Genomic DNA, 54,536 nt, shown 5'->3' on the forward strand with positions numbered 1-54,536 from the left:
GTGGAACAACACCTTAAATCTCATCAGTCGCCGAGAGGCGGGACTACTGTCGCAGCGGCGAGCGTTTGGTTTACTCGCCCGACGCCCTTCCAGAGCCGCTCGGCCGCGTCGCCTGAAGATTAACGATCGGCAGGCATCGCCACGGTGACGGTCCGTGTCTGTAGCTCATGTGGGCGGAGCCGACGGGGAGACGGCGACGACACAAGAAGGAGAAGACGAAGAAGATGAAGAAGAAGAAGACTAAGAAGAAGAAGAAGAACTTTCTACTTTATTGAAATATAAATATACAAAGAAATCTGCCAAATGTAAATATTGTGTTCTGTTTCCAATATGATAAACAAATGTGTGAATGTTATTGTTTTTAATCCAAGATTTATATTTTCCAGATGTTTCCAGGTGTTTCCATGTGTTTCCAGATGTTTCCAGGTGTTTCCAGATGTTTCCAGGTGTTTCCAGGTGTTTCGGGCCGGCATTAACCCTCCTGTCGCGTTAGGGTCATTTTGACCCGATTAAATATTTAACCCTCCCCCCGCCTTTGGGTCATTTTGACCAGATTCAATGTTTCACCCTCCTGTTACCTTTATATTTACTAATATATTTTACCCTTTGGGTTCAATTTGACGCCAGCAATTAAAACCTCCAGAAAATTATTAGAATTAATATTGTTTTCCAAGTTTAAGTGTGAGGCACTTTATGTTTGTTTGTTGACTACCGAAAGAACACCGACATTAAACATTGAATGGGGTCAAATTAATCCTAAAGCGACACGAGGGTTAAAACAATGTCCTGACGCTGACAGTACATCACGTGGAAGCTGTTGTTGATACTCTTCACAGTCAATGCACGACTTCCACCAGCAGGGGGAGCAAACACATCACAAACCTCCTCGCAGGGCCTTGTTGTTATTTCTTTGCATGTAAAACTGATAAATAACTCTAATAAAATCCTTCAAAATATGAATTATTCGGCTTTCTCTTCTACCAAAAATAAAACATGATTCCCCACCATCATGTTTAGGTCTTCAGCAACGTTTGATAGCCAGGTAACGGTTTTAAAGTTAGTTGATTCAATCCAAGTGAAGTTAGTTCGAACAACACAAAGCTTCATGCTTAAAGATTAAGATAAGCATTTTAATCCTGTGGAAAAATAAGGTTCTTTCTTTTTGTTTTATCCGTTGAAAGCATTGATATTTTGTGATATTTTGCATCGCTATTATGTTATGTATGTATATGTTATATATAATTATGTTATATACATATATAATATATATAATAGAGTTATATTATATATTAAAGTCTTATAATATATTATATATATTACATATATAATATATATGTTATATATATTATATATAATTCTAATATATATATATATAATTACAATAATGTAATATATATATAATTTATATACAGGACTGTCTCAGAAAATTAGAATATTGTGATAAAGTTCTTTATTTTCTGTAATGCAATTAAAAAAACAAAAATGTCATGCATTCTGGATTCATTACAAATCAACTGAAATATTGCAAGCCTTTTATTCTTTTAATATTGCTGATTATGGCTTACAGCTTAAGAAAACTCAAATATCCTATCTCTAAATATTAGAATATCATGAAAAAGTATACTAGTAGGGTATTAAACAAATCACTTGAATCGTCTAATTAACTCGAAACACCTGGAAACACATTTTCAAATGTTTGATTTTGTTTTGCTGTTATAAATCTTTTTTTTTACTTGGTCTGAGGAAATATTCAAATTTTATGAGATAGGATTTTAGAGTTTTCTTAAGCTGTAAGCCATAATCAGCAATATTAAAAGAATAAAAGGCTTGCAATATTTCAGTTGATTTGTATTGAATCCAGAATGCATGACATTTTTGTTTTTTTAATTGCATTACAGAAAATAAAGAACTTTATCACAATATTCTAATTTTCTGAGACAGTCCTGTATGTATATATTATATTTGAGCTTTCTTTACTGGACGAGCTAAAGATCGTGGGCCACCGCCATCAGAGTGACCTAGGGGGAAACGGGGACCATCTTCTCCTCTCAGGAAACATCTGGGCCAACACTTCAGTCTCACAGCTGAACCAGGGCGGAGTGGAAGGGGGGGGGGCGTGGTCACATCCGGGTTTTCCCTTTCATCTCTGTGGTAGAGGAGCGATTATCGGGGCCACCAGGAAACGACCCCGGAGCTCATCGTTTCCACTGAGCGCTGCTCGGAGGCTCCAGCTTTATTACCATCATAAGGACATTAGATGCGTTTCTTATTGTCTTACATTCAACTTTTATCCGCAGTTCACATTTGAGCCACCAGAGGGAGCCTGAATGACAGATGTCGCCATAAATGACGTCACACCTGTCTGGACCCGGAACCTCAAATGTTCCCTGAAAAGTAAAATCATTGAATTAATTTAAGATCATTGTCAACATTATCAGAAATAATATAATAATATCATTATTATAATAACATAGTTATAATAGTAATGATATTAATAAAATGATACTATAATAATGTAAATAATATAATAGTAATAATATAATTATAATTAGGATGTTATATATAGAATAATAATATAATAATATTAGAATAATATCATAATAACATAATAATAATTAAATAATGATATAATAATAGTAATAATATAATAATTAGGATAATAATAATAATAAAATAATAACAATAAAATAATGATAATATCATAATAGTAATAAATTATAATAACAATGATAATAATAACTAAACTACGAAGTGTTTTCATGGGGTTTCCATGGTAGCATCCTAACTGAGACAACATGACATTACACCATTAAATTTAAACTTTTATTCATTTCAATAATGCAGCATTATTACATAGTAATAGGCTTTTTGTGACCAGATTAAATCACATTCACCGGAATCAGCAGGAGCACCTGAGCTACAGCCTGAATCAACACATGACTCAGATAAAGTGGATCTTTGATTTGTGCCCATAAATCAGCACAAGGATTATAACATGATCTTTGCTTAAGGAACGAACGCATGAAAATAAATCACGAGAAGCTCGTCAGGATAATCAGAATAATCTCTCCAAGTTCCTGCAAGTAAATCCACAGTAACAGAGGGAGACACTTATTTAAACTTATTTTCCATCCGCTTAAATATATGTGTTGTTGTTGTAGTACTCATTTTGGCCACAAGAGGCTGAAGCGCACCTCTAACTCACGAAAAACATGAACGTTTTCTTCCAGGTGATATAATTTCTGATAATTTTTTCAAGATGCTCATGCATTTTTCCTTTTAACCCTTGTGGCCAAAATTGGTATTACAAAAACAAACATTTAAAATGCAGCTGACAAACCAACATATTCATAGAGGAAAAGAAATATATATATTTATATTGAGGACTTTTTTTTTTACCCGTTCTCTAAAAATCATAAACACAGGAAATAATTTAGTAAAAATCTGACTTATGAATATACTTTGTTCTTTTACATGGTAAATAATTTAGAGGACGCTTTTTATCCAAAGCGACTTACAATTAATTCATTAAACCAATAACGAGAATCAAGAAAGGGACTTCAAGAAAACTACAAGTAATACTATGAGTAATACTATGAGTAATACTATGAGTAATACCACAAGTAATACTATGAGAAATACTATGAGTAATACCACAAGTAATACTATGAGTAATACCACAAGTAATACTATGAGTAATACTATGAGTAATACCACAAGTAATACTATGAGTAATACTATAAGTAATACCACAAGTAATACTATGAGTAATACTATGAGAAATACCATGAGTAATACTATGAGTAATACCACAAGTAATACTATGAGTAATACCACAAGTAATACTATGAGTAATACTATGAGTAATACCACAAGTAATACTATGAGTAATACTATGAGTAATACCACGAGTAATACTATGAGTAATACCACAAGTAATACTATGAGTAATACCACAAGTAATACTAAGAGTAAGTGCCATTTAAGTGCTAATCTGTTTATATTTAAAGGTTTTTTAGACCAGGTCCTGGGTGTAGGGTTAGACCAGGTCCTGGGTGTCAGGTGAGACCGGGTCCTGGGTGTAGGGTTAGACCAGGTCCTGGGTGTCAGGTGAGACCAGGTCCTGGGTGTAGGGTTAGACCAGGTCCTGGGTGTAGGGTTAGACCAGGTCCTGGGTGTAGGGTGAGACCAGGTCCTGGGTGTAGGGTTAGACCAGGTCCTGGGTGTCAGGTGAGACCAGGTCCTGGGTGTAGGGTTAGACCAGGTCCTGGGTGTAGGGTTAGACCAGGTCCTGGGTGTAGGGTTAGACCAGGTCCTGGGTGTAGGGTGAGATCAGGTCCTGGGTGTAGGGTTAGACCAGGTCCTGGGTGTAGGGTTAGACCAAGTCCTGGGTGTAGGGTTAGACCAGGTCCTGGGTGTAGGGTGAGACCAGGTCCTGGGTGTAGGGTTAGACCAGGTCCTGGGTGTAGGGTGAGACCAGGTCCTGGGTGTAGGGTTAGACCAGGTCCTGGGTGTAGGGTTAGACCAGGTCCTGGGTGTAGGGTTAGACCAGGTCCTGGGTGTCAGGTGAGACCAGGTCCTGGGTGTAGGGTTAGACCAGGTCCTGGGTGTAGGGTTAGACCAGGTCATGGGTGTCAGGTGAGACCAGGTCCTGGGTGTAGGGTTAGACCAGGTCCTGGGTGTAGGGTGAGACCAGGTCCTGGGTGTCAGGTGAGACCAGGTCCTGGGTGTAGGGTTAGACCAGGTCCTGGGTGTAGGGTGAGACCAGGTCCTGGGTGTAGGGTTAGACCAGGTCCTGGGTGTAGGGTTAGACCAGGTCCTGGGTGTAGGGTGAGACCAGGTCCTGGGTGTAGGGTGAGACCAGGTCCTGGGTGTAGGGTTAGACCAGGTCCTGGGTGTAGGGTTAGACCAGGTCCTGGTCGTAGACCCGATCCACAGGTTTCTTCAAGTTAACTTCTCAGGGCTTTGAACACGTAAATTAAACTAATTTAAAAACAAGTTAAACTATAAACTCCGAGTCACGGAGCTGCACTTAAACCACTGAACCCAAAGTAAGAACACGTCAGTGTTTTAAATCCATGAAGCTCCTGAACCCTGACGCTCAGCGATTGCACCCGACAAAGAAAAAGAGAGAACAGAGTTGATGTCGCCGCCACATTCAGAGGTCAGAGGTCACGTTGACCCTGTACAGCACGAGGGTCCGGGTGGGGGGGGGGCCTTCACTTCTTCTTGTAGTCGCCATATTTGCTGCAGGCCTTCTGCATGTTGTTCAAGAAGTCTGGGACCCCGGTCTGTTGACAACACACACACACACACACACACATTGACGTCACCCAGGCAACACATCACATCTGCAGACAATAACGATGGAGGACCGTGACGCAGGCGGAGGGGGCGGAGCTATAAGAGGGCGAACCCGTCTTTAAAATGCCTCGTCAACAGGTTGGGTTGGGCGGACCCAACATGTGCACTGGAGGGGGGAGGGGGGGGAGGGTGGAGGGGGGGGGGGTTCTTTACGACTTGCACATGTCAGTGAAATATTTCCAGCTGTTATTGCATTTTAATCTCAGTGATTATCTTTATATAATCCGTCTGGAGGGTCTTTGTCGACCCGGTTTCTCCCAGGACCGCGCCGGGCCCAAAGTGTGCTGCAGATCTGTAAATACACACTTTCAACGACATTGAGAAGCTCGTTTCTCTCTTCCTGTCCATCAACGCTCCAGAAGATGGTGATAAATCTAGAAATAAAATACAAATGTTGGCACCCGTAACGCATAAAAGTCAAAGTACACAGCTGGAATAACCTCAACCAATGGCAGGACTAATATAAAAATAAATGTATATATATATAATAAAATATTAAAATGAATGCAACATTTATATAAATACGAATTTCGAAAAAATATATATAAATGAAAAAATATATATACACATTTATAAACAAATATATTTATATACAAAATTATAAATAGATATTTAATATAATTATATAAATAAATGATGTATATATACACTACCGTTCAAAAGTTTGGGATCACCCAGACAATTTCGTGTTTTCCATGAAAACTCACAGTTTTATTTATCAAATGAGTTGCAAAATGTATAGAAAATATAGTCAAGACATTGACAAGGTTAGAAATAATTATTTGTATTTGAAGAATTAATTTTTTTCTTCAAACTTTGCTTTCGTCAAAGAATGCTCCTTTTGCAGCAATGACAGCATTGCAGACCTTTGGCATTCTAGCTGTTAATTTGTTGAGGTAATCTGTTGAAATGTCACCCCACGCTTCCTGAAGCACCTGCCACCAGTTGGATTGGCTTGATGGGCACTTCTTGCGGACCATACGGTCAAGCTGCTCCCACAACAGCTCAATGGGGTTGAGATCTGGTGACTGGCCACTCCATTACAGACAGCAGCTGCCTGCTTCTTCCCTCAATAGTTCTTGCACAATGTGGAGGTGTGCTTTGGGTCATTGTCCTGTTGGAGGAGGACATTGGCTCCAATCAAGCGCTGCCCACAGGGTATGGCATGGCGTTGCAAAATGGAGTGATAGCCTTCCTTATTTAAAATCCCTTTTACCTGGTACAAATCTCCCACTTTACCAGCACCAAAGCAGCCCCAGACCATCACATGACCTCCACCATGCTTGACAGATGGTGTCAGGCACTCTTCCAGCATCTTTTCACCTGTTCTGCGTCTCACAAATGTTCTTCTGTGTGATCCAAACACCTCAAACTTGGATTCATCTGTCCAGAACACCTTTCCCAATCTTCCTCTGTCCAATGCCTGTGTTCTTTTGCCCATACCAATCTTTTCTTTTCATTGGCCAGTCACAGATATGGCTTTTGCTATGCCACTCTGCCTAGCAGGCCAGCAGCCCGGAGTCGCCTCTACACTGTCGACATTGACACTGGCGCTTTTGGGTACCATTTAAAGAAGCTGCCAGTTGAGGACCTGTGAGGCGCCTATTTCTCAAACTAGAGACTCTAATGTACTTGTCTTCTTGCTGAGTTGTGCACCGGGGCCTCCCACTTCTCTTTCTGCTCTGGTTAGAGCCCGTTTGTGCTGTTCTCTGAAGGGAGTAGTACACACCGCTGGAGGACATTTTCAGTTTCTTTGCAATTTCTCTCATGGAATAGCCTTCATTTCTAAGAACAAGAATAGACTGGCGAGTTTCACATGAAACTTCTTTTTTTCTGGCCATTTTGAGAGTCTTATCGAACCCACAAATGTGATGCTCCAGATAATCAACTAGCTCAAAGGAAGGCCAGTTGTATAGCTTATATCTCCAGCATAACTGTTTTCAGCTGTGCTAACATAATTGCACAAGGGTTTTCTAATCATCCATTAGTCTTCTAAGGCGATTAGCAAACACAATGTACCATTAGAACACTGGAGTGATAGTTGATGGAAATGGGCCTCTATACACCTCTGGAGATATTTCATTAGAAACCAGATGTTTCCACCTAGAATAGTCATTTACCACATTAACAATGTAGAGAGTGTATTTATGATTGATTTAATGTTATCTTCATTGAAAAAAACAATGCTTTTCTTTGAAAAATAAGGACATTTCTAAGTGATCCCAAACTTTTGAACGGTAGTGTATATATTTTAAAAAGAATTTATATATATATATAAAAAGTAATGAATAGATAAATAAAATAAATATATATATATATATTTAATATAAATATATAAAAAATATATATAAATATATACACATTTCAAAATATATATATATATATATAAATATATATATAATGTTACTCTATATGAAAATATAAATATATTTAAAAAAATTGTATACACATACATTCTCCGCCCGCATCTCCACGATAAGACACAAAGGGAGGCGAGGAAAGGAATCGAGGAGGCACAAAATCAGGAAATTAAATTGACCCGTAGCTAAAGAATCACAATCTCCAGCGGCAGCCGTTCCAATAACATAAATACAAAAAGTTTGTTGAGAAATATTCAGCCACCAAACCCCTTTTCCTTTCTACGGTCCATAAATCCAGTAAAACATCGAGGACTCACCCCCGCGGCCCAGTTCACCAGCCAGGTCGGAATATTGCCACCGGGGTTGTCGAAGTAATTCATGAAAACTGTAAACAAAACACATGATTATTGTTGACATGATGGCGGAAGATAATCATTTAATTTGATCTGCAATCAATAACTTTGTTTTAATGCATTTTATTCCCAGAGCTCACATTAAAACACAAAGGACTGGATGATTACCGCTTCTTGACAACGTGGAAATATCTCCTTATCGTTACTAAATATGTTTTTTAAATAACGTGTATAAGATAAATTTCGATTAAAAATTAACTGTGGAGCAAAGGTACACATCTATTATAAATAACGATATTATTTTATGGGTTTTTTCCTGGCAAATATTTGCCCCACACATATATATATATGCTAAATAATCAAAATGGGGAAAATATTTTATAATTTTATGTATTATTTCTTAATATATATATATTAATATTGAGAAACAATACAAATAAAGCTATATATATTAATATTGAAAAATAACTTACAAATATAAAATATATATACATATATTAAGATTGAAAAATACATAATATTAAATATTATAAAGCCCCATCCAAAACTTCAACTTATAGTTATATAATTCTCAGAAATGCCTCAGAATTAGTTTTTTATTACCTATATTTTAATGTGTATTAAGATAGATACTTTATTAATCCCCAAGGGGAAATTTGTCGTGACAGTAGCAGCACCAATAAACCAAACACACAAGAATAAAAAACAAAACACAAAATATAAGAAACAGGGATGAAAGATATAGAAGTATACAAAGTAAAGTAAAATAAAAGTAAAATACAAAACAAAATATATATATGTACATATACAACACACATGCATACACAATACACAACACCAATGACAAATCAAATCACATACAAAAATATTAAATATAGACAGTGTGCAAAAAGCAAAGTGTGTGTATATGTGCAGATGAAATGAAATGTGTGTGTATGTGTAGTGCAAACAAATGAAATGTGTGAAGTGCAGATCAACATAGTGTAAATATTAAGTTATTATTGCACTAGGATCTGGAAAGAGGTGATCTGTTGGAGAGCCTCCAAGCCGTCGGCAGGTTCTCCTGTATCTGTCCTTGTGGCAGCGTGAGGAGACGTCTGGAGAAAGTCCTCCTCTGTCCCTGTAGGAGGTGGTGGAGAGGGTGGTCCGGGTGGAGAGGGTGGTCCGGGTTGTCCAATATGGACACCAGTTTCTTCAACGTCCTCCTCTCCACCACCTGTTCCAGGAGCTCCAGCTGGCAGCCGATGATGGAGCCAGCCTTCCTAACCAGTCTGTTAGACGGCTGGTGTCACCGGCTCCGATGCTGCTCCCCCAGCAGACAATGGCAAAGTGCAGCACACTGGCCACAACCGACTGGTAGAATAACTCCAGCATCTTGCTGCACACGTTGAAGGATCAAGCTTCCTCAGGAAAAGAGTCGACTCATCCCCTTCTTGTACACAGCGTTGATGTTGGCCTTCCAGTTCAGTCGGCTGTCGATGGAGACGCCCAGGTACTTGTACTCCTCCACCATGTCCACGTCCACTCCCAGGACACTCAGAGGGGGAGGAGCTGTCGCCTCCTGAAGTCCACCACCATCTCTCTGGTCTTGGCCACGTTCAGCCGCAGGTGATTCTCATCGGCCCACTTTACAAAGTCACTCACCACTGCCCTGTACTCCTCCTCCCGTCCATCCCTAATACACCCGACCACTGCAGAGTCATCAGAGTACTTCTGCAGATGGCATGACTCCGTGTTGTACTGGAAGTCACTGGTGTACAGAGTGAAGAGGAAGGGAGACAGAACAGTTCCCTGTGGGGCTCCAGCATCACTGACCCCCGTTCAGCACACAGCCCATTCTGACAAACTGTGGCCTGCCTGTGAGGTAGTCAGTGATCCAGGAGATGGTGGACGCGTCCACACCGGCCACCCGCACGCAGCTTCTCACTCAGCAGCAGTGGCTGGATGGTGTTAAATGCACTGGAGAAGTCAAAGAAAGTGACTCTCACAGAGACACCGGTTCCATCCAGGTGCGACTGAGCTCGTTGCAGCAGGTAGATGATGGCGTCGTCCACTCCCACATGAGGCTGGTAAGCACATTGCAGAGGGTCCAGCGACGATTTCACCTGCGGCCGGAGGTGGGCCAAGACCAGCCTCTCCAGCACCTTCATCACATGGGAGGTGAGGGCGACCGGTCGGTAGTCGTTGAGGCCAGATGGTGTTGACTTCTTGGGACAGGGACCAGGCACGACGTCTTCCACAGCACCGGGACCTCCTCCTGCCTCAGGCTGAGGGTGAAGAGGCGCTGCAGGACACCAGACAGCTGGGTGGCGCAGGTCTTTAGGACCCTGGGGCTGATGCCATCAGGACCTTCAGCTCTGCGCTGGAGTAGTTTCTCCAGCTGTCTTCTCACCTGGTCAGTCGTCACAGAGAGAGGGGGGAGGGTGGAGGAGCCCATTGTTATTGAGGGCTCGGTGGATGTGCAGCTCAGCAGGGGGGACAGAGGGGGAGGTGTTTGGGAGGTGTGATGTGTGGAGGAGACGGGGGAGGGCTGTGAACTGAACCTGTTGAAGAAACAGTTCAGCTCGTTGGCCCTCTCCATGTCCCGTACCTTTGGTCCCAGAGCCCCCATCGCTCTCCATGGCGACGCTCTGCTTGTAGTCTTTGACCCGCAGCACGCCGCCGCTCTCGGCACACGGCAGCTCCGGCGCGCTCCTGGCCAGCACCACGCGGACCGTCCTGCCGCCCACCTGCAGGTCGCGGCGCTCCCTCACGTACACGTACTGAGGAGGTGCAGCGTTAAGGGAAGCCGCTCTGAGCCGTGAGTTCCTCCGGCTGAACCGTGCTGCCGAGCATCAGAAGGATACGTCTCTGTTGGACAGAGGGAACGGGTACTTCACTTGCCAGTAGATCGCCGTCTGGCCACTGAAGTCTGTTTCATAGAGCTCTGAAATAGTCAAAATAAGAAAGGAAATGAAAAAAAAAGCGGCGTCACGATATTTATATATATATTTTTTTATAAAAATATTAATACTTTTATATATATATATATAAAATTAAATATAAATATAAATATTTTTTAAATATATATGTATAAAAAATGTATATGTATGTTATATGTATAAAAATATATATATATATATTTATATATTAAATATATTTTAAAAAATCTGTTTAAAAAATATATATATATAATATATATATATATATTATATATATATGCTGATGTGTCGTTGTTCTTTTCCAGGAAGGGAAATTAAATAAAAGAGGTGTTTTGGAAAAGTTAAAAAAGGCAGACACTTGGAAAAAATTATGCAATTAGAAAACAACAACAAAAAGTACCACAAAAAGCTAATTCAACGGCAAATACGATGACTAACTATTATAAACTATGTGAACTCAAACTGCTACGACTATGACAACGTTACCTGCGTTACTGCAGAGGTGCATGAAGACAAAGCAAATTAAACAATAGTGAATATAAAAAGGGAAAGTTATCATCAGCAGGACAGGACTGATGACACTCGTGTGAACTTAAAGACCTTAAAGTTAAGCAGGAGGCATGAGGGGAGGTTCATGTGCATGCAAGGTAACCTTCGTTGTTGTTGTTGATACCTTTCACGTACGTGTCCCAGTGCTTCCGGTAGGCCAGGTCCATGTAGACGTCTGCACACAGCTCCGCGCTGCAGGTGGCGAGCACGCCGAAGACTTTGTACTCGTACAGGCGCGTTTCCTGAAGAACGGCACATTCAAGTTCTCTTTGTTTACCAAAAGCAGACGACATGCTACACACACACACACTGTGATTAGAGCCAGTCTGAGTCACACCCTCTGTGTGTGTGTGTGTGTGTGTGTGTGTGTGTGTGTGTGTGTGTGTGTGTTGATTCAAACCGCAGAAACAGGTGTGGACGCTTCTCTTCACTGACACTAATAAACCAGAACATGTCACTGATTGTGTGTGAAGAGAGAGTAAAAAAGTTAAAATTGTTTTCCATTTGATCAATTTGGTATTTACCGACAAGAGAATATTAATAAAGTACTTTAATTATTTATGTATTTTTTATTATAATTTTTTTTAAATTATGAATGGAACATTTTAATTAATAAATAAACATAGGCTATATATATATATATATATAAATACTTTTTAAAATAAGTATATATATTTTTTTTTTTATCACCTAGAATATAATTAACAGATAAAACAAAGAGCATTAAAAGGGAATGGAGACAATCTCGCTCTCAACTTCCGGGTTATTACCCCCGTTGACCGCTAGGTGTGTGTATCAATGTCGCCGTGCATGAACCGCATTCAAAGTAACAATCTCGCAATTGTGTATTTTTTTTTAATAGAAAGACAGGAAACCAGGTAGAGATAACCTCAGACCTGAGAAAATATCGCATTTTGCGATGTAAGACACAGAAAATACAGCGCCATTAAAAATAATTTAAAAACCGCCACAGGCTTGACTTCCGGTTCGGTGTGTTTCTTGTACCTTGTCGTAGAGCCGGTAGATCTTCACTCCCATCGTCTCCACGAACATCTCCCATCCTCCGTCCAGCTGCGGCTCGTCCAGCTCCCGCCACGCGCCCTGAAACTCCTCGTCCGTGAACTGCGGCGACATGACGGCTCCGCTTCCAGACGACTGGCCGTTGAACAAGACCACCGCGCTTCCGGTTGCCGCTTTTCAAAATAAGAGGGCGGGTGTGATTGACGTGAGCACGAAGCGACTGGTGGGTCAAAGGATGTTAAATTATTGCTATGTGTTTTTAATTATTGGTATGTGTCGTATAACAACATATTGTATTGTAAGATAAGATTAAATTAAATGTTATATTGTTGTGGGATACTCCATATCATGTTTTATTAATGTATTATACAATATAGGAGGATAGACAATACGACACTTATTGCAACACTTAGTCTATAATATATCAAAATGTAATTAATACGTAATACTAGTGGTGCAATAAGTGTAGTATTATATTGTTTTACAACATAATATATTATTGTACATTATATAATATTATATTGTTTTACATTTTTTTATACATTATTTTATATTATTTTACATTATATTATATTGTTTTACATGATATTATATTATTTTACATTATATTATATTATTGTACATTATATTATTTTATTTTAAATAATATTATATTATATTTGTAATACTAAATACTTATAATACTACACTTATTGCAACACTTATTCTATAAAATACAAAAATGTACAATATTACTGTTATTGTGTTAGTCTACATAATATAATATTGTATTATTAAATTGCATCGTATTACTTACTGTATGTTATTCTGGTTTACACTGTTTTCATAGACTTGTTGACCCTGTTGATTCTGCTGCTTTATTAATAACACACCACCGTCACTTTACCGTCATTTTTAATAGTTTCTGTATTTATACTAATATTATTTAAATTCAAGTACCTCTTGCTATTTACTTATTTTACTTTCTGTGCTTTTCTGTATTTATTTATGTCCATTTATCATCTGCAACAACTGAATTTCCTTAATTTATCTCAAAATGTATTCTCCATAAATCGTATATATGACATTTGAACAGCCTTTGAAGGGAGATATACTTAACTGGGAGCAATCATGTGCAATAATCAGTGTTATGCAACAGAGATTAACATTTTTGTTTTATATAATCCCTCAACAGAAGGTACATAACAAGCCCATGTGTAAATGTGTCCACAGTGTGTGGAACAGGTGTGTGTGGAACAGATGTGTGTGCGTCTGCAACCGTAAATCAACGGTAACAAACTGGTGAGTAGAAATGCAATGGCATTAAGACATTTAATTAATATTAATAGAATAGAATGTAATCTAATCTAATGTAAAATATAATAAAATAAAATAGATCATAAAATAATACAAAATAATATAATATCATTTTAAATAATACAATATAAAAAAAATAATGCTGAATAATATAATATAATGTAAAACAATATAATATAATGTAGAATAATATAATGTAATGTAAAATAATATAATATAATGTAAAATAAATAATATAATGTAAAATAATATAATATAATATCATGTTCAATAATAAAATATGAAACAATATAATATAACGATAAATAATATTGAAATAATTTAAAACAATCTCATATAATATAATGTAAATCAATATAATATAGTATAATATAAAATAATATAATGTAAAACAATATATTATAATGTAAAATAATATAATTTAATTTAATATCATATAATATAATATAAAATAATATAATATAATATAATGTAAAATAATATAATGTAATGTAATATCATATAATATAATATAATGTAAAATATTATAATGTAATATCATATAAAATAATATAAAATACTATAATATAATGTAAAATAATATGTCATGTAATATCATATAATATAATATAAAATAATGTAAAATAAGATAATATAGTATAATTTGAAATAATATAATAGAATGTAAAACAATATAATATAATATAATGTAATGTAATATCATATAATATAATATAATGTAAAATAATATAATGTAATGTAAAATAATATAATATAATGTAAAATAAATAATATAATGTAAAATAATATAATATAATATCATGTTCAATAATAAAATATGAAACAATATAATATAACGATAAATAATATTGAAATAATTTAAAACAATCTCATATAATATAATGTAAATCAATATAATATAGTATAATATAAAATAATATAATGTAAAACAATATATTATAATATAAAATAATATAATTTAATTTAATATCATATAATATAATATAAAATAATATAATATAATATAATGTAAAATAATATAATGTAATGTAATATCATATAATATAATATAATGTAAAATATTATAATGTAATGTAATATCATATAAAATAATATAAAATACTATAATATAATGTAAAATAATATGTCATGTAATATCATATAATATAATATAAAATAATGTAAAATAAGATAATATAGTATAATTTGAAATAATATAATATAATGTAAAACAATATAATATAATATAATGTAATGTAATATCATATAATATAATATAATATAAAATAATAGAATGCAATATAATATAATGTAACATAATATAATGTAATGTAATATCATATAATATAATATAATGTAAAATAATATAATGTAATGTAATATCATATAATATTATCTAAAATAATATAATATAATGTAAAATAATATAATGTAATGTAATATCATATAATATAATATAATGTAAAATAATATAATGTAATGTAATATCATGTAAAATAATATAAAATAATATAATATAATGTAAAATAATATGTCATGTAATATCATATCATATAATATAAAATAATGTAAAATAAGATAATATAGTATAATTTGAAATAATATAATATAATGTAAAACAATATAATATAATATAATGTTATGTAATATCATATAATATAATATAATATAAAATAATAGAATACAATATAATATAATGTAACATAATATAATGTAATGTAATATCATATAATATAATATAATGTAATGTAATATCATATAATATAATATAATGTAAAGTAATATTATATAATATAATATAAAATAATAGAATACAATATAATATAATGTAACATGAAATAATGTAATATCATATAATATAATATAATATAATATAATATAATATAATGTAAAATAATATAATAATTCAACATCTCTCCGGAAATGAACTGATCGCACACTCAGAATAAACGCAACTGATAAACCGAGAGTAAATTGTTTTGAAAAGCATAAACCGGAAATCACTACTTTCCCTTCACTGCTTTGAACTTCACGCTCCAGTCATCCATACTTGAGCTGGTTGCGCCCCGATGGGGGAACCAGTCCCTCCGCAGCGGACTCCACACAGGGACTCGCGGGTCTGGACTCAGGCTGCAGCCCGCAGAGAGGAGCTGGTCTTTGTGGAGGAGGACCAGCATTTCATGACTAGAGGAGCCGGACCGGATTCTGGACCCGCAGCACAGGACCTGCAGACCGGCTGCGAGGTACCGGACCATTCACCCCGCGGCAGCTCTGGGGGTCTGGAGGTAATCAGTGCGGCTGGAACCAGCTCCTCTGCACCGGCAGGTTAGATAAATGCATGGTTAGAGGATTATTACAACAATAACGTGTTCCTGTTCTTCAGTTATCACAAACACACATTTCACACACTCCCCTATATTAAGTTACTTCACACTTTGAGTAACACAAAATGTTTGTTTAATTGTTTTGAAAGCAGATATATGAATAACATCGAGAAATAAAAGCCTAAATATTCATTTATCTTTGAAAACATCTGAAACAGAGGTCTACACGAGGGCACAAGTTGCTTTATTTTCATTTATTTTGTATTTATTGACTATACAGAAGATGTAATTAGTTAACATTTAGAGATTCAGATCACGATAAGACAAAGAAGAGCATCAGATGTCGATGAGCTGGGATCAGTGCCTGTTTGGCATTTTTGGGGAAGAGTAAACTAAACAATAAGTTGTTAAAACTGGTAAAAGGATCCTGGTGGAATCACCATTTAAAACCCGCAATGTGTCATTTATGTTCTATTTAGTTACAGTTAATTAAAGTTATTCCACAGTATTCTGATAAATCACATGAATCTACCAGACATCTAATTAAAAAATTACAGTTAATTACCGTAATTATACCGTAATCTGGTAGATTTCTAATTAAAGTTACAGTAAATTACCGTTATTCCGGAGCTACATCACCGTAACACACGACAAAGCCACCGTGAACCTCACTTCACGAGGATTTACCGTAAACATGTTACAACACCTTTCTGGTAAAGTCAAACCGGTAACCGTGAATTTACCGTCATTTACGGTGCGCATCATAAATCACCAGGAGGTCGTTTTGTTCACAGAAAAATGTTTTAATGAAAACTCTGACAGTGATGGAAAGTATAACCGACACCGTGCTGCCCATTCATCGCCACTCAGTCAGACAGGAGTGTGTGTGTGTGTGTGTGTGTGTGTGTGTGTGTGTGTGTGTGTGTGTGTGTGTGTGTGTGTGTGTGTGTGTGTGTGTGATTTTCGAAGCTCCTCAACTTTCACGGAGCAGTTTGTAATGTCATATCCTGCTCTCTCCAGGGAATGTCTCAGCTCGGGGCGAGCGGTCCTGCGTCATTCGGACCCCCACACACACACACACACATACACACACACACTCACACAGACACACACACACACACATACACCCCACTGGGGCGGGATTTTGCAAAGAGGGTTCACTTTAGAGCGTGGAGATAGAAAGTGCAGGAAGGTCTCCGTCTCTGGTCTCTAGTCTCTGGTCTCTAGTCTCTGGTCTCTAGTCTCTGGTCTCTGGTCTCTAGTCTCTAGTCTCTGGTCTCTGGTCTCTAGTCTCTAGTCTCTGGTCTCTGGTCTCTAGTCTCTAGTCTCTAGTCTCTGGTCTCTAGTCTCTAGTCTCTGGTCTCTAGTCTCTGGTCTCTAGTCTCTGGTCTCTGGTCTCTAGTCTCTAGTCTCTCTCTGGTCTCTGTCTCGTCTCTGGTCTCTAGTCTCTGGTCTCTGGTCTCTAGTCTCTGGTCTCTGGTCTCTAGTCTCTGGTCTCTAGTCTCTGGTCTCTAGTCTCTGGTCTCTGGTCTCTGGTCTCGTCTCTGGTCTCTGGTCTCTGGTCTCTAGTCTCTCTCTGGTCTCTGGTCTCTGGTCTCTAGTCTCTGGTCTCTGGTCTCTAGTCTCTGGTCTCTAGTCTCTGGTCTCGTCTCTGGTCTCTGGTCTCTCTCTGGTCTCTAGTCTCTGTCTCTGGTCTCTGGTCTCTGGTCTCTAGTCTCTGGTCTCTAGTCTCTGTCTCTAGTCTCTGGTCTCTGGTCTCTAGTCTCTGTCTCTAGTCTCCGTCTCTAGTCTCCGTCTCTAGTCTCTGTCTCTGGTCTCTGGTCTCTAGTCTCTGGTCTCTAGTCTCTAGTCTCTGGTCTCTAGTCTCTAGTCTCTGGTCTCTGGTCTCTGTCTCTGGTCTCTAGTCTCTGGTCTCTGTCTCTGGTCTCTAGTCTCTGTCTCACCTGGTCTCTGGTCTCTGGTCTCTAGTCTCTGTCTCTGGTCTCTAGTCTCTGGTCTCTAGTCTCTGGTCTCTAGTCTCTGGTCTCGAGTCTCTCTCTGGTCTCTAGTCTCTGGTCTCTGGTCTCTGGTCTCTAGTCTCTGGTCTCTAGTCTCTAGTCTCTCTCTGGTCTCTAGTCTCTGGTCTCTAGTCTCTGGTCTCTGGTCTCTAGTCTCTAGTCTCTGGTCTCTGGTCTCTGGTCTCTAGTCTCTAGTCTCTGGTCTCTGGTCTCTTCTCTGGTCTCTAGTCTCTGGTCTCTGGTCTCTGTCTCACCTGGTCTCTAGTCTCTGGTCTCTAGTCTCTAGTCTCTGTCTCTCTCTCTAGTCTCTTGGTCTCTAGTCTCTGGTCTCTGTCTCTAGTCTCTGTCTCTGGTCTCCGTCTCTAGTCTCTGGTCTCTAGTCTCTGTCTCTAGTCTCTGGTCTCTAGTCTCTGTCTCTAGTCTCTAGTCTCTGTCTCTGGTCTCTAGTCTCTAGTCTCTGGTCTCTGTCTCTAGTCTCCGTCTCTAGTCTCTGTCTCTGGTCTCTGGTCTCTAGTCTCTGTCTCTAGTCTCTAGTCTCTGTCTCTGATCTCTAGTCTCTAGTCTCTAGTCTCTGTCTCTGGTCTCTGGTCTCTGGTCTCTAGTCTCTGTCTCTAGTCTCTGGTCTCTAGTCTCTAGTCTCTGTCTCTGGTCTCTAGTCTCTAGTCTCTGGTCTCTAGTCTCTGGTCTCTGGTCTCTAGTCTCTGTCTCTGGTCTCTAGTCTCTAGTCTCTAGTCTCTGTCTCTGGTCTCTAGTCTCTGTCTCTGGTCTCTGGTCTCTAGTCTCTAGTCTCTAGTCTCTGGTCTCTGTCTCTAGTCTCCGTCTCTAGTCTCCGTCTCTAGTCTCTGTCTCTGTCTCTGGTCTCTGGTCTCTAGTCTCTGGTCTCTAGTCTCTGGTCTCTAGTCTCTGGTCTCTAGTCTCTGTCTCTAGTCTCTAGTCTCTAGTCTCCGTCTCTAGTCTCTAGTCTCTGGTCTCTGGTCTCTAGTCTCTGTCTCTAGTCTCTAGTCTCTGTCTCTGGTCTCTAGTCTCTGTCTCTAGTCTCCGTCTCTAGTCTCTGGTCTCTAGTCTCTGGTCTCTAGTCTCTGGTCTCTAGTCTCTGTCTCTAGTCTCTGGTCTCTAGTCTCTAGTCTCTGTCTCTGGTCTCTGTCTCTAGTCTCTGTCTCTAGTCTCTGTCTCTAGTCTCTGTCTCTAGTCTCTGGTCTCTGGTCTCTAGTCTCTGTCTCTAGTCTCTGTCTCTAGTCTCTGGTCTGTCTCGTCCTCTAGTCTCTAGTCTCTGTCTCTAGTCTCTGTCTCTAGTCTCTGTCTCTAGTCTCTGTCTCTTGTCTCTGGTCTCTGGTCTCTGTCTCTAGTCTCTGTCTCTAGTCTCTGTCTCTGGTCTCTAGTCTCTGTCTCTAGTCTCTGTCTCTAGTCTCTGTCTCTAGTCTCTGTCTCTAGTCTCTGTCTCTAGTCTCTGGTCTCTGTCTCTAGTCTCTGTCTCTGTCTATGTCTCTAGTCTCTGGTCTCTGTCTCTAGTCTCTGTCTCTAGTCTCTGGTCTCTAGTCTCTGTCTCTAGTCTCTGGTCTCTAGTCTCTGTCTCTGGTCTCTAGTCTCTGGTCTCTAGTCTCTGTCTCTAGTCTCTAGTCTCTGTCTCTAGTCTCTGTCTCTAGTCTCTGTCTCTAGTCTCTGTCTCTGGTCTCTAGTCTCTGTCTCACCTGGTCTCTAGTCTCTAGTCTCTGGTCTCTAGTCTCTGTCTCACCTGGTCTCTGGTCTCTGTCTCTGTCTCTAGTCTCTAGTCTCTGTCTCTAGTCTCTGGTCTCTAGTCTCTGTCTCTAGTCTCTGTCTCTAGTCTCTGGTCTCTAGTCTCTGTCTCTAGTCTCTGGTCTCTAGTCTCTGTCTCACCTGGTCTCTGGTCTCTAGTCTCTGGTCTCTAGTCTCTGGTCTCTAGTCTCTGTCTCTAGTCTCTGGTCTCTAGTCTCTGGTCTCTAGTCTCTGTCTCTGGTCTCTAGTCTCTAGTCTCTGGTCTCTAGTCTCTGTCTCTAGTCTCTGTCTCTAGTCTCTAGTCTCTAGTCTCTGTCTCTGGTCTCTAGTCTCTGTCTCTAGTCTCTGGTCTCTAGTCTCTAGTCTCTGTCTCTAGTCTCTGTCTCTAGTCTCTGTCTCTAGTCCCTGTCTCTAAGTCTCTAGTCTCTGTCTCTAGTCTCTGTCTCTAGTCTCTAGTCTCTGTCTCTAGTCTCTGTCTCTAGTCTCTGTCTCTAGTCTCCGTCTCTAGTCTCTAGTCTCCGTCTCTGGTCTCTGGTCTCTAGTCTCTGGTCTCTAGTCTCTAGTCTCCGTCTCTGGTCTCTAGTCTCTGTCTCTAGTCTCTGTCTCTAGTCTCTGTCTCTAGTCTCTGTCTCTAGTCTCTAGTCTCTGTCTCTAGTCTCTGTATCTCTAGTCTCTCTCTCTAGTCTCTGTCTCTCTAGTCTCTGTCTCTCTAGTCTCTGTCTCTAGTCTCTGTCTCTAGTCTCTCTCTCTCTAGTCTCTGTCTCTCTAGTCTCTGTCTCTAGTCTCTCTCTCTAGTCTCTGTCTCTCTAGTCTCTGTCTCTAGTCTCTGTCTCTAGTCTCTGTCTCTAGTCTCTGTCTCTAGTCTCTAGTCTCTGTCTCTAGTCTCTGTCTCTAGTCTCTGTCTCTAGTCTCCGTCTCTAGTCTCTGTCTCTAGTCTCTGGTCTCTGGTCTCTAGTCTCTGGTCTCTAGTCTCTGTCTCTAGTCTCTGTCTCTGGTCTCTAGTCTCTGTCTCTAGTCTCTAGTCTCTGTCTCTAGTCTCTGTCTCTAGTCTCTGTCTCTAGTCTCCGTCTCTAGTCTCTAGTCTCTGGTCTCTGGTCTCTAGTCTCTGGTCTCTAGTCTCTGTCTCTAGTCTCCGTCTCTGGTCTCTAGTCTCTGTCTCTAGTCTCTGTCTCTAGTCTCTAGTCTCTGTCTCTAAGTCTCTAGTCTCTGTCTCTAGTCTCTGTCTCTAGTCTCTAGTCTCTGTCTCTAGTCTCTGTCTCTAGTCTCTGTCTCTAGTCTCTAGTCTCTGGTCTCTGGTCTCTAGTCTCTAGTCTCTGTCTCTAGTCTCTGTCTCTAGTCTCTGTCTCTAGTCTCTAGTCTCTGTCTCTAGTCTCTAGTCTCTGTCTCTAGTCTCTGTCTCTAGTCTCTTTGTGTGTTGAGCAACACGTTGGTCATGTTTCACTTCACGGTGGTTCCCCCCCCACGCAGACCGGGAGACCCTAGCGAAGGAAAAAGGGCGTCGGCGAGGAACCGCCTGAGGAGGCTCCTCGACCCCCTGCGATGCCAGGAGAAGCCAAAGAGGACGCCGTGAGGAGGCCAGCGACGCCGGAGAAGGCGTGCAACACCGAGCGCCCCGCCGCCGCCACCGCCGTGGTGAACATCCCCAGGGGGGTCAACGAAGTCCAGCTGACCGCCGCCACCGGCGGGGCGGAGCTGTCCTGCTACCGCTGCACCGTGCCCTTCGGCGTGGTGGTCCTCATCGCCGGCGTGGTGGTCACCGCCGTGGCCTACAGCTTCAACTCGCACGGCTCCACCATCTCCTACCTCGGCCTGGTGCTGCTGGCGACCGGCCTGGTGCTGCTGGCGTCCAGCGTCGTCTGCTGGCGGCTGAGGCTGGACAGGAAGAAGGAGCGGCGGCGGGAGAGCCAGACCACCCTGGTGGTCAGCCAGCGGAGGATCTTCTCTTGAGTCTGGAAAAATGGCCCGGAGAGGGTTTGGAGAACCGGCGGCCAGATGTCGTTCCGGCATGTGTTGGACTTCCGACCTTTTTTTTCAAAAGCTTCTGGCCGCAGACTCTCGGAGGCCCAGATGCTTTGAACACGTCGCGGAGGATTTGTTTTGTCCAACGGACACCGGAGCATCTGGCCGAGCTGGGAACGCCGCCAGAGGGAATGCATCACAATTAAGATGGATGACCACGGCGCGGCGGCCGTGTGGAGGAAGCGTCCCATTAATCTGCCCCTTTGATTGTATTGGGGTTGAGAGGCCCAGGAGACAGGATTCGTATGGTCATGGAAAACCTGGAAAAGTCATGGAATTTTAAAATGGTTAATTTCCAGGCCTGGAAAAGTCATGGAGAAAACTAAAATCATAAAAGTTTTGGAAAAGTCATGGAAATTTGAGTTTGAGTTCATGGAGTTTGAAATAATTAATATGTTTTTTTAAAGAAAGACGCTCAAAATATAAGCCGTCATACACTCTCAATACGCTAAATTTTCGAAATGTTAATGTTTTTACCCAGATTTCAATTTGGTCATTGAAATTTGCTTTAAAGTCATGGAAGAGTCCTGGAAATCCATTGTTCTGGACGTTTGGTACTCGATGTGAGGATTTAGATTCTAATCTGACGATATATTCTGTTCGGCAGATTAAACTTCCCTGTGACGATCAAGGGAGTATTTAACCTTTTAAATATATATTTTCTTAAAGCACTTTGAGTATCATAATCATCGTATTTAGTAATAAACGTCTATTAACTCATAAAGAGATTCATCCAGAATGGTGCAGCAGAAAAACAAACATCTGTTGTGTTTTGACGTTTCTAAACCAGAAATAATAAGTTTAGTATCAGCCTCAGCAACACTTTAAATGAGGCAGTGTAAAAAAATATAAAGTAACAATGTAACGGAATAACGTAACAAGGTTGTGTAACAATGTAATGGAACAATGAAATGTAACGTTGCAAGGTTACGGAATAACATAACAAGAAAATGGAATAACGTAACAATGTAACGGAACAATGTAACAGAATAACGCAACAAGGTTGTGTAACAATGAAACGGAATAAGGTTACAGAATAACGTAACATGAAAATGGAATAACGTAACAATGAAACGGAACAATGTAACGGAACAATTTAACGGAACAATGAAACGGAACAATGTAACGGAACAATTTAACGGAACAATTTAACGGAACAATGTAACGGAACAATGTAACGGAATAACGCAACAAGGTTGTGTAACAATGTAACGGAATAAGGTTACAGAATAACGTAACATGAAAACGGAATTACGTAACAATGAAATGTAATGTAGCAAGGTTACGGAATAACGTAACAGTGTAACAATGTTAAATAACAATGTAACAACGTAATAATGTTACAATGTTACGGAATAACGTAACAATGTTACAAGATTACGGAATAACGTAACAAGGTAACGTAACGATGTAACGAGGTTACGGAATAAAGTAACAATGTAACGTAACAATATAAAAGGTAACAGAATAACATAACAATGTAATGTAACAAGGTAGTAGCAAGGTTGAGGAATAATTTAACAATGTAACGGAAAAACAGAACAAGGTAACAAAAGGTATAATGTAACAAATTAACTCTTCAACAAAGGAACACAAAGGGAACACAACAATGGAACCTAATGCAACAGTCTAATGCAATGTAACAACGTAATGCTCCTCCCACCTCTCCTCCCACCTCCCCACCTCCTTACCTCCCCACCTCTCCTCCCACCTCCCTACCTCCCCACTTCCTTACCTCCCCACCTCTCCTCCTACCTCCCCACCTCCTTACCTCCCCACCTCTCCTCCTACCTCCCCACCTCCTTACCTCCCCACCTCTCCTCCCACCTCCCTACCTCCCCACCTCCTTACCTCCCCACCTCTCCTCCCACCTCCCCACCTCTCCTCCCACCTCCCTACCTCCCACCTCCTCCTACCTCCCCACCTCCTTACCTCCCCACCTCTCCTCCCACCTCCCCACCTCTCCTCCCACCTCCCTACCTCCCCACCTCTCCTCCTACCTCCCCACTTCCTTACCTCCCCACCTCTCCTCCCACCTCCCCACCTCTCCTCCCACCTCCCCACCTCTCCTCCTACCTCCCCACCTCCTTACCTCCCCACCTCTCCTCCCACCTCCCTACCTCCCCACCTCCTTACCTCCCCACCTCTCCTCCCACCTCTCCTCCCATTCGCTCTGACCAAATGCCTAAACGAAGACATTCGACTGATCCAAGGTGGCGATGTGTTTCCTGGCCACTGATTGGTTGAATTGTAAGATGCTCCGCTTATTGGGGCAAATTAATATTGTTTGTGGTATTGATCACTTATTGCCAGTGTGCCTCCATATTGTAAAGACATACTTAATGTAGCCGATGTTTTGCTTGTTGAATGTAATCGTGTGCATGTTTCAGCTGTTACCGGGACGACACGACGTTCAATAAACTGATGGAAACACAAACATGGAACTGATTCACAGCTGGGACCATGAGGTTCCATGTTTACATGAAGCGGATGGGAACTTAGTTATTGGGGCAATAAAATAAATATATATGAATATATATATATCTATATAGTTATATAGATATATATATATATAGTTATATAGATATATATATATAGAGTGAGATGTATATATATAGATATATATAGATATATTTCTCTCTCTCTATATATATATATCTTTATATATATAAATGTATATATAGATATATATCTCTATATATATATCTATATATATATATCTTTATACTACATACAGTATAGATATGTATCTATATATATATATATATATAGATATCTTTATATATGTATATATATATATATAGGTATATATATACCGACTACTTCAGCTACTTCAGGTTTTACAAATCCGTCTATGAGATTTCTGCCTCCTCAAGAATCCTCATTTAAGTCACGTGATGACAATTATCTTCATTTGTATTTGAGTGTCTAGAATAAACGTTCCCCCTCCAGATCAAAGCGTACCGCAAAGCTCCGACACTCTAAACACCAGCGTGTTCTTGTTCTTGTAGTTAACGTGATCCGGCCCTTATAAATCTCTTATTCCCGCGTCACCGTAACGCACAACTCATTTTACCAATATTAACGTCACCACGTCTAAATGACCCTCCACTGTCCCCCCGCCGGTTCCTCCGGATAATCAAACATGTCAGACCGTCCGTGGCAGTGAAAAGGGAAGTGGAACTCTCCCGTTTGACCCGGAGAGGTTGAAAATAGGACGTGGAGGTCTATGTATAGCCGGCATTTGCGTGGCTGTGCGTCGCCGGTGACACCAGACACTACAACTCCGGAGGAGGAGCTTCGGTGGGCCGGTACCGGGCGGGGAGGTCAGAAGAAGTCGGGTTAGAGAGGTATCGGCCCACCTGGGCGGGAGAAGGAAACACGTGGCTGTGCCTGAAGGCTGACAGGTGCTGCCCGGCAGCCTCTCGACACGCCGCCGGCATCGCGCGTGCGTCACCTCGCGGGCCTCAGCGGCCGCCATGCCGCCCGCTGACGTTCATCAATAAACGGGCCGAGGAACTGGAGTTCTCCCAGTGGAACGAGATACACCAGAGAGACACTCCTCTGGGGTCAGGTAGAAATGTCCTTATTGCTCAAAGCACCGTTTTTATATTAAATGAATCATAAATACACTTTATACAAAGTTAATGTGTAAATGACTATTCTCTGGTGTTTAATGAAGTCCCTACAGAGGTGTGTATAGGCCGATCTCCAGTGTTCTAGTGGTACACTGTGTTATCGCCTTAGAAGACTAGCGGAGGGGTAGAAAACCCTTAAACCTTTTTTATGTGAGCGCAGCTGAAAACAGTTATGCTGGTGAGAGAAGCTCTAAAACTGGCCTTCCTTTGAGCCACAAGAAGAACAACATTAATATTAACAATATAATCATTATTCATAACCTGGTTAATGTCTTGACTATATTTTATATTCTTTTTGCAATTAATTTAATAAATAAATGTGAGTTTTCATGGAAAACACCAAATTGTCTGAGTGACCGGTCGTGTATATTTGTAGGAAAATAACATCTTGAGTCGGGGGAGGAAATTTTTTAGGGGGCAATGTTTGCCCCACTGACTGAAATCCAGGGGCATTTAAAATAAATTGGGGGCACTTTTTGAAACATGTGAAATAACATTTAACAGGGTTCTTACGGTCATGGAAAACCTGCAAAAGTCATGGAAATTTAAAATGGTAATTTCCAGGCCTGGAAAAGTCATGGAAAAAACTTAAATCCTAAAGGTTTTGGAAAAGTCATGGACATTTGTTATAATCACATGTTCATCTGAGTTTGAGTTCATGGAGTTTTAAATAATTTATATGTTTTTTAAAGAAAGACACTCAAAATATAAGCCGGCATACGGCTTAATACGCAAAATGTTCTAAATGTTTCATGTTTATACCCAGATTTCAGTTTGGTCATGAAAATTTGGTTTAAAGTCATGGAAAAATCATGGAAATCCATTAGTCAAAATGTGTAAGAACCCTGATTTAAACTTTGTTCAAAAATAATAAAATAATAAATATAATAAATGATTATTATAAAAAAATTAAATTATTACATAATAATAAATAAATAATAAATACTTATTTAGGCACAATATTAAATTATAATATTTATTAAATATATTATGGGGCATTTTCTGCCTCTCCTCGTGACGTCAGGGGCAACTTTATATTTCTTCGGGCGGTTTGTCCTCCTGAGTTTCAGACGCTCAGTTTCCTTCATCGACGGGAGAAAAACTTATTTTTGTACGGATTAGATTAAGATGACAAACGAGGAAAGATGGGACAGAGGGAGGTAATAAGGGAAATATACGAGGGGCCAGGGAGGAAGGAAGGAAAGTCATCAAGGAACTCAAGAAGGGGGGGGGGAGAGTTCTGGGAGGAAAGAGGAAAGGAAATAAATCAAGATAGACAGAAAAGGAAAGAAGTAACCAGGCGGACGAGAAGGAAGAAAGAATGCAGGAGGAGAAAGAAAGAAAGAATGAAAGAAAGAAAAAAGAAAGAAAGAAAGGAAAGAAGTAGAAGAAAAAAGAGGAGGAAACCAAAGAATGGAACAGGAGAAAAAAAGAAGGGAATAATATTTAATGGTAACCGAACGTTGAAGAGGATAAAATAAAGATGTTGGGGAACGCCCCGAATGACCCCAAAGACCCCAAAGACCCCAAAGACTCCAAAGACCCCAAAGACCCCAAATACTCCAAAGACCCCAAAGAACCCAAAGACCCCAAAGACCCCCACGACCCCAACGACCCCAAAGACCCCAAAGACCCCAAATACTCCAAAGACCCCAAAGACCCCAAATACTCCAAAGACCCCAAAGACTCCAAAGACCCCAAAGACCCCAAAGACTCCAAAGACCCCAAAGACACCAAAGACCCCAAATACCCCAAAGACACCAACGACCCCAATGCCCCCTACAACCCCAACGCCTCCAACGACCCCAACGCCCCCATGACCCCAACGCCCCCTACAACCCCAACGACCCTTGAAAAAGGATAAGCGGTTCGGATGATGCAATGGAAACATGTAGTCCATCGCCAAAGTGACTTACGGGGAACCTCAAGGTTGTTGTTTCAGCCGGGAGCTCAGCGGCGGACCAAGCCGCCCTCCGACACGCGGCGACCGGCCGATTGGTCGGAAGCCAACGAATGGACTCGATAAAAAGCCTCGGCTGTCAGGACCTCCTCCCTCCAGCAGGACGAGGCTCAGCAGCGGCGGACGGTGGGATGGGACTCTCTGCACGAGAGGCGCTCTCCGGGTCTTTCATGTGCCGCCGGCGGTTCACGGCGGGTCGGAGGTGTCGGCCGGCCGCCGGCCCAGAGGTGCCGCCCGGCTCGGTTCGCCCTCATTCCACCGGATAATAAAGGGAAAACTCTTCCTGAGCACTTCCTGTTACAGTTATTCCCACTTCAACAGGACGATGGCGTCATCTCCAACAACCAGGAGGCTCAGTGTCACAGCGGGCTGCTGGGTAACGGACTAAAGGATTAGAGGTGAGTTCAGAGTCACAACAACACCCACAGCGCTCTAAAGGACCATAACGTATAAATGATGACATCATGCTGTAGAGAAGAAGACTGGAAACTAGAGACTGAGTCATAAACTCATGTTTACATTGTTTACTGAGGGAATACATCAAGAGAAGTAGAGTCACTATATAGACTTCTATACAACCAGAGTCGCCCCCTGTTGGTCAGGAGAGAGAATGCAGCTTTTAGACACTTCATTGGCTTTACGTTGTACCTTTCAGCGTCAGATGAAGATAAACTTCAATACACAAGAAGAAACATGAGATCACCAAGCGTATCACAAAGTCTCCTGAAGGGGAACATGAACATCTGCAGCCAATTTAATGACAACGCATCCAATAGTTGTTGATGTGTTGTTAATAAACCCAAAGGCATCGAAATATTGGACACATTTAATATCACGTTCAGTTCTGGCTTTAGTTAAAGTTCACTTTCAAATCCCCCAGAAAACACAATCAAACTCAAGAAAGAAACTATTGAATTGTGAGCAGGGAGGAGCTCGGTGCTTGGAAACAGATGTGAGTCTCATTCTCTCTCAGCTCATGGAGCTCAGACCTCTGGGCGTGAGCCGGGTGAACCTGGACGGAGCCGGAGGGAGTCGGAGGTTTTACGGCTCAGCTGTTCAGACGAGAAGGAAACGCAGAGCTGTGAAGACGATACTTCCTTTGACATCATTGTCTTTGCGGGGCATATCGGACACACCTTCTCATTTCCTCCCAGCGGCGTTCAAATTATTCACTTTATTCACAGGCGATTTATCATTTGCCAAATATTCAGAGATATCTGAGAGTGGAGAAAAGAGATTCTGCGGCTCCGTTCATGTGTTTTGAGGAAAGCCGTAGTCACAGTGAACATATGAAAACCAAGAAACTTCAAGGAGGAACGTGAAGAATTGTGAATAAACACAAGTAAAGTATTTAGTTTTCTCATTATCGACTTGTTTGGTTCATAAAACGACAGAAAAAAGTGAATAATTCCCAAGATGACGTCTTTAATTTGCTTCTTTTCTTGGACCCACAGTCCAAAAAATCGAAGATATTTCAGCTACACCCACATGTTTCATCATATAATATTTGGGAAGCTAGACTTATTAATATGTTTCTAGAAATAAGAGCCTTGAAATCCCAAGTAAAGATGATGAATATAACCTTTTTTCTTCTATGTGTTCAATCAGGAGCTCAACTTCATTTGTTAGGACCAATAACTTTGAACATACACCAGTTACATTTTGCTTTTTCACTTGTTTTACTTCCCTTCAGCCTCTGGTGGGAGGTGTTCTCCGGACTCAAGTAGGAGAATTACATGAAGCTCTCAATTAAAATGGCGACGTCTCAAAAACAAGAAGGGGGGGGGGGGGGAGTCATCGTTAGGAAGATCTGCTCTCAGTTTCCGAGAGGACTCGCTGTCCTCCACGGTCACGCCTTCATGTGATCTTCATTAATGAGTCAGTGCAAGACAAGAGGGAAGGGCATCTGAGAGACGTGTTTACAGTTTATCATCATATTTACAGCTAAATGCAATCTGTTTGGTTTTGTGGACACGAACCAGCAGCTTTGTTTTTGTGTCGCTCTTTAAAATGATGTCAATGGAATTTCAACTTGTGGCTTTTTACATGGCAGACACACAAATTAAAATCAACATTCAGATCAACTGTTGGTGGTTTAGTTGCTTAACATCTAACTGTTGGTGGTTTAGTGGTCTAAAACCTAACTGTTGGTGGTTTAGTGGTCTAAACCCAAACTGTTGGTGGTATAGTGGTCTAAACCTAACTGTTGGTGGTTTAGTGGTCTAAACCTAACTGTTGGTGGTTTAGTGGTCTAAACCTAACTTGGTGGTATAGTGGTCTAAAACCTAACTTTTGGTGGTTTAGTGGTCTAAACCTAACTGTTGGTGGTTTAGTGGTCTAAACCTAACTTGGTGGTATAGTGGTCTAAAACCTAACTTTTGGTGGTTTAGTGGTCTAAACCTAACTATTGGTGGTATAGTGGTCTAAACCTAACTTGGTGGTATAGTGGTCTAAACCTAACTGTTGGTGGTATAGTGGTCTAAACCTAACTGTTGGTGGTATAGTGGTCTAAACCTAACTGTTGGTGGTTTAGTGGTCTAAACCTAACTGTTGGTGGTATAGTGGTCTAAACCTAACTTGGTGGTATAGTGGTCTAAAACCTAACTTTTGGTGGTTTAGTGGTCTAAACCTAACTATTGGTGGTTTAGTGGTCTAAACCTAACTGTTGGTGGTATAGTGGTCTAAACCTAACTGTTGGTGGTATAGTGGTCTAAACCTAACTGTTGGTGGTATAGTGGTCTAAAACCTAACTTTTGGTGGTTTAGTGGTCTAAACCTAACTGTTGGTGGTTTAGTGGTCTAAACCTAACTGTTGGTGGTATAGTGGTCTAAAACCTAACTGTTGGTGGTTTAGTGGTCTAAACCTAACTTTTGGTGGTTTAGTGGTATAAACCCAAACTGTTGGTGGTATAGTGGTCTTAAACCTAACTGTTGGTGGTTTAGTGGTCTAAACCCAAACTGTTGGTGGTATAGTGGTCTAAACCCAAACTGTTGGTGGTATAGTGGTCTAAACCTAACTGTTGGTGGTTTAGTGGTCTAAACCTAACTATTGGTGGTTTAGAGGTCTAAACCTAACTGTTGGTGGTTTAGTGGTCTAAACCTAACTATTGGTGGTTTAGTGGTCTAAACCTAACTTTTGGTGGTTTAGTGGTCTAAACCTAACTGTTGGTGGTTTAGTGGTCTAAACCTAACTTTTGGTGGTTTAGTGGTCTAAACCTAACTGTTGGTGGTTTCGTTGCTTAACCTAACTCTTGGTGGTTTTATTTGTAGTTATTTTAAGACCAGCCTTGGTGGTTTTCCTCTGTGTGACTAAGTTGTGTTCTTGCCTTGTAACCTAACCTTTCTAACGTATTGTAACTTCTCTTTCAACTGTTTTCTCTGTCTATGAATACAAAGCGATCAGAACTACAGGGAAACCCGGCTGTTCCACTGCAGTGAGGCTCATCAGGCTCAGTCCGTGTGGACGCCACGGCCCACGAGCTGCAGACATTTATGTCACGGCTAACGTCAGATGCAGATGTTTGATTCACAGTCTCAGGGTATGAACAGAACACATGCATCTCAGGTTTGAATAATCCTTTATAATAATAAATACAAGGTGAATCCCCGTCTTGTGCGTCACGGGAGACGAGGCCCACCGCGGAGCGCTGGAGGAACCACGCAGCCTGCAGGGAGAGTGATCTGATTAGTTTTCTTTTCTCCCCCACGCATATGGACTGAATCACTCAGACGCACGATGGACGACATCACGGGCTCGCCTTTCCTTTTGTTCTGTCGGGCGTTTTTTGTGTGCGTGTTTTATCCTCTGCTGTCGACCACAATCTTTAGACTTTAGATGTGGATCAGATTTGAATAACATGAAGGAAACTGGGATGTCCAACATCTGTTCGACATCACAGTTTTCATATATGTATATGTAAATAACATATATATATATATATGTATATAATATATATATATATATATATATTTATGAAAACTGTATATATATATATATATATTATATATAATATAAACAGTTTTATATATATATATATATGAATTATATATATAAATATATAAAAAGAATATATATAAAGACTATATAAACAGTTTTCATATATATATAGATATATATATATATAATATATATTCTATATATTATATATATATATAATATATATTCTATATATATTATTATATATATTATATTATATATATATGAAAATCTGTATATGTATTATACATATGTTATATATTAAATATTTATATATATATATATATTAAATAAATGTATGAAAACTGTATACATATATATATATAATATATATATATGTATATTATCTACATATTTTATATATATATATATATATAAAATAATTTTAAGCACAAAAAAGAGTAACTTGTTGTTGCTGCCTCTTTCGGGCTCCCCCATGTGCGTGGCTGCAGTGACTGTGCAGCAGACCCAGAGAAACTCTGCGGTCCCACGGTGTCCAGGCGGGCCCTTCACACTGGGCTCCAGGCCTCCATCTTCTCCTGGTCCTCTTTGACTAAGAACCTCGTTCAGCCACACTTCCATAAACCATCTGAAGTATCCCTGAAACCAGTCGGCCTGCTGCAGCCGGCCTGCGTGACGAGGGCCCCGTAAAAGCAGCGGGTGGCCCCTCTGGATCCCCGTCAACAAGAGACCCAGACCCCCCTCCCCCCGGCCTCCTGAGTGGGGGAGGGGTGTTTTGACGAGGTCTCGGGGGGCCGTGGACATTCCTCCGGGCGCCGCCTGGGAAGGAGCAGCTCGAGCTGCTCGTGATGACGTACGCGAGACAATGGCAAGGAGTCCGTGTTTTACGGCTCCCCGCCGCCTCCAGCCGGGCGTGAACCGGGCCGGAGGCGCAGAGAAGGACGGCCATCAAGCTGGGAAACACTTCCTCCTGGAAACACAATCATGAGCATAACACTGAAATAAACCGGGAATGTCTTCATGTCGAGTTCGATTACTTTAGTTTTGTTGTTGTTGTTGTTATTGTTTACAGTAGCTTACTGTCAAACACTCTAATTTAAGTTTACAGCACTGTAACCGTGTTTTACTCTCACAGTAACTGTGTGTTAATATAATTATATATTACTGTAAAAAAACAACAACATTGGTTTACGGTACAGGACTGTATTCCTATTATTTGTTGTTGTTATTAGTATTATTTAATTCCAGATTTTAATAAACTGTACATTTGTATTTATTACAGTCGTCCTACATACGTACTGCTATTCAATACACACGTTAAACATAAAGTTTACAGAAACCGTGTTTTACTTTCACAGTAACTGTGTTGCTGTAATTCTATATTACTGTAAACACAACAACAACAACATGTGTTTGCGGTACAGGACTGTATTCCTATTATGTATTTATTATTTAATCCTGGATTTGATAAACTGTACGTTTGTATTTATTACATTAATTCTACAAACACGTTAAACATTAACTTTACTTTTATAGTAACTGCGTGTGAATATAATTGTATATTACTGTAAAAAACAACAACAACAACATGTGTTTACCGTACAGTACTTTATTCCTATTATTTGTTGTTATTCTTTGTATTCAGGTTTGTATTTATTACATTTATCCTACAAACGTACTGCTTTCAATACACACGTTAAACATTAAGTTTACAGCACTGTAACCGTATTTTACTTTTACAGTAACTGTGTTAATATAATTGTATATTACTGTAAAAACAACAACAACATGGGTTTACGGTAAAGTACTTTTTTTATTATTTGTATTATATAATTCCAAATTTGATACAATGTACGTTTATATTTTACATTTATCCTACGTACTGCTATTCAAGACACACGTTAAACATTACACATTAAACCCAAGTGGTTGTAAAGGATGCATGGTATTTGTTGTGTTATTAATTTTACATGCAGCGTAAACTCTCATAAAACCATAAATGTAAACTTGTATTATATATATGATGCAGTGTAACCACCCAGCAACCCATATTAAACAAATATATTATTTATATGAAACTATGTTAACGCAGCTCCATCAATGCATGTAAAAAATCTAAAATCCCAACAAATTAAACGATTATACGACTTTTTAAATGCATCAGCGTCCATATTCATCTTCATTGTTTTCAGGTTTATACGTTTGAAAACCCAAAAAATCCAAAAAACGAAGAATGAAAGTATATATTTTGTTTTAAAGGCCGACGTACGGTGCTCGCCGTCGGCGAGGAGGAAGCCGTGACCTCCGGGAGGAGCCGGTTCCCACGCCCAGGAGAAGAGACGCTGGAACACAAACAGTCACCGCTCAGGAAGGAAAGGCTCCGTTTGGGCCTCTATCAGACCAGAGAGGGCCCGTCACCCCGGGAGGCCCCGCCCCCTCCAGTCTTCTGCTTCTTCGTTGGGGATGAGGTCATCATCAGGAGCTTGATGTCCATCAGAGGGATCAGATGTGTAGTGTAACAAAGGAGAGGGAACAAGTCCTTCATGGGGGCGGTCCTCTCGCTTCAGACTCCTGCAGAGACGTTCACCACGTCAGCTCCTTCCTCTGACCTCTGACCTGCAGGCCACTTCAGACTGAACTAGATGACCTCCCCCAAGATGACTCTTCTGGTTGTATAGAAGTCTATGCTTCTTGGTTAAAGCTGCATTCTCTCTCCTGACCACCAGGGGGTGACTCCTCTGGTTGTATAGAAGTCTATGCTTCTTAGTTAAAGCTGCATTCTCTCTCCTGACCACCAGGGGGCGACTCCTCTGGCTGTATAGAAGTCTATGCTTCATGTTTTAATGCTGCATTATCTTTACTGACCACCAGGGGGCGACTCCTCTGGTTGTATAGAAGTCTATGCTTCACGTGTTGCATTCTCTCTCATGACCACCAGGGGGCGACTCCTCTGGTTGTATAGAAGTATATGCTTCACGTGTTAAAGCTGCATTCTCTTTACTGACCACCAGGGGGCGACACCTCTGGTTGTATAGAAGTCTATGCTTCACATGTTACAGCTGCATTCTCTTTACTGACCACCAGGGGGCGACTCCTCTGGTTGTATAGAAGTCTATGCTTCATGTGTTCTTTTGTGCTCATTTGATATGAAATTTGATGAAGTCGTGTTTCAATAACTTTTGGTGATTCTCAGATTTTTTATTATTTTCTAAATCCTCCAGTGCTATGGTTTGTAAGCCCATAACTCTGAAACGAATAACACTCCCAGCAGAGCTTCATTTCTGACGCAGCGTTTTGATATCGTCAGAATTTCAACATGTTTATAATTTATTGTTGCAGATAAAAATCAGAGTTATCTGTTTTGTTCCACGTACGTTTCTGCCACGGAAAAAAAAGATCCCAGATGTTCCCTCATGTAAGTTAGATAGAATAGGTGGTGGGGGGGGGGGGTGGTGGGGGGGGGGGTTCTTGCACCTCGTTTGTTTTTCCGGGTTGGCTGATGGTGTGAGGTCGGAGGCGAGGTCACGCTGTCTCTGATCCAGAGGAGGACCACTGCAGGGAGACCCCATGCCTCAGGCAACGATAACAAACAGCCAGCAACCAGCTGGGGCTTCTCTGAACATCACTCGTCTCAGGACCCCTGCGGACCCCCGAGGCCTCCTGCTGACCCCCGAGGGCCCCCGAGGGCCCCTGAGGACCCCGAGGACCCTGAGGACCCTTGTAGTCTCGTCTCCGGGTCCAGGCGAGGCTGCCGGACTGCCTGGCACCAGCCTCTGGCGCTGGGGAGATCTATCTCCAAGATATGAGCGGGAGAAACTCCACCCAAGAGGCCTTGTACACACACACACACACACACACACACACACACACACACACACACACACAGGACCAACCTATTACATCCGCTGAGCTAAGCATTCCCACAACGACACAAACATCCCAGGACAGAAATGCTCCTCTACCTCTTAAGTGCTGCCGTCTCTAGAGTTTAATAACATCTAAATATCTCCTTTCATTAATACCCAAATATAGAAGTCTGTGCTGCATGTGTTAAAGCTGCATTCTCTCTCCTGACCACCAGGGGACGACTCCTCTGGTTGTATAGAAGTCTATGCTTCATGTGTTAAATCTTCATTCTCTCTCCTGACCACCAGGGGGCGACTCCTCTGGTTGTATAGAAGTCTATGCTTCATGTGTTAAAGCTGCATTCTCTCTCCTGACCACCAGGGGGCGACTCCTCTGGTTGTGTAGAAGTCTATGCTTCATGTGTTAAAGCTGCATTCTCTCTCCTGACCAGCAGGGGGCGACTCCTCTGGTTGTGTAGAAGTCTATGTTTCATGTGTTAAAGCTGCATTCTCTCTCCTGACCACCAGGGGGCGACTCCTCTGGTTGTATAGAAGTCTCTGCTTCATGTGTTAAAGCTGCATTCTCTCTCCTGACTCCTTCCTATAATCGGTGGTTCACAGCCTTAATTGAGCTTCTGCAAGGAAACAAACATAAAATAATCTCGTGATGTAAACTCAAAGTCCAGACGGCATTGTGTGTCACCGTGTTGCCTTCAGGCTCCACCTCAGCGTGAGTTATTACTTCTCTTTGTGTTTCCCTCTCCGTCTCCTGAAGTGCTCGGCTGGGTCAAAGTTCAGCCTCCGGCTCCCACCGCTAACGTTGCTCATCGCTGCCCCCTGCTGGCCGCCGGTGGTCTCAACTCACTGCGCCGCAACAGAAGTGAGCCACACAGATATGATGCAAGATGACATGTCAAGACTCACACACACACACACACACACACACACACACACACACACACGCCTGCACACCGCTGTCATGCTTTGTCATGAATCAAAAGGAGATTATGACCCAGAGGCAGATTATCGTCTCTGACACACACTGTGGGGTGTGTGTGTGTGTGTGGAGGGGGAGGGGGGGCAATGTAATCTGCCGAGATTACAGTTTGGGACAAACGAGTGACTTTTCTAGCCACTCTTTCGGCGGCCTCTTTTAGCCAGATGGCGTCCTCCGTCAATCCCCACTAACAATCAAGATTAAGATTACACACACACACACACACACGCACATGCACTCAAATACGTCACACACACATTAATTAATGTCCATCTGCTAGCGGATGATATAACGCAGGCTGTCGCGGTTACAACCAGAGTTTAAGTTATTAAAAGGGGAGCCGTGGTGGATCGCTGGAATTCAGGGTTGGAGGAGCGACGGCGCGGATTAAAGTATTTTTACCGCAAAGCCACGTATCCACGGCGCTCCTGTGAAACGGAGGGGCGAGAGGCAGAAGCCAGGGAGGGAGCTTTAAGTGGACACGGGGGAGAGAGGCTGCTCCAGTGTCTCTCGTCCGGTCGTAGCCGTCGATAACCTTCGCTTGTTCTTCGGGGCCTTCGGGGGCCGCCCGGCATGAGGCGGGCGCCATGGGCTTTCTGGAAAACTACCAGGAGATCGACCCCGTCACCCTGAACCTCTGCATCCTCATCGCCAGCTACGTCATCCTGCTCCTCGTCTTCCTGATATCGTGCATCATGTACGACTGCCGGGGCAAAGACCCCACCAAGGAGTACGCCCCGGACCCCCTGCCCACGCCGTCCCCCGTCCGGCTGGTGGTGATGCAGAGCTCCCCGGCGCCGAAGGGCCGGTGGGACGCGGCCAACATGGTCGCGACCTACCACGAGCCCGCGCACCCGGAGAAGAAGAGCACGATGGTCTGAGCGCGACGCGTCGGGACTCAGCGTTGTGCAAACACGCAACCTCTTTTGTTTGTTTTCGTTTTCCGTTGTTTTAAGCGTTTATTTTTAACGTCTCCTTGTTTTTTGACGATGCTCGGATTTGACCTCCACGGCACCAGACCGGCACGGTAAGATTGATGTCTTTTGAGTGTGTGTGTGAAATCCGTCTTCATGTCACGACTAATAAAGGATCACGGAGTAAAGAGTGGTGTTGGCTTGAGGATGGTTACGGGTGGGGAGAACCAGAGAGGTGAAGGAGAGGAAGAACTTAGTCAACGTCTGAGGCTCGTTTTAGATTCTAGGAATTTGAAGACAAACAAGAGATTACTGAGCGGGGAGGTGTCACTCAGACAGACACGCACCAAACAGGAAGAGACTGAAACGACCACACAAATAATATACAACAAATAAAAGACCACGAAGAGATTCATAACGACTATGAACGGGAAAGACTAACACAAAGAGACACAGAACAACTACAAAGAGATACAAGTCAACTACAGAGAGATACAAGTCAACTACAAAGAGATACAAATCAACTACAGAGAGATACAAGTCAACTACAAAGAGATACAAATCAACGACAAAGAGATACAAATGAACTACAAAGAGATACAAATGAACTACAAAGATATACAAATCAACAACAAAGAGATACAAATCAACTACAGAGAGATACAAGTCAACTACAGAGAGATACAAATCAACTACAGAGAGATACAAATCAACTCCAAAGATATACAAATCAACAACAAAGAGATACAAATCAACTACAAAGAGATACAAATCAACAACAAAGAGATACAAATCAACTACAAAGAGATACAAATCAACTAGAAAGAGATACAAATGAACTACAAATATATAGAAATCAACAACAAAGAGATACACATCAACTACAAAGAGATACAAATCAACTACGAGTTTACAAATCAATTACAAAGAGATACAAATGAACTAAAAAGAGATACAAATCAACTAAAAAGAGATACAAATGAACTACAAAGAGATACAAATCAACTACAAAGAGATACAAATCAACTACAAAGAGTTTACAAATCAACTACAAAGAGATACAAATCAACTACAAAGAGATACAAATCAACTACAAAGAGTTTACAAATTAACTACAAAGAGATACAAATGAACTACAAAGAGTTTACAAATGAACTACAAAGAGATACAAATGAACTACAAAGAGTTTACAAATTAACTGCAAAGAGATACAAATGAACTACAAAGAGGTTACAAATGAACTACAAAGAGATACAAATGAACTACAAAGAGTTTACAAATTTACTACAAAGAGATACAAATGAACTACAAAGAGGTTACAAATTAACTACAAAGAGATACAAATGAACTACAAAGAGATACAAATGAACTACAAAGAGATACAAATGAACTACAAAGAGATACAAATCAACAAAGAGGCACAAATAAACTACAAAGATACAAAACCAGAACAGAAAGTGGCGGAGCAGCTCTGAGGTCTGAGAGGGGCTGGGGACCTTTCGCATGTTTTTTCTCAGGGGCCCATCATCTCAATGCAAACCAGGGCCTTCGAGCCAGAAAGTACTCGTTGTCTTTGGGTTCGATTCCCCTTCGCCGACACGCAGATACAGACAACATGGACGGCGTTGCTCTTGATTGGCTGCCATTGGGGGCTTAGTGTTTAACGTGTGGACGGACGTCATCGTCTTACATAACTTCTGGAAGTGTCTGTGAACAGCTGCTCGGTGGCGGAGGACGAGCAGACGAGCAGCGAGAGAAGAAGGCCTCTCCAATCATATCACTCGCTTGTTGTTTTTGACTTATTTCTATTTTACAGTGTAAATAATAATAAATTCAAAGTTCAGCTGGTTAGACCGCCTATGAACAGTATTCGGATGAACTGTATGCAACTCATTAGATGCGGCCCACCACATCATTTTATGCGGCCCCTGACGATTTGAAAGACATACGATCACCTTTATATCCTGTGCTTTTATTTTGAAGGTTTCAAATTAAATGGATTTTTGTTATAATATTAGAGAAATGTTCTTGTGTACAATATTTCTACTCTCGAATAAACAATAATCAAACGCAAAGAGAGTTATCTAACAGTATGTTCGGGAGTAGTTTATACAGCGCTTCAGTTACACCGGCCCTTTAAGAGGCGGCCATGATGTGTGTCCTGGTGCATCTATGACATGTGTATAGATGTTTTACAAATCATGTGGTAATCTTTAAGAAATACTTAAAATATACTTTATACAATGTTGTTGTTGTAACAATATGATGTATTTGCGGATAACAAATAGCTCCCACGCCACGTTAGAAACCTACGTTAGCTTGTTGCAGCTGGTTAGCATAACATCCCATCACAATTCAAGCTATCCTGACCAGCTCATACCGCTTTGGTGTCAAGATTGAAGTGGCATAATGTTTAGCTTTATGCTATGGTATTTTAAAATGACTTTCACTTTTTTTTAAATACAATTTATATCAACTTTTACGATGTCATTGGGTCTGGGGAATTTCTTCTAACTTCACCATTTAAGTTACCATTACGTAATGCCTCATTTGCAGATTTAAACATCTCAAAATGTCAGTGATGTAGTGTCATGTGATATCTGTGAAGTCATGTTTTCACCCTATAACACAATAACTCTTCTTCTAATATATACAGGACTGTCTCAGAAAATTAGAATATTGTGATAAAGTTCTTTATTTTCTGTAATGCAATTAAAAAAACAAAAATGTCATGCATTCTGGATTCATTACAAATCAACTGAAATATTGCAAGCCTTTTATTCTTTTAATATTGCTGATTATGGCTTACAGTTTAAGAAAACTCAAATATCCTATCTCTAAATATTAGAATATCATGAAAAAGTATACTAGTAGGGTATTAAACAAATCACTTGAATCGTCTAATTAACTCGAAACACCTGGAAACACATTTTCAAATGTTTGATTTTGTTTTGCTGTTATAAATCTTTTTTTTTACTTGGTCTGAGGAAATATTCAAATTTTATGAGATAGGATTTTAGAGTTTTCTTAAGCTGTAAGCCATAATCAGCAATATTAAAAGAATAAAAGGCTTGCAATATTTCAGTTGATTTGTAATGAATCCAGAATGCATGACATTTTTGTTTTTTTAATTGCATTACAGAAAATAAAGAACTTTATCACAATATTCTAATTTTCTGAGACAGTCCTGTATATTAGGGCTGGGCACGTTAACGCGTTAATCTTGCATTAACGCATCAATTAATTAACGCCGACAATTATTTTATCGCGCGTTAACGCAGGTTTTATTATTTATTTTCTTATTGTAAAAGTGTGTTGCTCACAGGCTTTTATTTTGTAAAAGTCTGCTACTGATTGCTGCGGAACCGGAAAAGAAAGTCATTCGCGGTTTAACAAACATGGAGAATCTCAACAAATGACGGCAGGTATGAGACGCCCTCAAGACACACGTCACACGGAGAATACACGAGCTGGATGACAAGGAGAGGACTGCAAAAGTGACAGCTTCACAACGTGCACCCTGTTGCTCTCACTGGGGACGACTGGACATCACTCGGTGACCACAATGACCTCGGAGTTATTGTGCATTATATTGATGAGAAGTGGGGGCTGCATTCACATGCCCTGACTGATGAAAACAGAGGAGAGACATTCTGCTGAATCGTGCGCGGGACACTTTACTGAAGTTGCACAGCAGTGGAATGTGTTAGATAAAGTCACCACACTGAACACAGATAGAGCACCAGAGATGATCGCTGCTGCGAGACGACTGCCTTTGATCATGTCCCTGCTTCACGCTCAGTCTCCAGCGTTCTGTCACAGTGTCTCTGCATCACTGCGTTTGACAATGTCCTGACAGATTTTATGGCACTTTAGTTCATATGGCAGGACATTTAAAATAAGTGTCAAGTTCTAGGAATTGACAAACTGCACTGAAGGTGTTTTCTGGTGTCTCACTATAACAGGGACAACACATGTTATGGCACTTTCATTCATATGGCAGAACATTTCAAATAGAAGTGCGTTATACACTACTTTTGAATTAATTATTGGATTTTGCATATACAAATGCGATTAATCGTGATTAATCATGATTAATCAGGGAAATCATGCGATTAATCGCGATTAAAATTTGTAATCGTTGCCCAGCCCTAATATATATATATATATTATGACGCTTTATGCAGAGGTGTTAGTTCTCACACCATTCAGAGACTTATTTATACACATTTATTAATAAATACATAAATATATAAATAAATATATATATTATGAAGCTTTCTGCAGAGGGGTTAGTTCTCACAGCATTCAGAGACTAATTTATACACATTTATTAATATATATATATATGTATATACAGTATATATACACAAATATATATATATATGTAGATACAGTATATATATGTATATATATATATACATATATATATATATATACAATGCAGCTTTATGTAGAGGGGTTAGTTCACACAGCATTCAGAGACTCATTTATATATATATATATATATATATATATATACACAATGAAGCTTTATGTAGAGGGGTTAGTTCACACAGCATTCAGAGACTCATTTATACACATTTAATAAATCTCTCTCTATCTCTATATATATATATATATATATATTATGAAGCTTTATGCAGAGGGGTTAATTCACACAGCATGTAGAGCCTCATGTATACACATGTATTAATATAAACTATATATGATGAAGCTGTTGCTTCCGAACATGTGTTTCGCGCTCAGGTTTTATGGATGTTGAGCCTCTGGATCACATCTGTCCTGCGCTGCAACAGAAGGTTCTCCGGGGAACCGAACAGAACCCTGTAGCTCAGAGTAATCGTCCTTCTGAGAATCTGAGGCTTAATCTGCTGCAGCTGGTGACATGTTTATGTACTACATTTTTATATTTAGAAGTATGATTCGCTGGATTTTCTGCTATGAAATAACACCAAATATTTTCATTATATATTATGTAACACAACATGAATTTATTAAAACATCATTGTGAACTTGTTTTACTGCAGATGAATGAGGCTTTGTACGTATTTGTGTTGTTAGTATTTGCAGACAAACATCATCCATTAATAAATCATTTTTGTGTTCAGAATATTGAAATAAAAGGGAGAAAACTAATTAAATGTTAATTAATGTATTAATTTGACCAAATAAGTCCAACAATGTAAATGATTGAGAAAGAGAAAAGGTTCTTTTTTGACAATAATAATATAAAACACAGGTTAATTTGGTATTATCGTTCGGGACACCCGATGGAGGATTATGCATGCATGCATTACCATTATTAAATACCGTTATCACTGTCATGATCAAGCTGGATTACAGAGGTATTGAGTACATACATATTTAAATATGGGTTGTCCTGCAGTGGACAGGAGAAGCTGCTGGACTCCAGCCTGTTGGAGCACGCGATGACTCAGGAGCCTCGGCTGCAGGATTATTCACCGGGATGCAGCAGCAACTCCCTGTCACGCTTCAGGGGTCACGCTTCAGGGGTCACGCTTCAGGGGTCACGCTTCAGTAGTCATGCTTCAGGGGTCACGCTTCAGTAGTCATGCTTCAGGGGTCACGCTTCAGTAGTCATGCTTCAGGGGTCATGCTTCAGGGGTCACGCTTCAGTAGTCATGCTTCAGGGGTCACGCTTCAGGGGTCACGCTTCAGGGTCACGCTTCAGGGTCACGCTTCAGGGGTCACGCTTCAGGGTCACGCTTGAGGGGTCATGCTTCAGGGGTCACGCTTCAGGGGTCACGCTTCCAGGGTCACGCTTCAGGGGTCACGCTTCAGGGGTCACGTTTATAAAAAATGAATTTTTTACATTTATTTTATTTATTTTATTTATTTTATTTATTTTATTTATTTTATTTATTTTATTTATTTTATTTATTTTATTTATTTTATTTATTTTATTTATTTTATTTATTTGAATTTTAAATTGAGATTTATTTTGTATAAGTTTTCAATTAATTTAATTTAACAATCATTTATTTTATTAATTTATTTATCTATTTTAATTTTAATTATCTTGTTTGTTTGTTTTTCTCATTGAAAGTTAAATGTTTCATCTCAAAGGGGTTTATTACTAATAAAATAATTTCCATGAATGAAAGCCATTTAATTATATTCATGGAAAATAGTTATACATTTTAAATTTAAATTATAAACAGACCATATATTTTATGGATTTTATATTTGTTGTACAATATATGTTCTGAGTGTGTTCAGACCATATCTATAGAGTCTTCACAGATATATATATATACTTGACCTTTCCACATAGTGATATCTGGTAGATTTCCTTTTCCCGTCACACGAGGTTTAATTACAGGCGACGCATTCGAGCATGAAAACACTAAACCAATTACGAGGCCGTCTAAACCCACCGTGACACGAGAAGCCTCTTTTATAATAAAGGTCGTCACCTTTGTGTCTGACCTGCAAGACCACGAGGAGCCGGTCAGAAGCTCCATGACGAAAGAGAGTCAACGAAGAGTCAACGAAGAGTTAACGAAGAGTTAACGAACACATGAGTGGGTTTTGTGTGGTTTAAAAATAACCTCCGTGGACCCTGTACTTTAACCACACAGGTGCTTCCACCTGTTGAGCCCGGTTAGAGGCCTCCTGGGGGCCTGCGTGGGCAGGCAGCTTGATTGACAGCTCACTCGTCCCGCCCCATTTGCCATCTGCAGAGGCGGGACTCCCTCGGGTCATTCTGATTGGTCCGTGGAGTTTGGCAACTTACATTAATCACGTATCATGATCATATTCATCGATCTTATCATTTCTTATGAGGAAAAGAAGAACCGAGATATCCAGATGAATTCAGTGGATTCTCCAGAACCGTATCCGTTAAATTCCTCGCACACGCACACAGGTGCTCGCCGTTACTCTGGATCATCAGACGTGTGCAAAAGGTCGAAGGTCGGAGCGATAAACAGGAAACTCCCCGATGTCGTAAATCTCGTGTAATCGAGGCCGTAGAGCGACAGGCAAAGTGCATCCGTCAGGACTTTTTAATGATCGAGTGATTTACAGGTCAAAGTAAAGACAAGGTGAACTCCGTCAGATCCACGGAGCGCTGGAACTCCACCGTGAAGAGGCTCCATGGGGGGTCGAAGGGGGGCGGGGACCCCGTCAGAGCCACGAAGGCCTGAGGATGAAGGGGGGGGAGGAGTCTGAAGAATGTCCTCGAGTGATGTCACTTGAGTCAGGCTTAAGATTTCCATGATGAAAATGGGAAATACAAAGTCTGTGATCTCTGGACGTCACCGAGGAGCCGTTGTCTCACAGCGACTGTATTTTATTATAATAACCGACGCTCTTTGTGCGCTTTCTCACCAAAAATATAGCAACATGTGCCAAATGTTGTCGCTCGTGGCCTTTTTTCTAAATAATAACGAGGAAGTGTCACATTAGAGGTGTTACAGCATGGGGGGTCAGGGGGGTCAGGGGGGTCAAGGAGACACCGTGTCCTGACATGGGGCCTCCGTTGTCTCTGCTGATGTCCTTTTACAGCCAGCGTCACACAACGAGCTCTCTTTGTCTGGATCCATCCATTCTCCTCCCTGACCGGCGCCACAAAGGCCCGGATCACTTTCATTGAACAGGCTTTTGTATCAGTTATTTGTATTTTTTAGAGGGTTTTCTGACATATATGAGACCTTTTTACACGAGTACTCATTTGTAATTGAAGATAAAGTGGATATCTGTGTCTGCTCTAAAAGAAAAAACACTCAAAGTGCCCAAAGCTGTGAAAGCACACGCAGAGGGTTCATGCGGTTTCTTTCTTGTTGTGTGCAGCTCGTGGACTTCATTGAGATGAGGATTTCACTTTGAGGGGAACATAAGCCCCCCGCTGGGTCTGAGAGTCACTGATCAGGTTACATGCTGTTATGTAACCGAGCGGTAGTCCGTGCTGCGTCACGTTGCCCCTGTCACATAGTTCATTTAGAGAAAAGATTAGTTAGATTTAAACCTCGGATAAGTCAATGTGTGTTTGACGAGAACACGCTTTGCTTGAATTCTATTGCTTAGATTAGATCGTTATTAGTCAAGATTAATTACACTTTGGGTTAAAAGTGAGTTTTCTAGTTTTTACTCCTCATTTACAAACTTTTTCTGAGTTAAAAATCATTTTAAAAAAAAATTGTTTTCTCGCTGTCTGATAAACAACCAATCCCACAGTTTCAAATTATTAATAATTAAGTTAGCATTGCAGCAGTTAATGTAAAGACATGCGAGTGATTTTCAATTTAAATGTCACAATAAATCTTTACATATATATATATATATATATTTTTAAAATATATATATATGTATATATATGATCTATGAGGCAATATGAAATGATGTGTTAACCATTATTATTATTATTATTATTATTATTATATCTTATTTTCCTTTTGTAAAGAAAGGAGATAACATTTAAAAAAGGAAGAGAAACAGTCAGTAAAACAAAATACAAATAAAGAGATAAAGAAAATAATGAAAAATCTGCAATATACGTGACGGGGTTTCTTTATTAATCTTTTTATCTTTCCTGTAAACGATCGATCTGAACTATTCTCATTTATTATCCACCAGAACGAGAAGTCACTCTCCCCTCCGTGACTCCGCCCACCTGACATCTGATTGGCCTACGTGCCCGGGGGGCGTGTCACCGCTCATTGGCTCACACTGCCGTCACTCCACATCTCGCCGTAGGTTGGGGAAAAAGAGAAAAAAAGAAAAAGAAAGAACTCACATTTCCAGTGGCGCGGCTCGGCGGGGGGGAGGTACCCGGCATTCACCGGTGTTCGCGGGGGTCTTTTTTTCGGTTTGTCCCGGCAGCCGCTGGCCCTCATGGATGTTTCCAGCTTGAAGAAGAGACAGTGAGCCGGCGTTTTGTAACAGAATGCTGCTAAGAAAAAGGCTAAAATGGTGCCTTTGTAGCGGGGGTATTGGCGCTTCCGGTGCCTTGTAGCTGGAGCTAAGCTAATGCTAACGCGCCACCGTTGGATTCCGTTGGATTCCGTTGGTTTCCGTTGGTTTCCGTTGGTTTCTCAGGGCGTTTTTTTTTTTTGCTGGCGGTTTATTAAATATTATTTTATTTATTTATTTTACACGTGGTGGAAACGGGCTCTGAAATGAAGAGGGTGAACATCTTTCAGAGGTTTGTGAAATGTCAAATATTTAAACAAATATAGCCATATATATATATATAACATGTATTTATATATATAACGTTATGTATGTTTTAGCATTTTAATATGTTTGGTTGTTCATATCAGTGTGCCGTTTTGATAATGATTGTTGTTCATTTGTGCCAACATATGATCGATAATATTGATTTTAGTAGTTTGAAATCAACAATTTCGATGATTCACAATAATAAGAAGAAGCTTCTCTGATATTAGTGGATTTAATATCACTGTACATTTAGTTTATTTTAATTGTTCACTAGTTGGGGCAAAACAAGACACTTTGGCTCTGGGGAAATTGTTTATATTGCAATTGTATTGACTAAAATGATATAAAGATGATTAATAGATGACAACAAATGTTAGTTTTAGCTCTAATTTGAGTGTTAGAGTTTAACAATTTCAAGAATCTGTGATACATCAAATGCAATTTAGTTTGTTACCTAATGCGTAGTTATGAATATAACTACCTTGATTTTATAAAATGTATATTAGCCATTGCATCTCAAATAAAAATAAAATAAACTGTCATATTCATCATATTACACATGAGGCACTATTTACAAGTTATTTTCTAGGTAAAGATTAGATTCCATTATTTATTTTCTGGTATTTTACTTCTTATCTCCCACCTTGAGAGCTCTTATGTTTGTTTTTCTGATTTAATATCTACGTATCGCACTTCATATCCACGAAGCATTCGCCGATTGTCGCTTTGTGTTCGTAATAGATAACATCCGTGTATCAAATAGAAGTGTTGCAGTCGAATCGGCATTCGCACTTTGTTTATTGTTGTTTGTTTGTGTGTTCCAGGTTCATGAACAGACGGGCCTCCGCTAACTGCCGCTACCAGCCCACCTGCTACGAGCACGCCGCCAACTGCTACACCCATGCAGTGAGTGGCCGTGGTCCACGCCGTCTGGGTCCGCACTGGTGTCAAACACAAGGCCCGCGGGCCAAATCCGGCCCGCCGCATCATTTTATGTGGCCCCTTCGGGCTTGAAAAACATGTGATCCCCTTTTCTTACAGCAATTGAAGAAAAATTTACCGTGCTTTTATTTTGAAGGTTTCGAATTGAATGGATTTAAGTTGTAATATTAGAGACATTTTCTTTTGTACAATATTTCTACTCTCCAATAAGCAAATGCAAAAAGAGTTATTTAACAATATGTTCGAGGAGTTTATAAAGTGTTTCCGGCCCTTTAAGAGGGCGGCCATGATGCTGATGCTAACGGATGCCCTCCATGTTTGTAGTTCCTCATCGCGCCGGCCGTCGTGGGCGTGGCGCTGCTGCACCGGCTGTCGGACAACGGCTGGGAGAAGATCACCGCCTGGGTGTACGGCGTGGGGCTGTGCGCCCTCTTCCTGGTGTCCACCGTGTTCCACATCATCACCTGGAAGAGGAGCCACATGAGGTGAGGAGGAGGAGGAGGAGGAGGAGATGGAGGAGGAGCGATGGAGATCCACCATGTTCGCAGCTCGTCTCCTGCGTGCTCTGAGATGATGATGCAGCGCTTCAGTTCACGTGAAGCTGCCGCTGCAGAAGTTTAATATCTCACGTCACTCTTCTGCCACCGCCTCTAACTTTTAAAACATCGTGAAAACAACGATGTGCAAACTCAGAAACGCGACGCGGCCGCCGAGAGAAGACCGCGAGGAGATGAAAACGTCCCGATCGGCGGTAAAGCGTCGCTGTGGCGATGTTCTCCGGGGGAGCCTGAACGCACCGTCGTGTCCCGTCTCCCGGGACGAGTCGTCATGACGACGTCTCGACGAAGCCAAGCGATAGCGAGCGGTCCTCTAGTGTCCCACGAGTGCATCGGAGGTGAAATGAGCCGCGGCGTGACCTCTTGAGATCAGCGACTCGTCGTTTCTCAGCGTCTACGGGATTTATGTTTAGATTAATTAAAGACGTCTTTAAAATCCTGTTCATGAGGAACTTTCTTCTCTTCACGTTATCGTTTCTCTGAACTGCTGTTTCTCGTGTGTGTGTGTGTGTGTGTGTGGTCCGCGACACGACTTCTGTTTAGACATGTAAACTTTCATGTCTACAAATGAGAATATAAGAATATTAAATTTGATCCCAAGCAGAAATACCAACAAATACAGATAAAAACTGGCAGATTAATGGAAGATCTATTTGTGTGTGTTTCAGGTCCATGGAGCAGTGCTTCCACATGTGTGACCGCGTGGTCATCTACTTCTTCATCGCCGCCTCCTACACGCCGTGGTGAGCAGCGCACTCTGTGGGGGGGGGGGGTCAGGTGAGGGGGGTCAGAGGTCGTGATGGAAGCCTGACTCGTGTCCTTCGTCCTGTCAGGCTGAACCTGCGTGAGCTCGGCCCTCTGGCGGCTCACATGCGCTGGTTCGTGTGGCTCATGGCGGCGGCCGGCACCGTCTACGTCTTCAACTACCACGAGAAGTGAGTACGGGGGGGGGGGGGGGGTGACCACCAGGGGATCTGGATATATAGAAGGTACCAGAGAAACATATTTTAAAACATTTTTGTTGTAAATCACTCCTACAACATCTGGAATGTGAAAGGCTCCAAAAGTCTCGTTTTATTTAGCTTGTAAGGTTTTCACTGAGGGGGATTTAAATATCTTTTTATTAAGTCCTAACTTTTGGTGGAATCTCAATTAGCAGTGAAGGGAAAACTAAGTGTTTTAGTTGTGGTGTCCGTGAGTTTGGGATGAAACGATGAATTTTGGTTTAATCCAGAGAATTTTGACATTAATCCACAATGAAGAAAAACAAACCGATTATCAAGGAGAGGACAAAACAAAACCGACTTGCTTTCCATCTCCATGCTGACATCGCGTCAGATCACAGAACGCTCAAAGAGATTTACAACGTAAAGAGAAGTAGATTTGGTTTGGTCGACCGGAATACAGAAAGTGCTCTGGTCGACACGTCTGGACATGAACGCCGATGTTTCCATCGCGTTGGGCGAGTCAGTGAACGCCTCCTCGTCCGTGTGTCTGCAGGTATAAACTCGTTGAGCTGGCCTTCTACCTGATGATGGGTTTCTTCCCGGCGTCGGTCGTGACGTCAATGGTAACGTCGTCGTTTATGAATATATTAACTCCCCTTTTCTCTGTTCTGCCTCTCTGGCCCTCAATGTAAACATGTCAACATGTCAACACTGTTTCTGCTTTAGCTCTGGAACATATAGTGTTGTTTGAGGGTTGTTGCATCTCTTTGGGTTCTGCTGCCCTCTAGTGGCGCCGATGAGTATTGCAGGCTGAGCCCCATTTAAAATACCCCGCCCCCCCCTCGTCCCCGCAGAACAACACGGACGGCCTCCAGGAGCTGGCGTGCGGCGGCCTCCTCTACTGCCTCGGCGTGTTCTTCTTCAAGAGCGACGGCGTCATCCCCTTCGCCCACGCCATCTGGCACGTGTTCGTGGCGCTGGCCGCCGCCGTGCACTACTACGCCATCTGGAAGTACCTGTACAGGGCCAGCGGCCCGGACGCCCTCCTCCAGTTGTGACCACGGGGCCGTGGGGGGGGGGGGGGGGGACACCGACTCCGACTCCCTCACAGCCGTGAAGTTTACGCAACTAATGACCGTGAAGTGTTTACCGTTTTTTTTTCTTCCAACGATCAAAAAGCTGTTTTGTACGACTTCAAACTGAACGGAGGACGTTTGACTTTGTACGATGAACTTTGTCACTTTCCGTATTCGAGGGGATTTGATAGCGAGTCCTTTGTATCGTTTTGAAAGGGGTCACATTCCTCTGGGGGGGGGGGGGTCAGAACCATCTGAACACGAGTGGAGGAGGAGTTAGGTGCGAAGAATCCAATGTTTCCAGAAACGGGCAAATCCAAATTGTGACTTTGCTTTTGATAAATAAATGAATAAAAGAACCAAAGATTTAGTTTACAAAACAACTTTGGAGACGATTGGAGTAAAAATGAGGAACGCCGGCATCGAGGAGGCCGACGGGTTCTCCGGGTCCAGAGTTATCCTCCTTTTCTTTTGGGAATCTCTCTCCTCTGATTCCATCGTCATCTGATCCACTCGTGCTTTGTGACCTTTTCCTTTTTCCCTGTCCAAATCGCAGTCCTGAGGCCTCCACCGCTCCTCCTCCTCGGTGTTTAGCGCCCCCTGCTGGTGGCCAACAGCGTTTCACGTGAGCTCAATGAGCCAAACCGATGAGAGAGAATCGGTTTGTTGAACGCGAGGAGAAACTGTCGCGCTCCACGTCGTTATTCACGTGAGCGACCTGGTCCCTGGTCCGGTGTCACGTCTCCACCGGTCCCCCACCGGGACCGACGGTTCGACTCTGGATTCAGAAGCTCGTCTTTAGTGAACTTTATGTCCCCGTGTTTGATCTCCGAGCGGAGCGAGTGCACATTTCTAACTTCTTCATAACCACTGAGTGTTTTGGAATGTTTATATCTTCTGTTCATTTTCCTGGAGAAGAAACTTCTCCACTGGGCGTCAATGGTGCTGCTGACCCAGACCCCCCCCCCCCCCAGTGCACCTTCTGATGTCACAATAAAAACATGAAGACCCCAACAGCTGCTCTCCTCTTTTAGACGTTCTCGTCCTGCAGAAAAAAGAAACACCACGATAAGTTATAAGAATACATGGAGAACAAATATTTGTGAATTTTCTTTTTGTGAAAGAAACTAAATAATAACAATTATATCAATATAATTTATATATAAAAAATTTATTTTTTTATTTTTATATATATATTATATAGATTTTTTATTTTATATACATTATATTTTTAAAATATATATATATTATTTTTATATATATATATATATATTTTCTTTAAAATATATATATATAATTTGCAGTTATTTAATTTGTCCCAGTGCACCATTACAAGAATCTAACTTTATTTAAGTCTAGATGGCAGAATAGTAATAAAATACAATAAGTCTTGGGTTAAAACCACTTTAACATGTTTTATCATTTAAACCTTTAAAGAAAGAAATACATCAAATATATCGTAAGCGTCCTCTAGTTTAAACACTAGAATAATTTAGAATTGTTATCTCACAATATTCAGTTAGTTACAGATTTAAATTTTTCATCAAGAGAACAACACAAGATTCGGCTATTTACTTTTTAAAACTCATTTACAGATTCACACGTCACAGAAACTTTGGATACTTTTCAACATTCAGTTCTACGGACACAAGCCTAATATACAGGACTGTCAGAAAATTAGAATATTGTGATGAAGTTCTTTATTTTCTGTAATGCAATTCAAAACACAAAAATGTCATGCATTCTGGATTCATTACAAATCAACTGAAATATTGCAAGCCTTTTATTCTGATTTATTGCTGATTATGGCTTACAGTTTAAGAAAACTCAAATATCCTATTTCTAAATATTAGAATATCATGAAAAAGTATACTAGTAGGGTATTAAACAAATCACTTGAATTGTCTAATTAACTCGAAACACCTGCAAGGGTTTCCTGAGCCTTGACAAACACTCAGCTGTTATAAATCTTTTGTTTTACTTGGTCTGAGGAAATATTAAAATTTTATGAGATAGGATTTTAGAGTTTTCTTAAGCTGTAAGCCATAATCAGCAATATTAAAAGAATAAAAGGCTTGCAATATTTCAGTTGATTTGTAATGAATCCAGAATGCATGACATTTTTGTTTTTTTAATTGCATTACAGAAAATAAAGAACTTTATCACAATATTCTAATTTTCTGAGACAGTCCTGTATATATATATATAAACATATATATTTTTCAGAGACAAGAGACACAGCATAAAATAATAATATTTTATTGGACACATTACAGGCGGCGAGGCTGAAGAACAACGAAGGCTCTGAAACGGTCCGCTGGTGTTGCCATGGATACGATGGTTACCAAGTCCCCAAAAAAAGGTTGTTGGTGTCATACTCATTCATATATAATATATACATATATATATATATTTGTTTTTGATGCACTAAGTAAGAAGGAACTACTTCACACAGGTTCAAGGCACTGGAGTCGCTCCACGGTGAGTCACCTTTGGGAAACATTAATCATTGGCTTTTTCCTATATATTTATTTATATAATTATATTTATTTGTATTTATATATATATTGTTCCAGTCTGGTCTACGAACCTGGTTCACACTCTACTGCACGAAAATAAAATGTAAAAAATATTCTGGACGAGGTCGCCGCGGTTTTATTATTATTTAGTTTTTAGTTTGTTTTGGTGCTTTTTTAATGTTTTTAAATCTGTTTTCTAAGCTGAAAAGGAATGAAAAATAGTAAAATACTAAAGTTCAGGGCTGAACGATTAAAACTCGAATAATTTGCTCAAGTAAAAATGTAATTTTTCAGATATATGTAAAAAACTAATTTCTTTATTTTAAAACATTTAATTGATATATATATATTTCAAACATTAAATTAACATTAAATGTATATATATATATGTATATGTATATATATTTGAAAATAATGAAATGGCTAAATTAAAATTAGAAGAAATTTAAACAAATTAAGAAATAATATAACATATATCTATATATATATATATATTTTTCAAAATACATATTTTAGTCAATGTTAGGAAAAATACTGTACAAAAAGAAGGTGGAATAAGCTTCATATAAACATATCTCTAGTAACCAACATATCATCTTTTTGGTCCGCAGTAAACAAATTGATGGTGAACCACCGCATCGACAACACCACCCAACCGCTGCTGTTGTTGTTGTTTGTCAACATCTTTTACATTCATACAGCCATATTTAAAACACAGAGCTACAACCAGAGACACAGGCGGACAGGTATCGATTTCTAAAATAAAAACGTTCACATTAAATCACGCTAAATTTAAACGGGAGCAAAAGATAATTATCAACAACTTTGAAAAATAAAATAAAATATTTGCACATTTTCTTCCTGTGAAAGAAAAATCATGCTAAAAATCAGCAAAACAAACAGAGGAAAGAACTAATAGAACTAACAATTATACCAACAGAATATATATAACTATATATATATATATAACAATATATATTTTTTTTTATTATATATATGTATACATTGAAAATATATATATTTTTATGTATATATATTTTTATTAATATATGTATAAAGATATATATTTATGAAATATATATATATGTATATCAAAAAATAGATATATATAAAATTATATATATATTTTTTTATAAATATATATATATTTTTTATGTATATATATTTATAAAATTATATATTTATATACATATTTGTAATAAATATCTATATATTGTATAAACAACAATCTTCCATCTGAGAAATAAAAAGGTCGATAAATATGAGGCGGAGGAAATTTGTTTGTGTGTAAAACTTAAGATTGTGAAGATCAATAAAGTTAATTCAATGGTGGGGGGGGGGCAGATAGGTCATTGTATGAGTTTAGTTGTGGATCGTTGGTCAATGTCCAGTTCATGAAGAGAAAAAAAAGTATATATATATAATAATAATAAGTCACGATTACACAGGAGAAATAAATATATATATATTATATTTGAAGTGCTATGAAGGGGGGGGCTATGAGGGGGGGGGGCTCTTGGACAAGTCACATGATGAAACCACAGAAGAAGAAACAAAAGGGGAAACGGCCGTTGACGGTGCTGATCTCACGTGTGAATGAACACACAGCATGGCATCAATTCACCTGGGGGGGGGGGGTTCACAACTATATATATATAATACACATATATATAGATATATATCTATATATATGTATTTTAGTTGTACACAGAACAAAATAAACAGGATAGAACTCAAATCATATACATGTATGTAGAAGGGGGGGGGGGGGTACCGGGACACTTGTCCATCAAACGGGAGGGGTAAAAGGGGCGTGGTCAGGGTTAGGGTTAGGGTTAGGGTTAGGGTTGGCCACAAAGTTCTTTCAGCGGCCGAGCTCCTTCCTCATCTCCGCCACCTCGGAGCGCAGCGCGGCGTTCTCCTTCTCCAGGAAGCTCGCCCGGATGGCGATCTGGTTCTCCTTCAGCCGCCGGGCGTCACGTGACCTCTTGGCCGCCACGTTGTTCTTCCGGCGCCGCACCCAGTACCGGTCGTCCTGAGGGGCAAGTAAATACATCACATTTTTTATATATATATATTTTTATAAATATATTATTTATATAA

At 40.4% G+C, this 54,536-nt stretch overlaps 6 protein-coding genes across 13 annotated transcripts in view; 4 read left to right on the plus strand and 2 right to left on the minus strand.

The window, feature by feature from the left end:
- Nucleotides 1–2,809: 2,809 nt before the first annotated feature.
- pctp (phosphatidylcholine transfer protein) lies at nt 2,810–12,717 on the minus strand. 5 transcript variants are annotated; one of them, XM_056406756.1, is made up of 7 exons: nt 12,553–12,717; nt 11,672–11,789; nt 10,924–11,003; nt 10,668–10,839; nt 8,042–8,109; nt 5,671–5,738; nt 5,203–5,291 (listed from the first exon to the last, which is right to left on the minus strand). In XM_056406756.1, exons 1-6 carry the CDS (start codon nt 12,679–12,681, stop codon nt 5,712–5,714), a joined length of 594 nt encoding a protein of 197 aa, XP_056262731.1. In that variant the 5' UTR covers nt 12,682–12,717; the 3' UTR covers nt 5,203–5,291; nt 5,671–5,711. The 5 variants fall into 5 exon arrangements, 4 of the variants coding, with proteins under 4 accessions (XP_056262728.1, XP_056262729.1, XP_056262731.1 ...); XR_008830609.1 differs by having other exon boundaries at nt 2,810–5,738; nt 7,818–8,109; XM_056406753.1 differs by lacking the exon at nt 5,671–5,738 and having other exon boundaries at nt 2,810–5,291.
- Nucleotides 12,718–15,894: 3,177 nt separating this feature from the next.
- Nucleotides 15,895–34,811, plus strand: tmem100a (transmembrane protein 100a). 3 transcript variants are annotated; one of them, XR_008830611.1, is made up of 2 exons: nt 15,895–16,167; nt 33,710–34,811. XR_008830611.1 is itself a non-coding variant. In XM_056406762.1 (2 exons), the coding sequence occupies exon 2, from the start codon at nt 21,437–21,439 to the stop codon at nt 21,842–21,844; it is 408 nt and encodes a 135-aa protein (XP_056262737.1). In that variant the 5' UTR covers nt 15,907–16,127; nt 21,365–21,436; the 3' UTR covers nt 21,845–22,267. The 3 variants fall into 3 exon arrangements, 2 of the variants coding, with proteins under 2 accessions (XP_056262737.1, XP_056262736.1); XM_056406762.1 differs by lacking the exon at nt 33,710–34,811 and adding an exon at nt 21,365–22,267 and having other exon boundaries at nt 15,907–16,127; XM_056406761.1 differs by lacking the exon at nt 33,710–34,811 and adding an exon at nt 21,365–22,267 and having other exon boundaries at nt 15,908–16,167.
- Nucleotides 24,760–31,330, plus strand: LOC130188405 (sporozoite surface protein 2-like). The gene is made up of 2 exons (XM_056406764.1): nt 24,760–27,912; nt 30,910–31,330. The coding sequence occupies exon 1, from the start codon at nt 27,038–27,040 to the stop codon at nt 27,416–27,418; it is 381 nt and encodes a 126-aa protein (XP_056262739.1). The 5' UTR covers nt 24,760–27,037; the 3' UTR covers nt 27,419–27,912; nt 30,910–31,330.
- A 125-nt stretch (nt 34,812–34,936) lies between the features above and the next one.
- Nucleotides 34,937–37,176, plus strand: si:ch73-256g18.2 (small integral membrane protein 36). Its single transcript, XM_056406767.1, has one exon. It carries the CDS (start codon nt 36,880–36,882, stop codon nt 37,171–37,173), a length of 294 nt encoding a protein of 97 aa, XP_056262742.1. The 5' UTR covers nt 34,937–36,879; the 3' UTR covers nt 37,174–37,176.
- mmd (monocyte to macrophage differentiation-associated) lies at nt 37,176–50,928 on the plus strand. Of its 2 annotated transcripts, none has more exons than XM_056406745.1 (7): nt 37,176–37,319; nt 47,217–47,298; nt 47,659–47,819; nt 48,560–48,634; nt 48,725–48,826; nt 49,392–49,461; nt 49,693–50,928. In XM_056406745.1, exons 1-7 carry the CDS (start codon nt 37,282–37,284, stop codon nt 49,894–49,896), a joined length of 732 nt encoding a protein of 243 aa, XP_056262720.1. In that variant the 5' UTR covers nt 37,176–37,281; the 3' UTR covers nt 49,897–50,928. The 2 variants fall into 2 exon arrangements, with proteins under 2 accessions (XP_056262720.1, XP_056262721.1); XM_056406746.1 differs by lacking the exon at nt 37,176–37,319 and adding an exon at nt 45,971–46,375.
- Nucleotides 50,929–53,668: 2,740 nt separating this feature from the next.
- hlfa (HLF transcription factor, PAR bZIP family member a) overlaps nt 53,669–54,536 on the minus strand; it is a 7,140-nt gene continuing 6,272 nt past the window's right edge. Inside the window, exon 4 of the mRNA XM_056406744.1 lies at nt 53,669–54,468. Within this exon, the coding sequence (XP_056262719.1) occupies nt 54,298–54,468 (171 nt within the window). The 3' untranslated portion in view covers nt 53,669–54,297. The remainder of the gene's footprint in view (nt 54,469–54,536) is intronic.

The sequence above is a fragment of the Pseudoliparis swirei genome, chromosome 23, assembly GCF_029220125.1.
Source record: "Pseudoliparis swirei isolate HS2019 ecotype Mariana Trench chromosome 23, NWPU_hadal_v1, whole genome shotgun sequence".
NCBI lineage: Eukaryota > Metazoa > Chordata > Actinopteri > Perciformes > Liparidae > Pseudoliparis > Pseudoliparis swirei.

Coding starts and splice junctions, on each gene's coding strand:
- mmd (XM_056406745.1), top strand. CDS start 37,282: ATGCTCGGATTTGACCTCCACGGCACCAGACCGGCACG. Junction 37,320..47,216: donor CACGGCACCAGACCGGCACG/GTAAGATTGATG, acceptor TGTGTGTTCCAG/GTTCATGAACAGACGGGCCT. Junction 49,462..49,692: donor CGTCGGTCGTGACGTCAATG/GTAACGTCGTCG, acceptor TCGTCCCCGCAG/AACAACACGGACGGCCTCCA.
- LOC130188405 (XM_056406764.1), top strand. CDS start 27,038: ATGTTGGGGAACGCCCCGAATGACCCCAAAGACCCCAAAGACCCCAAA.
- tmem100a (XM_056406762.1), top strand. CDS start 21,437: ATGCCAGGAGAAGCCAAAGAGGACGCCGTGAGGAGGCCAGCGACGCCG.
- si:ch73-256g18.2 (XM_056406767.1), top strand. CDS start 36,880: ATGGGCTTTCTGGAAAACTACCAGGAGATCGACCCCGTCACCCTGAAC.
- pctp (XM_056406753.1), bottom strand. CDS start 12,681: ATGTCGCCGCAGTTCACGGACGAGGAGTTTCAGGGCGCGTGGCGGGAG. Junction 11,004..11,671: donor CTGGGACACGTACGTGAAAG/GTATCAACAACA, acceptor TGACTATTTCAG/AGCTCTATGAAACAGACTTC. Junction 8,110..10,667: donor TGGGGGCTCTGGGACCAAAG/GTACGGGACATG, acceptor TTTTGTTTACAG/TTTTCATGAATTACTTCGAC.